The sequence below is a fragment of the Juglans microcarpa x Juglans regia genome, chromosome 5D (assembly GCF_004785595.1).
Source record: "Juglans microcarpa x Juglans regia isolate MS1-56 chromosome 5D, Jm3101_v1.0, whole genome shotgun sequence".
NCBI lineage: Eukaryota > Viridiplantae > Streptophyta > Magnoliopsida > Fagales > Juglandaceae > Juglans > Juglans microcarpa x Juglans regia.
In genome coordinates this window covers 15,028,589-15,100,457 of record NC_054602.1, presented here as the reverse complement: position 1 = coordinate 15,100,457, position 71,869 = coordinate 15,028,589, and the positions used below count along the sequence as shown (strand labels likewise).

At 35.7% G+C, this 71,869-nt stretch overlaps 5 protein-coding genes across 9 annotated transcripts in view; 2 read left to right on the top strand and 3 right to left on the bottom strand.

Annotated features, from left to right (window-relative positions):
- Positions 1-12,748: 12,748 nt before the first annotated feature.
- Positions 12,749-19,009, bottom strand: LOC121264569 (WPP domain-associated protein). Of its 3 annotated transcripts, none has more exons than XR_005940526.1 (6): positions 18,760-19,009; positions 16,034-18,285; positions 14,626-14,752; positions 14,036-14,145; positions 13,302-13,380; positions 12,749-13,172 (listed from the first exon to the last, which is right to left on the bottom strand). XR_005940526.1 is itself a non-coding variant. In XM_041167809.1 (6 exons), the coding sequence occupies exons 2-5, from the start codon at positions 18,238-18,240 to the stop codon at positions 13,318-13,320; spliced, it is 2,499 nt and encodes an 832-aa protein (XP_041023743.1). In that variant the 5' UTR covers positions 18,241-18,285; positions 18,760-19,007; the 3' UTR covers positions 12,749-13,172; positions 13,302-13,317. The 3 variants fall into 3 exon arrangements, 2 of the variants coding, with proteins under 2 accessions (XP_041023743.1, XP_041023744.1); XM_041167809.1 differs by having other exon boundaries at positions 14,044-14,145; positions 18,760-19,007; XM_041167810.1 differs by having other exon boundaries at positions 14,044-14,145; positions 18,859-18,993.
- Positions 19,010-24,652: 5,643 nt separating this feature from the next.
- LOC121265715 lies at positions 24,653-32,366 on the top strand. Its single transcript, XM_041169401.1, has 2 exons — positions 24,653-24,707; positions 31,516-32,366. Exons 1-2 carry the CDS (start codon positions 24,653-24,655, stop codon positions 32,364-32,366), a joined length of 906 nt encoding a protein of 301 aa, XP_041025335.1.
- An 8,824-nt stretch (positions 32,367-41,190) lies between these two features.
- On the bottom strand, positions 41,191-50,696 carry LOC121266146 (2-succinylbenzoate--CoA ligase, chloroplastic/peroxisomal-like). The gene is made up of 10 exons (XM_041169882.1): positions 50,155-50,696; positions 49,918-49,990; positions 46,182-46,359; positions 45,703-45,807; positions 43,965-44,062; positions 43,492-43,685; positions 42,845-42,972; positions 42,232-42,638; positions 41,901-42,115; positions 41,191-41,676 (listed from the first exon to the last, which is right to left on the bottom strand). Exons 1-10 carry the CDS (start codon positions 50,352-50,354, stop codon positions 41,544-41,546), a joined length of 1,731 nt encoding a protein of 576 aa, XP_041025816.1. The 5' UTR covers positions 50,355-50,696; the 3' UTR covers positions 41,191-41,543.
- Positions 50,697-68,893: 18,197 nt separating this feature from the next.
- Positions 68,894-69,687, top strand: LOC121266235. The gene has a single exon (XM_041170008.1). It carries the CDS (start codon positions 69,064-69,066, stop codon positions 69,541-69,543), a length of 480 nt encoding a protein of 159 aa, XP_041025942.1. The 5' UTR covers positions 68,894-69,063; the 3' UTR covers positions 69,544-69,687.
- A 2,132-nt stretch (positions 69,688-71,819) lies between these two features.
- LOC121266234 (ADP-ribosylation factor GTPase-activating protein AGD12-like) overlaps positions 71,820-71,869 on the bottom strand; it is an 8,418-nt gene continuing 8,368 nt past the window's right edge. For all 3 annotated transcript variants that reach the window (XM_041170005.1, XM_041170007.1, XM_041170006.1), the window contains one exon: positions 71,820-71,869. This exon is cut by the window's right edge and continues 369 nt beyond it. The gene's annotated coding sequence lies outside the window, so the exon portion shown is untranslated.

Genomic DNA, 71,869 nt, shown 5'->3' with positions numbered 1-71,869 from the left:
AGAAAGGGACGAATAACATTTTCCTTCAAGAATTTGAGAAATTGGAAGGTGGGTCACATGCCAATGTCCGGAAGATGATAAACAGTGCAATTATTATAGTGACATCCCGAAGCTACCCCTGGTTTTCCAATTATTAGAAAAAAACTCTGTACCTTCTTTTGTGCCCCTTCGGTATCAAGGGTACCCCAATTATTTTTATATTCATCATTTCCATTAACCCATACTATTTTTATCTTATTTTGATGTAATAAAGTTTGTTATTATTATTTTTTTCGATAAATCGCAATTCTATTCTCAATCCACTTCTTATCAAGGCAGATTTTGTATTGCAAATAAATATTAGTAGGAGATCGAAGGGTAGGAGATCGATGCATAAAGGGATTCATCCTAGTCATGCATTAGAGGTTTGAATTGGCTTCGATGAAAGTTGAGATGATTTTAGTTGAAAGTTGAAAAAAATATTGTTAGATTATTGTTTTGAGATTTGAAAAAGTTGAATTGTTTATTATATTTTATGTAAAAATTTAATAAAGTTGTAATGATAAGATGAGACGAGATTCTGTATTCAAACGAGTATAAAACTTAGGTTAAATTGTTGTTTAAAAAAGGGTTAGATTAATGAGATAAAATAGGGTAGTGATAGGGTTACTACCCATTACTACTTATAGTATATTTATTTTTTTATCATTTTATTTTAAGTATTTTTTTAACATCCTTAATCATTAAAAAAAATTTAAAAATATATAATTTTACTAATAGTCACTTGCTTAACTATTAAATAAAATAAAAAAGTTTTTAAAAAATTAAATATAAAAAGAGTAATAAATGGGTAGTAGGAAAGTAATAACTTTATCATTTTCCGATAAAATATCTATGCAAAACTTCTCATTTATTTTTGGCAACATCATTTTTCTTTTGGGAAAATTGGTTATTTTATTTATAGATTAATTAAGATATAAAATTGTGAGAGGGAAAACGCTATATATGAACTTCCCAAATAAATCAAAAAATGATGCCAACATGTTGAGTTGATCTCATGCATGATTCCTTGATATAAGATCGTGGGGGAGAGATGCAAATATTTATAATACCATTTAATAGATAAAATTATTTTGTTGATGTATTTATCTAAGACATGATGTTTGTTGGCATCCTTTTTATTTAATATATGGATTGATATTTTGTCATTACGGTTCTTTCAAATCTCAATAATCTATCTCGCCCTGTCGTCAAAGGAGTTGATCAATGCTAACATGAATGTCACCCACCGTCTAAGCATCCTCCAGCTCCATCATCAACACCCATGCATTAATTCCCTCCATCAACCCCACCTCCAACCGTTTTCTTTCGTTGGCGGTACTGATATAGCTTGAACTTGGAGGAGACTGAGGTTTTGAAAAAAAGGAATCTCTAAATTATTTAAAATCCAATATCTTGTCAGTTGAGGTGAGAGAATGATAGAGAAAGGTTAATTTGTTTGAGTTTTGTGGGATATACACGAACTATTCTCTATTAGGGTTTGTGGGTACGATTTTGGTTTGTTTAAATATGATATGAGGAGAAAGATAAAGTATAGTGTCATGTTTCGTACACTTTTAAGTCAGGTTCCAGCAACTCAAGTCTTCAGAATTGGACCTGTGAAAATAGAGAAGAAGGCAATTGGGAGAGGGCGGCTTTGGGGCCGGGAGTCTCTGATACCAAAGTCAGCAAAGTTTTTTGGAAATTTGTAAGTAAGTGAGAGAGTCTAGGGATCAGAGAGAGTTTCTCGTACCTGGGAGTTTCTATTTATACCAGAAGTCTGGGGAAGGGGGACAGATCGTGTCTGCCCTCGTGGAGTCCATGTCTTTTGCACTATTCCTTTTATCAGAGTTATTTAATGCGGCGTGCCTTTGCAATGACGTCATTAATGTGGCGTGTAGCTCGAGTAGTGGTGCCATTAATGCGGCGTGGTTTCCTAATTTGCTTTATCTTCTGTGGTCCGTCAATGTCTTGTGGCAGAGGATCAAGAGTTATGCGTCTTTCTCGTTCTACCCTGTACAAGTTATCAGGAGCAGAGCGTGGCTGAACGATGTCAGACCTGTCTGTCCCATCAGCCATTATTGTTTACTTTTATTGTGGATGTCTTGTTTCATGGGTAAACTTGGGCCCTGGGGCCGGGTATCGGGTTGAAGCTCAATGGGCTTGTGAAGTGGGGAGAATTCATTTACAGTTACCCTGCCAATCTACGGGTTCAAGGGGAGATGGGGGTTGCGGATTTCTTGTCGCTCATCTATTATACTCCTACTCCCCAGTTGTATTCGAGTGGCGTTTTTTGTCCTTACGCTATATCTGGCAGTGGTTCATCTCCAACTTGTAGGGCTGTATTTTGACGGTTTTGTTCCTCATTAAATAGTGCCCCTTTAGTCCCTCCGCATTAGATGGCGCCCCGTTAGACGGTTATTTATTTCTCATGTTGCATCATTGGATACGCTCTGTTGGAATCGTGGCGATCGTGGAATTCTAGTGCTTAGTGGGGCGCGTGAGTTCCTACTACCTCGAGATATCAACCGTCAAGCTTGCCTATATAAGGCCCCTTTTCTTCTTTAGCAGTGGGCTACTTTGTCCATTCACTCTTATGTTGGATATCTTGTGTTCCTTTTCCGCTTTCAAACACTTTTCTTGGTATCATTCACTCTGGTTTCTCTTCTTTCCTGATTGCCAATGGCTCCCAAGAAATCCTCGTGTCCTTTTAGATTGGCTAGACCTTATGACATTGTCCATGTCACCGACAATCAGGGCGCACCATTTCGGAGGAGTTTGTTGGTTTCTTGTGGCGTTCAGAAGTGACTTCCATTGAACTGGAGTTGTTGAAAGAGACCTATAGGGTTCCTTGGACGATGGAACTCGTGGAGCCTCCTCCTACCGAAGGGGCGGTAGATTCTGAGGGTTAAGCCTCAAAAGTTGCGGTGTATCCCGTCATGTTCTCTTGCGGTCCTAGGCTGCCTTTTTGTCGTCCAGTGCTAGAAGTGCTGGGTTTCTTTGAGTTGGCGCCTACTCAGCTCCCTCATAGTGCTTGGAGGATTCTTGTGTCATGTTGTGTCTTTTGGCGCCGCGCGTTAGAGGAGGTCAGGTTGACTACTCAAACCTTACGGCGTGGGAGTTTTTCCTCACCCACAATACTTTGAGGTGAGGCCGTCGACTGGAGTTGCAGTATACTGTCGTGAGCGGGTGGGATCGTCAGTTCTTTTTTCTGTATGGTGAGGGATGAGAATTTCCTATCGACCAGGCCAATCAGTGCTTATTCCCTGTTCACACTATATAGGGGGTCGTGGGCGGTGATAAGGGTTGTCGTCCTACTGCGACCCTAGATGAGGTGCTCAGGATCGAGGTCATCCGTGCTTGGGTGCAGACCCATCTAGATGACATTTTTTCGGAGGCTACCTTCGTCGGTATTTGGTCCCCAAGGCCAATTTACTCTCTGAAGTAGGCTTCGCGCCAAGGGAGGTCATGTCCCGGGTCCGCAGCTGCTCTCCCAGCCCGCCAGTGGAGGGGAAAGGAAAAAAACCCTGAGGATCTCCCTCGTCAAATCTGACTCCGACTGGCTTTTGGTTCCTCTCGGAGGTCATTCTACAAAGGTACTCATTATTTAGCCCGAGCTGCCATCGCCCAAGAAGATGATGATGATAGCGAACTTTTCGCATGCCGTGCTGCTGGCTCGAGGAGTTGTCGCGGATGTTTAACCTAAGCCACCGGTCCCTGGGTTTGTTGCTGAAACCGTCCGTACAACCTCGTCAGGCCCTTTGGTGGCAAATGGGCCTTCAGTGGTCACCTCGCCCCTTGGCATGGCTCTCGAGTGAGCTCCTTCACCCTTGCCCGTGGAGTATTTTGTTGAGGAAGAGGGGTCCTCTGAGCGGGTTTCCATCTCGGAGCCCCCTCTACTACATTCTCTCAAGGTTGAGGTCGTTTCGGCTGGCGATGAAGTGGCAGGGGCCGAGGAGACTGTTGACGAGGTCTCGACAGACTTTAGGCTGATGGCTACGACGATTTGTGCTGACCGCATCAATAAGATGGATAGCCAGCTTAAGAGGCTCTTTGTTAGGGTAAGATCTTCGCTTGCAAACTCTCCGCACTTCTTGTTTGTTTCCTTATTTGATTTTGACCCGGTCTTTTGTGGCAGGGCTTGGAGCGTCTGGCAGTGTTCATTGTGGACGACCGAGAGGAGATGGTGAGCGAGAATGGAGCACTCCGTTTGCTTGTGTGGCTGGCTTTACGCTGTGCAGCAGAGGAGTGAAAAAAGAGAGAAGAGGTTGAAGAGGCCTTCGTTGACTTGTCGAGATCCCAGGATGAGGTTGGTGTTCTTCGTCTTGAGCCAACGCTTGCCTCTAAGGCTAGGGAGGGGCTACAGAAGTCTCTTGATGATAGTTAGCAGGAGCTTGAGCAGCTGCGGGCTGAAAATAGGGAGCTGCTCAAGCGGAAAACTTTGACAGTCGGTCATACAAGTAGATGACAAAGCGGTTCGAGGAGGCTTCCCAGTCTCTGACGGATAAGAGAAAGGCCCTAAAGGAGGAAAGGAAATGGAGGAAGGATTTGGAGATTGATCAGGCCGAGGCAAAGCGCACTTTGGAGGCCCGTGATGCTACCATCTGGGGTCTGCGAGAGGAGCTATCATATGTCTGTGGTATACGTGATGACTCCTGGTACCTCGGTTACAACGACGACTTGGAACGAATGAAGACCCATATCCTCCATAATCCCCAATGTGATCTGCGGGTTTTGGGTGTACAGGAGCTTCCCAGCATGAAGCATCCATGGAGTGGGCTACTCTCCTCAGGAGGGATTTAATCCTGAGTGCCCTTAGGGGTAACTTTGCCTGGAACAATCCCGCCCAATGATGGTTGCTTCTCCTCAGCTGCACTTCTTGAGGCTTTTCTTTTGGTCTTGCTCTTTTCTGTTGTTCGAGACTCTAGCTTCAAACTTCCTCTTCCAAAGCTCAACCTCGCCTTGTTCGTACAAAAATGCATTCTTTTTCCTCATATCCTACATCTGAGCTCGTCTTCGAGGTGACTCTTGTCTTGCTTCCCAACCTCGCTTTCAGTCTCCATTTTCACACACCCCCGCACACAACACTCCTGAGTAGGCGGGTGGCTCCTAGCGGTTGCCATCACTGTAGGACTCAATTAATTTCCTCATTACATCCTTGTTGATTTTTTTTAGAGGTAACCTCGAGCATTATCGGCATGTCGTAGTGATGGAGATCTCTGTTTGCCACTTCTACAGGAATATGATCTGATCAGGTTTTGGTTTGTGGCACATTTTTGTAACTCTGTGACTTCATGTTATAACTTGTGATCATTAATGAAACTATCTTACATTTCGCTATGCCGAACCGCTTGTCTTTGCATATTTTTCTTTGATGTTTACTTGTTCTTATTTCTTTTCTTTTCCTTTTTTTTGGACAGTCTGGGGGTTCTGTCATAGGAAATTATGGGCTTGGCATTAGGTACGAGAGGAAGGTCGTCATCTAGAGCTTTACGGTCCACCTTGCCTGGGCCCAACCTATTCTTGACGACCTCATAGGCCAACAGTTCTCCTGCTTATACTCTTTTCGTTCTCCTTTGTTATGTAGTCTTTCTCTTGAGGCCTTTGTCGACTTTGTTTGACGAGGTCGATGTCTCTTCACTTTTTCCTTATGCCGATTTTTTTTTTCATCCGTCTCTTGAATGCGCTTTACTGCACCTAGTCCTTTAGTTCTTCCATTTTTCATTGTTGTGCTTTATTTTGGCATGTAACTGAAAGAAAAGAAGATAAGTGTTGTCAATGTTCGTTGGCCTTCGCCATTGCCACCAGCTTGGGAGGACAAAAATCCCCCTCCGAGTAGCACCGTGGCCGTGGAATTGAATATAAATTATCCTGGCTGCTTTTTGCTGCATTGGGGGCTAGTGCCTAATTCAGGTAGTCATAGGCCTGATCCTGCTCTCCACCACGGGGAGACAAGGCGGCCTTTGGCTTGACCCATCTCCTTGGTCTACGGGGAGGTAGGCTGTCTGGGCAATTTGAAACTGGTCTTAGACCAAACCATCTTAAGACGATCTATGAACTGAGTTGGAACAACCTTTGATGCCCGATTGGCTTGCTCCAGTTCGTTGGCGTTGTGCATTTAATCCATGATTGGAAGATAAAGATTTCATCATAATTTTATCCTTAATTTTGTGGGAGTTAAGCTTTGCAACCTGGGCTTTGGCCTGTGACACGATTTGCCTGCCGCTTTTACTAGGCCTTCAAGCTTCGGTGTAGTATTCGGATGGTCGATGGACTTGGCTTGCACTCCGTCGGCGAGGGGTCAGAATACCTCAAGCCAAACCGCCTCTTTGTCCCAGATAAGGTGATTTGGACAGCAATGTGGCTGGTCCGCTTCTTCGCTGTGATGAGGGTTGGGATAATTATTCAGGCAGCCTCGGGGCTATACCCGCCCTTCTTCGTGGGAGGGACAAGGTGGTCTTTGCCTCATTCTATCCCATTGTTCCCTGCGAGAGGTAGACTGTTCAGTCAATCTACTACTGGACTTGCTCCCGTTCGTTGACACTATAGGGAAGGGTAAGTTTGGGTCAGGTTGGTGTTGATCCCACACTTCATCATAACAGAGGTCGGTGAAAGTTATTCGGGTAGCTGTGAGGCTGGTCTCGCTCTCCTCTGCAGGGAGACAAGGTGGCCTTTGGCTTGACCCTTCTTTTTGGTTCGTGGGGAGGTAAGTTGTTTTAATAGTCTGCTACTGGACTTGCTCTTGCCTATTGACGCTTACGAGAAATGATAAGTCTTTCCCTTCGGGTAGCTGAGGATTGACCCGCACTCCGCTGCGGGAGGGATAAAACAACCTTTGGCATTACACCCATCCCTTTGGTACCCCGTGGGATAGGTAATTCGGACAACGATATGGCTTGTCCTCTCCTTCACCGCGATGGGGGTCGGGACAACTTGTTTGGCCGCCGGGGGCTGGTCCCGCTCTCCCAGACGAGCAAGTTGAGCCTCCTGCTCACCTATCATCATTCGTGGGAATGTAGGTTGTTTGGACAGTTTGGGACTGGACCAGCTCACGTTCGTTGAGATCGCGGGAAAATGTAAGTTTGGGTCAGGCTGGCACTAATCCCACACTTGTTGTGGTGAAGGTTAGGGTAAGTCTTTCTAGCAACCTTGGGGTTGGACCCGCTCTCCATTACGAGAGGGACAAAGTGGCCTTCTGCTCAACCCGCCCTTTTGGCCCCGTGAGAGGTACGTTGTTCAGATAATCTGTAACCGGAATCGCTCTCGCCTGTTGACACTCATGAGGAAGGTAAGTTTTTATCTTCAGGTGGCCGAGGGTTGACCCGCACTCCTCCGCAGGAGGAGAGAGTAGCCCCTGGCGTGACTCGTCCCTTTTGTGTCCCGCGGGGAGGTAAGCAGTTGATGAGGATTTTGTTGATGAAGATTACGTTGATGGAGATTTCGTTGATGGAGATTTCGTTGTGTCCCTAAAATTTGACATTAAAATACAATACGTCTTTTATTAACATGAATTTACAATAATCAAGCTAGCTTAGCAATAAAATTTTCGTAGATGTTCTGTGTTTCACGAGTGTGGCAGCTCGTTTCCTTAGGAGTCTTGGAGCCGATAGGGAGCCCAGGCGATTGGTGGCGGACCACATAGGAGCCTTCCCATCAGGGGGCCAGCTTTCCCTCGTCTCGCATTGTTGTTCCTGTCTCTTTGAGTACGAGATCTTCGATCTTGAATGCTCTCGGGTGCACTCGCTTGTTGAAGTATCGTCGACCCTCCTTTTGTTGGCGGGGTTCTTATCTCTGCCTCCAGTCTGACTTCTTCCAGCAAATGAAGCTGTTCCTCTAGCCGCCTGTTATTGGATTATTGCTCGAATTTCTAAACTCGGTAGGTGGGGATCCTGATCTCTACTGGCAACATCGCCTCATGGCTGTAAGTGAGGGTGAAGGGAGTTTCCTCTGTTAGTGTCTTCATTGTGACCTAGTGGGCCCACAGGACCGCAGGAAGTTCTTCTGCCCACGCCCATTTTCTGTCATTGAGTCGTTTCTTGAGAATTCCCATCAATGTCTTGTTGGTTGCCTCCACCTGTCCGTTAGACTGGGGGTAGCCTGGGGACGAGTACCGAAACTCAATTCCCAACTCCCGGCACCAATTACGGTAGTGATTGGAATCAAATTGTCTGATATGATGGTGCACGGGATGCCAAACATGCAAACCACTGTCTTTCATAGGAATCGCGTGATGTTGTTCGCCGTGATGGTTGCTAGGGCCTCGGCCTAGGCCTCGACCCACTTGATGAAGTAATCCACAGTTATTACCACAAACTTTACTCCTCCCTTTCCAAGGGGAGTGGGGCAGACCAGGTCAATTCTTTACTGGGCGAAAGGCCACAATGAGGTGATCGACGTCAATTCTTCTAGTGGGTAGTGGGGCACTTTGGCGTACTCTTGGCACTTCTGGCATTTTCACGCATACTTCTCGGCATCTCGCAGGGCATGGGGCTAGTAATACCCTACCCTTAATACCTTTCCAGCTAGCGCCTTTCTTCCCAAGTGACTGCCGCAGATCGCTTTATGAATTTCTGCCAATACGTACTGTGTTCCTTCGGGGGAGATGCACCTCAAGAGAGGTGTTGAGTGGCCCCTTCGGTACAGAATTCCCTCGATTAGAGTGTAGAGTGCCGCTCGGTTTCTAATCTTTTTGGCCTCTTGCCTGTCCTCGAGCATCTCATTGGCGTCCAAATACTTGAGTATGTCTCCGGCCCAATCTGGAGCTCCGGGTTGTATCTCCATTACCTCGATCCCTACGGCAGGTACTTCAACGGTTTAGATCACCGTCTGCTCTGGTAGGGGGAGTCTTCTTGTTTGGATGCCGTGCGCACTAGCTTGTCCGCTTTCTGGTTTTTCGCCCTCGACACCTGCTGAATCTGGAAGTACTTGAAATGGGGGCGCTTGGCTTCTACTAGTGCCAATTATTTTTTTCAATTTTTCACTCTTTACGGCAAACTCCCCTCGTACTTGATTGACCACCATTTGGGAGTCGGCTCGTACTTCAATCTCGGAGGCACCCAGAGATCTGGCTACTGCCGGCCTTGAATGCCAACTTGATGGCATAATTGTATTCCTCTCCTTCGGATGTAATGATATGCACACCCACTCCCTTTAAACCCGACAAGATGAGCCATCCACGAAGACTTATCAGGGCTTCACGGGAGGTGCATGATCGCTCTCTCGAGGAAACCAATAAATTCATCTAGGAAACCAATATATTCATCAACGAAGTCTACCACCACTTGTTGGTTATTTTATTTATAGATTAATTAAGATATAAATTGTGAAGAGGGAAAACGCTATATATGAACTTCCCAAATAAATAAAAAAATAATGCCAACATGTTGACTTGATCTCATGCATGATTCCTTGATATAAGATCGTGGGGGAGAAATGCAAATATTTATAATACCATTTAATAGATAAAATTATTTTGTTGATGTATTTATCTAAGACATGATGTTTGTTGGCATCCTTTTTATTTAATATATGGATTGATTTTTTGTCATTATGGTCCTTTTAAATCTCAATAATCTATCTCGCCCTGTCGTCAAATGAGTTGATTAATGCTAACATGAATGTCACCCACCGTCTAAGCATCTTCCAGCTCCATCATCAACACCCATGCATTAATTCCCTCCATCAACCCCACCACCTACCGTTTTCCATCGTTGATGGCACTGATATAGCTTGAACTTGGAGGAGGCTGAGGTTTTGAAAAACAGGAATCTCTAAATTATTTAAAATCCAATATCTTGTCAGTTGAGGTGAGAGAATGATAGAGAAAGGTTGATTTGTTTGAGTTTTGTGGGATCAGTTCTTCTAGGGGCACCCGGGGTGGGCAACCCCGCGGCATCGGCTGGCCACGTAAGATGTTATTAAAAAATCGAAAATGAGGAAAGCTAAAATCAGAGAAGAAAAAAAAACGGATGGAGATGGAGAAGAGCGAGAGGCTAAGGTAAGGGATTCTGGGAGGGACCCATTGTTTTGGAGGTTTTGACTTGGTTTGAACATGGTGGTGGCTTAGTTTTGTTTCTTAATGATGATTTGATGAAGATTAATAATGATGAGTAATGGGTTTTTGGATGTGATTCAGTGGGTTTAGATTTTCTTCATCTTGAATGGGGTTCAATTTTAATTTTTTGCTTCAGTATTCAAATATGAGATTTTGGTCGGCTTTTGTTTAGGAATTAGTATATTACGATGAGTCTGCTTGAGGTAGTATAGGTTAATTTTGATTGGTTCGAAGATTGCCTTCTCCTTCCCTGAGCCCAAGTTGTAGGTAATTTTCTTGTTTTACTAGAGAAGTTCAATAATTTTCTTGTTGCCTTCAACCCGTAAGTATATGAACGTCCCTCCCGAAGAATAGACGAAGATGTCGTCTCAACTTCCTTGTTTCATTTTGTTCTTCGGCATCTTGGTTTTGGATCAAATCCTTGTCTCATTTGAGCTCTTAGGCAGTACATTGTGGCCCATTTGCAGTCCCCAACGAAGAGCCACTTGTGCAGGACTCTTCCTCAGTTTTTCTGCAACCCAAAGGAGAATTGGGTTTTTAAGGACCTTCTTTTTTATAATCTCCATAGTGGGAGAACCCAATGGTGAATAACCTTGAAATGAGAAAAAAAATTGATAACTGAGTAACTAAAAAACAAAGCCTCCAGCTTATTTGTAGAGAAATTGCTTACTCCAATGGCTTGAGCCTTGCCAAAATCATATAGTGCCTCCATTGCTTTCCATGTGCTTGGTATGTCTAGCCTCGTAAGGTTTTTAGACTTGGAGTATTAATGGAGTAACCGAAAACAGAGGAAGGAACGGGGTTAATGGAGGAGAGTGGGGATGGAGGAAACGAAGAGCAGACTTCTGTCTTTGTGGGAATGGGCTTCGTGGGGATGGATAAGTATTTTACGATGTTGTTTCTATTTTGCCATGTCGGATGCAATGCTGTGAGGGTTCCCACTTCGGTTGCAAATAGTATTTTTCTTTTGAGATATACACAAACTATTCTCTATTAGGCCGGTTTGTAGGTACGTCTTTGGTTTGTTTAAGGGCCCGTTTGGATATATACAGAGATGAGATCATCTAATTTTAACTAACAATCTCACTATTATTTATAAACCATTTCAACTCATTTCATCTTACTATTTAAACGGACCTTAAATCTGATATGAGAGAGAAAGATCAAGTATAGTTTGGTTTCTTAAAAAACTTGAGAGGAAATGATTGTAGATTATACTCATACATAGATATGTTTCTAAATACTTCAAACTTGTCATATATAGTTTCCCATCAAATCATCATCAAGAAACAATGCGATAAAAAAGTTCGAAAAGTGTAAAAAAAAAAGAACTAAATGATGAAAAAAATACTGCACTTTGGCTTGTTTGTGAAAATTAATGTGGCGTTTCATTTGTAGGGAGGGATGATGTGACATAGACTGACTTGTTCAATGTAGTAGCTAGAAAACAAAGTTGGTTAGAACAATTCAATCCAAAGTTATGATTCAGATTATATATTCAACCATGAAAAGAATAATTGCATAAAGTTGGGTTTGATTTGATGAACCAACAACTTCCATTATTATTATTTCTAGCTAAGGATAACCATCATCTGAAATTCCCCCTGTGATGGCGATTAATTTCGAAGAGGTCCATGTTGCATGGCTCCATGGGGACGAGAATAGGGATTGATTGATTTCATCTTGGCCCTTGTCATGTGCAGGAATGGATGGGGATGTGATCGATTGGTAGTATTCTCTCCATTCCATCTTATTTTTAGCATTTCTTTTGGACAAATTTGCTTGGAAAGATCAGTTCATGCCAAAAGAAATTTATGAGGAAACGTTGTAGATGATGGAATAGAAGGCCAAGGCCGAATTAGGTTTTGGGATAATAGATGTAACATACTAACATAGAGATGGCTCCATGAGGAAAGACTCATGAGAAAGAATATTTTAGAAAGAGAGTACCAAAATGTAGAAAATAAATCTATTTACAATCACATCAAAAACACATCATTAATATGAAAAGTCTACTATGACAACTTCAATAAAAAATACTAATATGATCGATACTGGAAAAAAAGGTCGCATCTATAATGTGATTAGGTGGCAATATCCATCATTAATGTTCTCCTAATGGTCGTGGTGCGATACACTGAAACGCATCAATATCAAAATATTTCGTTTCAAGATTTAAAACAAGATTTAAAACATTGTAAAAGAGAGCACTTAAATGCTCACTAACAATTGCAAATGCCTTTCTGAAAATGTAATATAACAATAAAATGCACCCATTTACCAATCTGGGTTTTATCTGTGCTTTTTTAGCATTACAACTACGGGATTTTGAGTCCAAAGGGTGAGGGCTAAAGGTAAGTTTGAGAACTGATAAGACTCGGCAGATTCCAAGAACTTCTTGTCTCACAAGAAGGGGCTTCTTTAAGTATCTGAGTTCAATCAATTAGTAACTGTAGTTAGGACCAAAGTTTAAGTGAGTAGCATTAATCCAAAAAGGGGGGGAAAAGGGAATTATCCTCATTTGTAGAGTTTCTCAAAGCAGAGTTTATCCTATAGATAAAAGAAGACTCATACACATTACTTTATATAAACAAAACCAGGAGGAAGAGGGGGGTAACCTCAAAATATAACCCATCTAATTACAGAGCATGAACCTGTATAAAATATGGGCCAAAGTGGAACAAAAGAACAGTTACTATAAACAAAACGACCTAAATCTAGTAACCTGATATCAGGCAACATTCTATAAATGCTGCTCCAAGGCCTAAAAGAATATTTTGACAAGTCTATAACGAAACTCAAGTTCTTCTCCAAGTTTCCCTGCCAATACTACTGCAATTACGTGCCATGTTACTTATCCTCCACCCCCACCCAAAAAGAAAAAAACTATGTGGCATCTCTTCTACGTATCTTTCCAATATCCTGTAAAAGTACTCATTGGACATCCCAAGAAGGTATAGATCTTTTCAGCTTAAATTTTAGCCGTATCGTTGAGCTGTTGTAATAGCGGTAATTGATGTTTGCCAATGACTCCCAAGAAAATCCTGCAGTATCTACAGATGCAGCAGCAAGGATCAAAATGAATAATGCGGCCTTGCATCTGTTCAGAAAAGCAGAACACAGGTCATTAAGATGCATCCTTACTAAGCAAAATCAAAAAAGAAAACCGAGGCAATAATTTTATAGGAAATGGGTTGAGGGATGCGACCACTAAATCAATTATCATTACCTAGTGAAAGAACAAATCAAACTGATTTAGTAGATTCTCCACTCAGTTGTCTTTTTACCAGCTTCAGGATCTCAATAATCTGCACAAATAAAGGAAATCTGGATAATTATACTAGCTTAAAATCCCAGACAATTCAATTCAAGGAGAGTCTGAGAGACGCATTCTGACTCAATGTTTGCCTCTTGAATCCCAGTACATACAAGAACTTCAGAAACTATTCTAATTGCTATAAAATATAATTATATATTAATATAAGAAACTTTTAAACTAATGGTTTGCAAGCAGCTACAGGATTTCTTGTATATACTTGCAATTGCCAGTTACAACACATTAACTCATAACTAGTCAAGATGGTCCAGACTTTTGTTGCCACAACTTAAATTGGGGAAGCAGGAAGCAATGGCAAAAAACTTAAATCAAGTTAATTGGCTAGATGATTAAAGCCACGTCCTGGAATAAAAAATTAAATCCTCCTGCCAGTCGTCAAGCCAGTACACTAACAGGGTTATGGTATTTCCTCTCAGTTCCAAGAGATCAAATCCAAGTAAATAGTGGTTCGGAAAACAAAACTGATTAATGAACTCAGGGATTATAAAATTAGAACATTAAAGTTTACCAAAAATAATCGCTAAGAAACACTAACAGGATTCGGAAACTAGATTGATTCCACATGATAAATCAGCTGGAAGTAGACTGCCAAAAACATAAAGGTAATGTAATCATAGGAAGAGAACCATCTTACTCCAGGATAATGCTGCAAAATTGGTGAATAATGATCAAGTCCAATGTATATTTTTTCTAGAAGGCTTGAAAGAGCATCAACTTCATCACCCAAAAGATCAACCTGAAATTTGAAAAAAAAAAATCCAATCAAATTGCTACATACATAAAAAAGCAAAAGTCAAATATTGAATTCATATAAAATACCAACTCTGTTGTTTATGACTATAGAATGCCAACATTGTTTTATAAGTGACTATAGAATACCAACATTCCACAACTAATAAGCTTCTTGCTTCTTAGAATAATATGTCAAGGGCCGAGTGAGTGTACATCGTCATAAGTCACATGTTGACTAAACATCATATAGTGTGTAGCATTAGGGAACCATCTCATAACATCCCCTATGTAGTAGAAAACAGAATGCATTTGCGTATATCAGAATATTTAGTTCATTGACCAATACATCTGTTAAAAATTTTCAAAACCATTTGCACATAAGTTCTATTAACAAGCATGGGGTAGATTATGACACTATAACATCAAGTTGCAATAGAGCAATACGCATTACATAGAAGTAGTGTAAACTCTGTGATGTACATACCTCAACTTCGGCCTTTTCAAGGTCAGAACATCTCCTCTCAAGCCGCTGCTTGTACAACAACCCTGTTCTTTGGAGTAAATTAGCCTTCGGGATAAGCAAATGCGACTCAGAAATCAAATTTTCCAATCTGAACACAAAGATACATTGTATAAAGAGACTTGTAAGTCAATAACATTTTTTTTTTTTTTTTTTTTTATAAGTAAAAAAGTCAATAACCTAAATCTAAATCTCACTTGAAATCTAGCAGACGATAAAAATAGATGAAAAAAGAAAAACAAAGAAAAGAAAAGAAACAGACTGAAATGAATCAACCCAATAAACATGTAATGACATAGTGAAGGCACCAACCATGGCTGCACTAGAACTCCAAAAGGACTAGTCTTCAAACTTCCCTAGAACCACTCATAAAACCTAGTTTCACAAGTAGCCAATGAGAATTTAATACCCATGACTATTATGGGCTAGGTGTTCTCTCTTGTATACACCTAGTGTACTTAGTTATGCATATTGATATTAATAAATTTACTTATTAAAAAAAAAAAATACCCATGACTACCTTTATACCCTACTCACTGTAAGTCAATTACTCATATTTCCAATGTGGGATTAGAGTCTTATAAACTCTTCTTGAATCCCTTACATCCTTGTTAGCAGCATTGCATGCGGTGCTCCAACATCACATGGTTGGCCCTACTAGAGGGCTTTGATTCCATATATATATTTATATATATTATAAGTAAAATAAAAAATTTTACAGAATCAAAGTAAACCGGCGTTCTCCAAGTACACAAGGATTATACAAAAGTAAACACCTAGTTACAAGTTAGAAGCTAGAACCGATTCCATATGTAATGATCCAAGGAAATCACTAACTACATCTGCGTCATACCCAAAAAGAATATCGATTTGAAGCTTCCCTAGAAATAATTATAAAACCATGACTAACTTTATAACCTACCCACCATGCTGACTATTAATATTCCCAATGTGTGATCAGGGTGTTACAAAACACACGTAATGTCATCCAAAATAGGAAGGAATATTCTAAATGAATCATGATCTTCCATGCAATGGGGAATCGTTTCTTTGCCCAATTTATAGGTGAGTGAAAGTTGGTTACCTAAGTGAAGAAGATAATTGTATATACATAACATTGCGCTCATTAGACTGACCTCTTTCTAAAATCCTCAAATACTTTTAATAGAATCATTTAACAGATCACGTATACATTCACATGTGGTTTTTTATCAGTACGTACACATGGTTTTCAAAGATGGACACATATCATACAAATTTAATCAGCTATCCACAATCTCAATAATCAAGCCAGAGAAAAGAAAATCAACATATACACACAAGTAACTGCTAGCTCTGCTACTATCAATCTAAAGTTAAGAATGAAGAGTACCTCAGACTGATATTTGATATATTTTCTGTAACTCTACATTCAAAACCAAGAACTGCTTTCAACAATCCCTGGACAAGAACAATTATCGATTCCATTTGCATCTGATTCTCCCTTTCTTTGACTTCAACCAATGATAAAGCCTTCTCCTTCTCTTGGTTGATGGCATTGAGCATCTTTCTCTCTTCATCAGCTCCCCTCAATTCTTCCATTGCTAGTTCAAGCTTCTGATTTAACTCACGCATCTTCGCCTTATATTGTGTGATCTTCTCTAATGCCTCGGCCAGATTACCCTTCATGACATTGGACTCTTTACTTGTCACCGAAAACAACATCTGCTGTCGATGTGTCAGATCCCTTAATTTATCAAGCTCTTGAGAAGCTAACTCAAATTGCTCCTTCTCTTTTGCCAATGCAGCCTTTGTTTCCTGCAATAACTCCGACTTCTCTTCTAGTGATGCTGCTAGAGAGTGTATCTTTTTATTCTCGCTAACATATTTTGTGTTCAGGCAACTGACTTTCTCTTCAGCATCCTTCAATGCTTCTCTGTATATAATTCCACACAATGCTTGTGTGATAATTGACTCCATATCCGAGTCTTCCATTTCATACTCACTTGAAAGTTCAGCACTATGAATCGCTTCATTGAAAATAATTTTATAAATATCCTGCAGGGTGTTACACTGTAAATCTGACTCTTCAGTGACCCATTTAATTTGGCACATTAACTCCCTAAGAGCACATTTATAGACATCTTCGCTAATTGAATGTTTAATATGTGCATCTAACAAATTTGCCTCGATAAGATGGCGGTATGACATTTTATCTTCAGCATCAGAAACTTGTGATGTGAGGCACATGACTTCCTTTTTCTTATTGGAAAGTGAATCTCTAAGGCGGCGATTTTCTGAAAGAAGGGATTCAAGTCTGTCCTTCAAACTGCCAATATTGTCAGCATTTTCACTGAATGCATTTAGTGCCTCATTTTCCACAAGAATGCCATCCAACCTAGAAATGAAATGGGGAATTTTTGTCTTTAACATGTCAAACTCTTTATCCTTCTTTAATGGCAAAGATGATCCCCCATTTCTGATCTTCAAAAATTCCCGCTTGAGAAGAAAGTACTTTTCAGTCATCTCTTGCACTTTAGACTCATGATTTCTCCTCATTTTGGTCATTTCAAAAACCAAATCATCCTTTGACATGAGCTTTAATTGGGCAGGATCAGAACTTTCTGGGGTATTATTTTTTGTATCAGAACCATGATTGCTTAAAACTTTGCAGTGGGAGTGGTCAGACCTTTTGTTATTATTATATTCCTCACCAGTCTCCAAGGACATAAGGGAAGTTAGCTGCCCAATTTCATGAACAGACAGTGATTTAGAAATTTCATCCAATTCCTGCCTCAAACTTGAAATCTCTTGGATCTTTTCAAGCCAATTTACACTTTCATTACCACAAAATCGAGCATTTTGATCCCAAAATCTTTCTTCAAGCTCCTCTTGAAGACTCCAAATGCAATTCTTAATTACCATACCTTCTATTTCTGCCTGAAACTCTCGCTCTTGCTGCCATTCACAGCGTGATACCTTAGACAACTGAAACATATCTTCCACCTGTATGTAGACATTGTCTATTGTAGCTCTTAGACCTTCAAGAATTACATCGACATCAGTCCCTCTTTCAGATACCTTATCTTGAAGAATACCACCCAATCCCAGCTGTTCGGAGCCCGAACCAATCCTTCTTATGGAACTAAATCCTCTCATTCGGTCAATCTCTTTCTTGAGCATCTTGAACTGAAATTTAGCCACATTTCTAAGGCTTCCCATAGACTCTCTCAGTCTATCATTCTCTACAAAATTGTCTGAAAATTTATAATACGTCCTGGGGTGGCATGAGCTTTTTGACTTGTGGCATGTCAAAGGAGATCCCAAGAATTCCTTTTCATCCACGTCCACATGGTAAAAATGTAGCATACCCTTCAATCTAGCAACCTCCAATTCTTTCTGAACAATTTTCTCATCTGCCTCTTGTTTAACTGCAGAAACCATGCCCTTTATGACAGAGTCGCTCACCATCCTCGAAATAGTCAACCGATCATTAATATCTTGTAAATAAGATTCCAAACCCTCAAGGAGTTTATCCTCCAATTTATCACTTTCTTGAAAATTCTCCAATCTAGCATCCGTAACGCTTAAATTCTCCATAATATATAAAGAATTACGGCTCAATCACTTATAAGACCAGCAAAACTGCCAAAATTGTAAAACAATAAGAAGAAAAATATTATGAAATTATCCAGAAATAGAAATATATCACATTTTCTTATTCTACACTTCAACCTGGTGCCTAAGTTTCTTGTAAAAATAAGCGAAATCGCATAAGTGGGTCTCTTTAGCAAACCAGAAATTCGAGGGAAATAAAATCAATACAGAGTCTTGAATCTTATAAGTTCGATCGTCTCCATTTCTACAAACACAGAAGTGAAAATTTCCGAATTTAGTAACCGCAGTAATTAATTTTTTTTGGGTATAATTTGAGTTTAAAAAAGTCTCTAGTCTTTACCAACTGTTCTTTTCCCACATATTCCCACCCAGAAGCTCGGACGCCAAAATGAACTAAAAATTTAGCTCATACCCTTTACCAGCATACTTTGACCTTGAAAAAACAGGTAAAGAGAGAGATAGAGGGAGAAACAAAGAGAATTTGACAACAATAAGACTTACTAGTGAAGAAGATGAATCCCAGAACACACTGTAGGATTAGCTTTTCTATGAGAAAGCGTTTTCCCAGAAAATTAACGGTCAGAAAGAGTTGGAAAATCCCGAGACGACCGTTCAACTGTATGCGATTTGCTCCACAAAAGCTCTGAATGCCTTTCCGGTGTCTAACTGTTAATTCTTCAGTCTTGGTCTTTAGGGCTTTGCAGGAGGAGAAAAGTTTGGCGTGAGCACCGCTTGTGGTTTGGTGAGCGGGAGCCTAAAGGACATAAATCAACCCTCTGAAACAGTTTATTTACAGAAGTTGCCATTGTCTTTTTGTTTCTGGACTTCATGTCCTATCCCAGAATAAATGTAAATAAAAAAATACAAATAAAACAAAAGGACAGATCTTTTGATGGAGATGATGTAACCGTAGTCTGTTCAATTTTTTTTAATTTTTAATTTTTTTTTACTTAACAATTAAGTAAATGTTTTAAAATAATTTTGTTATTTTTATTTTGTTCAATATGGAAAATGCTGTAGTATATAATATTCCAGAGGATTTCTAAAATAATGATAGGCTTACTATCATATTATTATTTATTTACTATTTTTTTATATTTAATTTCTTTTTATTTTATTTAATGATTAAAAAAGTGAGTATTAGGTGCTTTTTAGATTTGAAGATGAGTTGACATGAGTTGAGATAAGTTATGAATAGTAGTGAGATGAGTTGAGATGAGATGAGATACGTTGAGATGATTTGTGAATAGTAATGAGATGAGTTGAAATAAGTTATGAATAATAGTGAGATGAGTTGTTAGTTGATATGATTTTAACTTTTTTTGAAATGAGATAGTTGTTATTTATAAATATATTATAATAAGTAATAATAAATTATTAATTAACTATCTACCTAATTTTTTATTTTTTTTAATATAGTGAATAATAATATATTTCGGATTATAAATTTTTTGTAACGGAATTTTTTTGTAAAATATCAAATAAAAATTGATTAATAAAAAATGTTTTAAAAATGATTTTTAATTGTTTTCAAAATCGTTAAATAATACTAATATATATAAAATAATTATATATATATATAATGGTAAATGATAATAAATTAGAAAAAATAACATCATTAAATTATAGAATCAGTTCTTTTTTTTTTTTTTTTTATAATTTTAGCAGTATAAAATTTACATATCGACCAATCATTGCATTAAACTAAATTTACGTATATAGCTCATAAAATTAGCAACCATATTTTCTAAACAAATTTGGTACAAACTTCCCCATGTATGGAACTAAGTAATATATTGCCGCACCAAATTCAAGTTTGTAATACATTTAAATCTCTAACTACACCCTTATAATATCAATATTTATTACATACATATCAATGATCACCCTAGCTTTCCACATACGAATGGCAATGTCATCCCTAATTCCAGCCATAGCTCGGGCTGATTCAACGGTCATGTCAGGATGACGTACTGAAGCTGCGGCGTCACTATATGCACGACCGCTTGGACTTAGCTCCCTATTTCTCCAATCCTCGAACAACCAGTCATTCGGCATCGTCATTCTAATAAAATTGTGTAACGTACAATATGCAATGATCAGATCCCCTTGCCTCCCGACTTTGTATGCAGGCATGAGTCTTAAAATTTTAAATCGTGATTTCAAGACCCCAAATGTTCGTTTTATTACGTTACGAATGCATGAATGACGATGATTAAAATAATCTTTATATCCCCTAAATCCCCTCTGACCCTGACGGTCACTTCTATGATATCTCTCTCTGGGATAGGGGGCATAAATTCTCGAGTACATGGGTACGCCGAATCGACTAGATAATAATGACCTGTTACATTAATGGGAAAAAAAATCAGACCCTTACCAACCAATCTCACAGATGTAACAAAATACTTATAAAGAGAAAGAATTTGCAAACAAAAATTATTATAATAATATAAATATTTTTGCCATCGAGAGGCATTGGAAATTAGTTGCGGCCCTGACTTAATGCATCGATGAATACGCGTGCATCATGCGAACTTCCCTCCCAACCAGTGTACAAGAATGTGAATTTTATGTCCAAGTCACATATACACAACACGTTTTGGGCAACTCGCCCATGTCGGTTGCAATATGCCTCGCGCACCTTTGCAGGTACAACATCGTCAATCATCGTCCCATCAATTGCACCAATGCATGCCTGCCAACGAAGAACCCCTCTAGATATGATTGCATATGGTTCAAATAATTTATTAAACAATGACCCAATATAATCAAAATTATAATTAATTATCTACCATAAACAACTTGCCTCAAACCAAGGATAACACTCCGGATTGACTGCGATTGTTGGGTGCACCCTGGATGTGTGAGTTAGGTAAATAAGATGTGTCCCAAGCCTACACAGGGACTGCATAACTTTCTTTACGTGGGAGTTAACAGTTTCCGTTGAATGTTGAAATCGCTGCCCCACTCCCCGTTGTTCTTGTTCAACCGCCACTACCGATGTGAACATGCCTAATTGTTCCTCGACGGTCACCCTTTTTCTAGTCTCCTTCAAAAATCTATTTGAATGTAACAAGCTGCATAATGTGCAAAATGCATCAACCTCCATTCGAAATAATTCGGGAGAATTCTTTAGATTTCCATTCAAAACTTTCAAAATATATTGATGTCCCCGCAGACCGATATTGTGTTGTGGCTGTCTAAGATGTTGTTGCGCTTGTCTACCGGCCCTCTCAAGAAATGCAAGTGTCTCAAGATCATCAATTGCAAGTTCATCTCCACTACTATCAATCGAACCCACATCAGTAACAATGTCATCTGCATCAAGGTTCATGTTCATCGAGTAGCTTCTTGCTGACCAATTCGCATGGTGCACAGTGGGTTAATTCGCACTTTTATTTTAACAATAGTTTTAAGTAATCTCCCAAGTTTACAAAATAATCATGCATTATTATAATCAGATAATTATTATACATTAAGTGAACAATCATACATAATCCAAATACTGCCTTAACCCTTAAAATCAGACCCTCATCTACTTCATCTAAATGAATGGTCCAGACAACAATGGTCGAAAAATTAGCAATTCATAAACTCGTCAAACCAATAAATCATCTCATGAAACGTATGATAATATAAATAGAGTCACAATGGCCTAAAGAATAAAATACAACTCATTATAAATGCTAATTTAACAATTATGGGCCCAATCGTCCCTCCCCGTAGTATCCATTGACAAGAAGAACTGCCGCATATCTGAGTTTAGTAATTCCTTAACTGCATGAACAAACTATTGAGGTTCTAGCCTTAGGGAAAGTTCGTTGAGCAATGTCGCACAATGACTAATCGGATCATAACCACCATTGGTGCGATCACTAGGCTGTGATCCTTTGTTGCGCTTTGCTGAATCCACAGCTTCCTAATCCTTATACTTCCTACGACATGCAATCTGCGTGTGTTTCACCTCCTCAACGGCCTTAGAAAGTTGTACCTCAAACTCGCTCTTTTTCTTCTTTGTTCTACGTGATGATTGTGTCGGTGCATCGGTTGAAGGTGACCCGATCCCCATCAAGTCAATAAAGTCATCATTGTCAATGGGCAATCCTTGTCGATTGCCAAATGAGGGAGGCCGCCGAGCACGCATCTCCTGATCAAGCCGACGCTCGTCGTCGCTATCTGCGGGCAACTGTGTTGACGCATGTTGCATAGTCTCGTATGCAACAGAAGCGCCAAATATAGTGCACAGCTCCTCGTACTTTAGGCAGCCAAAAGTACGAAACCTCCCCTATTTGGATTTAACCTAACAATTACATATTAATAATCAGATGAGTAGTGAGCAAACTTGCTTTTTGGTTAAAGAAAGATGGTAGGAAAGTTAAGTTTTACCCTGATAGCATTTTCCCAGCAGTCGTTGCTCGCGACCACTGTCTTCGTGTCGGGATCCCAACTCATCCCGATTTGGCTCAATAAATCGGTGAACAAATGTTGTAAACCCTTAAACCTCGTAAGTTTGCCTCGAACCTGGTTCGCGTCAAACACTTTTACACCAACAGCAGTTAGTCGCTGAGCATAAATTGAATGATCTCTAAACGTGATCTTTCCACCCTTTAATCTATCCTGAAGGGGGTCCTGGTAGAGCATGTTAATGAATATATCCTCTATGCCATTGCCCCAAATCTCACGATCCCGGATCGTGTTTTCCGGATCATCCATTTCGAATAGCTAAGAAATTGGCAATATAACATAGAAAAATATATTGGTCGTCAACTATGCAATATTAAAGGCAATATGCCTTAATATGAGTAATGACCTGGAATTAAAATATGACCCATACCTGTTGATATGGGCGATGTCTAGTAGATGAGCGTAAGGAGTATCGCTAGAAGATGAGGGAAGACGAAAGTTTATTAACAAAAGTAAACTTTGTTATATATAAATACACTACAAAAACAAAAAACAGAAATCATAAATCAAAACACCCCACTACCACATTCAACTATGCATACTAAAAATAAAAACAAAACACACGACAATAATAATTTGTTAAAGTGGGTTCAAATGAGGCCCCAAGCAAACTACCACATTCAAGTATGCAAACCTAAAAAAAACCACATGCACGGCAGTAGAAGAACAAAAGATGAGGGAAAATCAAAACACCCTACTACCATATTCAAGTATGCATACCAAAAACAAAACAAAACACATCACAATACTAATTTTTTTAACTGAGTTTAAATGAGGCCCTAAGCAAACTACCACATTCAAGTATATAAACCCAAAAATAAAACCACATGCACGACAGTAACAGAACAATGATAATAACAATACACCCTACTAACACATTCAAGTATGCATACTAAAAACAAAAACAAAACAGAACAAGAATTGAATTTTTCAAACAATAAAATGAGGCCCCAAGCAAATTACTACATTCAAGTATGCAAACCCAAAAATAAAACCACATGCACGGCAGTAGCAGAAAAAGAATCATAAATCAAAACATCCCACTACCATATTTAAGTATGCATACCCAAAAAAAAGATCACATGCACGGGAAACTATACACAAAAACAGGATTATGCATTGTTAAATAATCTCATTATGCATCATCATTATGCAATTCAAACCATAACATCAAAAGAAATGAAATGGGTAAACAACATAAATATTTTCTAAACAGCTGACCATTACAAATGGAAATGAAAATAACATGAAACTTAGCATTGTCGTGCTCGTGAGCACAGCTTGCATAATATGGATACACATTTATCTCGGTCAGTAACCACTACCCAAAAAATTTTCCCAGCAATTTTGCCTCCTAACTAGAGTCACGCCAACTGAAATTTGTGTATTGCATAAATAATAGCTAAAAATTATTTGACATGAGTTAGATTCACATACTTGGAAGGACCGTGTTCTTGGAGCCGTGGTGGTGATAGAAATACCCCGTGGGTGTTTATGGTAGGATCGAGTTTTTGAGGTGCGGTGTTTGCAGATTTTTGGAAGCGTGGGTTTCATTTGTGTAGGCAATTTGTGAATTTCTGATGCAAGGGCAACGTGCTTAAAATAGTTATACAGTGTTAAACACGAATCTGACGACCAAAACCCTAGACCTGTGTTCGCAGCCGAGGGGGTCAGGGGGTAGGGGAATCTCTGTAAAAGGAAGGGGGACGTGATGTGGTACGCTTACCAGGCAATAAATGAAACCCAGCTCGATTGGTGGGGATGGTATCTCTCACGCGACCAACGAACCTGGGTTACCTTCGCCGTGGGTCTTAAGATGCTTCCAATACCTCGGGCTGCCTTCCAATTCGTGTTCCTACAGATTGCAGATGAGATGGCCCCCTCGCCTATGCCGTGAAGTGGGGTGAAGTGGTGAGGTTTGGCATTGATGACGGCAGCAGATGGGTCTGCTCAGAGTGAGGAGGTCTGCTATGAGACGAGGGGTGCGTGAAAGAGGTGGGTGAGGGCCTTCGAGCTTTGCGTCGAGATCTGCGTGCGTGAAGGGCTTGGGTGACCGGGTGGGTGAGGGCCTTCATTACACCCATGTAATGGAAAAAGTAAAAAAGAAAGAAGTAACGATCTGCTTCATTTTGTCTTATATGAGAACATCTTCAAAATATATTCTTCTCCGTACGAAATGAGTTCAACTTCCTGAAATCGTCTTCTTTGATAAGCAGTATAAAATGTCCATACGAAATGAGTTGAGATCTCCTCAATCACATTCGAATCCAAACCGCACAGTTATATATTTTTTTAATTTTTTCTTAATAAATAAGGATGTTAAAAAATAAAAAAACTTGAAATACACTTGGGTAGTAGATGGGTAATAATAGAGTAGTAAGCCAATCACTACCCTTTGCTTTTTATATTTTTTGTTTTTAATTTATTTTTACTTAATAACTAAGTAAGTGTTTTTAAATAATTTTGTTATTTTTATTCAATAGTTTTTTTTTACCTTGCACACTTAAAAATCGAATATATATATATATATATATATATATTTTTATAAAACCTAACAAAGATAAAGATTGTTTCTAATTTTTATTAAAAAGAAAAAGAAAAAATCTTTCTCTGTTTGTTTTGGTTTGATGAATAATTAATGTATAAATTTCAAATTATTGCATATATATTTTAATGCAACTCCTACTCAGTTTTCACTTGACTGGTTGTGTTGAATGAAAAGGGCACTGACAATTTATAGACTAAAGTAAAATGGCCTGATTAGGCATAAGAGGGATCTCACTAAATAAATCAAGTTCAAATGCAAACAAATGAAATATGGATAGACTGGCCATTTCATCATGATAGGGTATTTTTTTGGGGTGGTGGTTGTCTCTCATTATAGAATATGTAAAGGAGATAACTTTAAAACAATTAGAATCATTATTGTTATTATTATTGTTTAAGGTAGTAGGTCAAACACAGTACAATTTCATAAATATTATAGCTACAAAGAGATTACATAAAAATAAGCTAACAAATTGATTTGACTTGATGCAACATGTTAGATTGTAAAATTATTTTTATTATAAAGTAGATCTAACGGATCATAAAAAATTATGTCAGTGTGTAAATTTATTTTTTTACACTCTCACACGTTGTTTGATGACTTAGTGTGCAGGGAAGCTTAGGACCACGTATGGTAGTAAACCTTTTATGACTTTTTTCAAAAGCACCTACTTTTGTTTTTTGTTTTTCTTTTACTGTGTTTTCCAGGATCCTAAGTTTTCTAATGAAGAGGAAGGAAGAGTAAAGGATGGCTTGCATGCACGCAAAAATTCTCTCTCTCTAATCGTTCCCTTTTTTATTTGTTCAAAAGATTATGAATAGGTATATAGTGAGGACCCAATATTGGAGCCCATAAAATAAAAGAACCAATAATATATATTGGATGAATATCATTGGTCATGACCAGCAAGACAACTCTTTTTCTTTTTCTTTTTTTTTTTCCTTTTTTCCTTTCCTTTTTTTTTTCAATTCAAAAGCATATGGCGGCTCAACATTGACATGACAAGGTCTAGAGAAGATAGAAAATTTATGATATTGGAATATTGTTCAAAGCTATTGAAAGTATTCTCGTCCTTTTGTTGCTTAAGTAAGAAGGAAATAAGTTAATGCAATCAGTTTATGATCATTTGGGTAAGTTAAGTTTAATCTACTAGGATTGCTAGAGAGTTAAGAGGAATAAAATGATTCTATAAAAGAAATCGCACAAGTTGATGTGGCACTATGATGTCAGTTATTTTCTTTCTTTCTTTCATTCCCCTAATCACCGCCCTCCCCCCTCCCTTTTCCAACTTGAGAATTCCAATCTATTGTGTCAAAAAACAGTTGTAATCACTCACTAGTTTCTTCTTCGGTTCTTATTTGTTTTTACAACTCATCTTAATTTATTTAATTTTATCTCATTTAATCATTATAATTTTTTTAAATTTTCGTATAAAATAAAATAAAATAAACAATTCAACTTTTTCAAATCTCAAAATAAAAATAATATTAAAAAATATATTCTAACGATATTTTATTCAACTTTTAACTTTAATATCAACTTATCTCATCCCATCAGTGAAAACAAACGAGGCCACACCCCTTACGCCTTAACGTCCACCCCTCGCACCTTAACATCCACCATTTGCAATTTTTTCCGTTTGGAACTTGGATATGTCTAATTTTAAACTGAGTCTAATATCCAAACACTCAACTCTCAAATCACTAAACTCATTTCAACTCAAAATCTTTTTACACGTAGGATCCACAATCTTTTTTAACTCAACACCTCTTTACACGCGAGATCTATAACTTTTTTCAAATTCCCATAAATATTTCTAAATTCATCTAAATATCTAAACACATCTAAATTCATCTTAGATAGGTCTCACAAAACTCACTCCATCATCTTAACTCATTATTATTCATAAAAAACTCAATTCAATTCAACGTCCAAATGAGCCTACTTCCACCCCTCGCACCTTAACGTCGAGCCCCACTGCAGGCATCCTATAGCAAGTATTGAGCTCAATCAGGGGCTATCCACTCCAGTCCCTCTTCAACCTCGGATTGAAATGCAATATTCTAGGTGGGTCCTTGCCCTCAACAATCTTCAAGCCTTGCAACTCACATAAACTAGCGGCGATGTTGGCAATGCTGACACGGGCTCAAGTTGGGAAAGGGAGGGGGAGGAGACGGGGGGTGATGTGGGAAATGAAGAAAGAAAAATAATTAATTGATGTGGTACAGTCCCCAGTTTGTCTAATCCTTCTGTCTCTATTGGTTAATTTTCTTACTCTATTAAAGGAGTATTGTTAGGGTGAATTGCCAATCACAAAATTTTTTGAAATTAAACGTTGATAGAAAAAATATATTGTAGAAAACTGCTAATTTTTATTTTAATAATTCCTCTTACATGTGGATTGGACTCCCATTAATTATAATATCTAATTGCAATTAATTGAAGTGTGAAGTCAAAGTTCAATTTAGAATCAAAACATCATAGCCATGTTAAAATATAATTAGGCTTCGCTTTGCACCCTCCATTCATCTTATAAATGCTCAAGTTTAACCCGAAATGGAATGGAATGAAACTTGCTTAAGTGCTGGATGGTGAAATTAAATTATAAATGACACGTACAATAGTTTTGCTTGAATTGTGAAATTGTAGTAATAGGAAAATGGGCACCTTTTTTACACAACAATTCCTGCAAATTAAACACCTTTAAACTAAGAAACACATCCAAAATTTCTCAACCATTTAATGGTTTTCACGTCTCAATTGGGCACAACAGGCGAGAAAGAGTCAGGCATAGACTTGGTGGCAATGTTATTGCTAGGAAATTCGATTGAAAATAAATAAAGAGGGAGTTGCCCAGCAGGCTGAGTCAATATCCATACCAAAGCAAATAGTGGTTCATTAATTCCATCCATTGCAGTATGAGGTACTCCATAGTTTAAAGATCCTATAATTCCATCCTTCGAGAAAGTGTCAACTTTCTGGACCTGTAAACATTCTCCTTAGAATGTAACAATACGTAACGAACAGATTCTATATTTTTAAGAATAAATTATAATTTTTTTTAAACTCAATAAATGAGTTAAAGCCCATTAGAGAATTTATCGGATAGATTATTATTTGTTAGTTAAGGCTCCATCATCATTATTATTATTATTATTATTATCATTTTCTCTCCAAGCTCATGAGTCATTTTCATAATAAAACTCCTCCCTATCATATTTTTCTTCTATGAATTTCAAACATATCACTCATGCATATTCACGCCTCCTTGTATCTAGGGTTTTCTTTTAGGTTTTCAATCTTATATATATATATATATATATATATATATATATATATATATATTCACGTTTCACTCACCTAAAAAACTGTAAGCCGCAAATCCTCCATCGTGAACCTTCCTCTCACGTATTAAATCTATGCATGCACGGCTTCATTGCATCCATTTCCTCCGCATGCACGTCTAGTCATCTCGCTCGTTGCACGTCTCTTTTCCTAGGTTTACTTTGAATGTTCTCTATCACCATTCTCTATCATCTATATATATATCAATGTTTTGAACACCGTACCGGAAGCCGTACCGGTCAAGGCACTGGAACGAAATATTTCGGTATTGATACCGTTTCGGGATAGTAGATATATGAATAAATTATATATATAAATATATATAAATTATATTTCAAAATAATAGACTATATATGAATAAATTATATAAAAATACATATATATATAAATTATAAATAGCCTAATCTGAATTGGAAGTCAAAAAATAAGCTTGTAGTTTGAAAAAATCAAAAAAAAAAAATGAAGGCCGAAATATCGGCCGGTACGAAACATGTAGGGTACCTGTACCGGCTGGTACGGAAAATTTCGACCGTACCGTCTGGTACGGTACGAAATTCGAAACAGTGATATCTATATATATGTATATACTTTGAATCTCCTCCACACTGCTGCCAGCCCACACCCCGTAAGTCATGAACACACAACCTCCACCACCTCCCCTCAGTTCGTCCAGCAGACCACCCAAGACCTCCTCCGTGACGCCCACTAAAAGCCATGGCCGCAGCCCCATGTTCAGTCCCGCAGCGCAGCTACCCCAGTTTAGCACCTGTTCGCACTAACGTTCACCCTTCAATACCTCTAGCTCACATCTCCTCCCCCAGCCACAACACCATGAACTACCAGTTTTCTCACACGCAACAACCATCACAAGGCACATAAAGCTTTTTCCACAGCCCATGTAAACGGCGGCAACCATTGAATGGTGTAGAAAGGGTGCTCTGTTTTCACCATAGAAAAGAGGGGATTTTTATACCCCACCGTGAGCCAAAAACCACTGCACCTCGCCAGCCCCTCCACCTCGTCTTCACCAGCATAGAAAGAGCCGCCGAGCACCTCAAGCCACCCCAGACCGTCGCACGCCTCCTCTTCGTCTCACGGTAAGTTTCTGTTTTTTCCCCACGCCGTGTCCTCCCTCTCTTGTTCATCTAGTCTCTCTCACTTGGTCTCTCTCTCTCTCAAGCTTTCGATTTCTCTCTATCTCTCCAGCCTCGAGCCACCGAGGAACCACCCAGCTCCGTCGTTCAGCATCACCAAGCTCGAAAGCCTCACACCTAGCTCTAGCTAAGCCCCTGCCCGAATGCATGCAACCTGCGTTAAACCCAACCCGAATGCATGCAGCCCGTAAAATCATTTTTAGGTGGGTTAGTTAAATTACAAAAATGCCTTTTGTATTGTTTTCCAAAAATACCCATGCCTATTAGAATTAAAAGATGAGAATATTTTAGTGTTAGGAAGAATCTAGATTTAGGAATTATAGACTATTTTAGTATTTTAGGTTTTAAATAAAATCATGTTTAATTAGAAATTTATGCAAATTACGTGTTTATTTTATAGGCGACCGATTATGTGCCGAAAATAGTGGAATAGCACTGCAAGGTAATTAGCATGATCATACCCTTACACGTATATACAGTAAATGGCATATTTTTTTTATAAAAATATGATGCATGTATGCCCTCCATTGGAAGCCCCTTTTTATGTACCTAAAAGCATGATTTCATGTGAAGATTTATGCATTAAAGTGATTTTATGAAAGTCATGATTTTATGTAAAGGTTAATGAATATTGATGATCTTATGTGATAATTTATGCATTAAAATAATTATGGAAAGTCATACATGATTTTAGAGTTATTTCATAAAATTATTTATAAAATGCATGATTTTATGTGAGTTATGTATAAAATTATCTATGAAAAGTCATGAATTTATGTGAGGGAACATGTATCACGATATTTATGAAAGAATGCGATTTCATTTGAAATCTATGACACGATATGACAAGTATGTATGTGATTTCTTTTGAAATCTATGAAATGACAAGTATGCAAGTATGATTTTGATAAAATATGTAACGGCCTATGTTATGATATGAAGATGGTACCTATGTTATGGGCATATTGCATTGCCAGATCGTGCATGCTGGTAGTGCACCCAGTATGTCTTCCTTATGTTTGGATTCCATAACCTGCGGCCACGGGCGGAATTAGAATCTACTTAGATTCGCTAACCCTAACTCACGGGGGTCAACAGTGGGTAACAACCTATGATAAATGAAAAGATAAGTTCATGTTCATGTTCATGTTAATTACATATGTATTTGTGAGTACGCATGTTTTTCAGAAATCTTATGTTTATTATGTTTATTGTATGATGTGTTACTTATTGAGTATTCGACTCATTTTAGTTGTTTTTATGTTTTTAAACTATCCCAGGTGATGACATTTATGAAGATGAGACTGCAGAACAAGACTTAACCCCGGGAGGCGAGGCAGAGGCCTAGACAGATTATGCTATGATTATTTCTATGGTTTATAGTTTAAATAAATTATTTTGATAAGTACATAAGACTTTTGTATTTTTTTTTAAATAAGTGCTTCCGCAGACTTTATTTTGGATTTTCAGTATTTATTGAAATTTGTTATTTATGGAAATCTTTCACATCTGTCACTTTGTTAAAAAGAAAAGCTTTTAAATTTAAGTTTAATAGTAGCACACTGTCTCCCCGAAAATTTTAAAATGTCTTTTTAGGAAGTGGGGTGTTACACAATAGCTCACTTCAACGGTAAGAACTTCCAAGAAAACAAACAAACGAGGAAGGAAAAGAAACTTCTATTACTTTCTGGATTGTAGAGCCTCCATGGCTCAGTATATATAATATAATGTTCTAAACAAAAGGGAGCACATCTCCTGAGAGAAAGGATGCAGACCAGTGGAAGAATGTGTGGGCTTTGGAAGTGCCGGGGGGCTACAAGCATTTTGTTTGGAGTGCTTTAAATAATGCCCTTCCTACGAGGTCTAATTTGTTAAAAAAGAAGGTTTGTGAAGATCCTTGGTGTCCTAGTTGTAAAAGGGAGGAAGAGGATGTGCAACATGCTCTTTGGTGCTGTCCAGGGGCTGCTGATGTTTGGGCTGTTGGTTGGAGTCCCATAAGGAAGTGGCTGAACCAGTTCATTGATTTTTCCAGTTTGTGGGAGGATTTGAGTAATAGGCTATCACCTGGATGCTTGGTAAGAGTTGTTGCTATTATAAGGGGCATTTGGAGAAGGAGGAATACCTTTGTTTTTGAAGATAAGTTTGCTAGTTCTAGTCAGGTGGTGAAAATTGCTGTCGTGGGCTTGGAAGAGTTCCAGGAGGCTAATGTAAAGGTGACTAGAAGGCTTTCTAAGGGAGTAGAGAGGAGGGAAGGAAGAGGATGGCAAAAACCTTTGAGGGCTCTATGTAAGCTTAACTTTGATGCTACTGTTGATGTGAAAAATAGGAGGATTGGCATAGGTATTATTATTAGAGACTGTCATGGTGATGTTCTGGTTGCTGTTTGTTTGAGGAAGGATAATCTGGTCTCTCCTTTCATTGCTGAATGCTTTGCATTGAAAATATCTATTGAGCTTTGCTTAGAGATGGGATTTGGGTCTATCATGATGGAAGGGGATGCAAAGGTGATGATTGAGGCAATGCTCTCGAAGGAGTTGGATGAATCTGTACATGGTCAGCTGATTGAGGATACAAAGAGGCTACTAGCACAATGACTACATTGGTCTTTGGGTTTTATAAATAGGGAAGGAAATATAGTTGCACATAATCTTGTTAAAATTTTTTTACATACAGAAGGTGAACTCTGCTGGATAGAGGAAGTACCACAGAAAGTTTTACAATATATTTTAGATGATAAAAGCTGTAATGATTCAAGTCTATAAATGAGATGAGCTTTCTTGATTAAAAAAAAAAAAAAGTTCTAAACGAGTTATCTCTCACATGGGTCCGCACTAAAAAAATTATTAAAATAACATACTGTAAGGAAAAAGTGTTCTAAGGGCCTAAGCCCATTAACCTGTTACAATTAAAGTCCAATTAAAACAACGAAACCCAACATGTAATGAAAATAATGAAATAAACATTGAGTAGCCCATTGGCTCTATGGTTGATGTCAACTTGAACGCACTAGTGTACTTCTCTTCATTTCAGTTCCACTGTGACAAACCTTCCTCTTCAGAACACCTTACCCATGTGCTTGATTATGAGCCTTAGTCATGCGGCGAATCATAATCTCCTTTGGTTCTAACTTCAAGACTCCCATGGAATCCACTGATGGAAGCATCAACACTATTGTAAACTTAGCCCCCAACTTTCGTTTGAGTTGCGATACATGGAATGTTAGGTGTATTTGGGCCATGGATGGTAGATCGTGCCTTTACGTGATAGAGCCAACCTTTTTGTATGATCTGGAAGGGCCTAAAGTACCGTGATGCTAGCTTAAGCTTTTGACAGTGGGAGATCGAGATCTGCTGATAAGTTGAAGGCACATGTATACCCACTCTTCGACGTGGTCTTCTTATTCTTTTCTCCTTAAATTTGCATATTTCTCTTTCTCATGCGGGCTTTATGCAAGTTATGGTGCAGGATTTGGATTTGGAGCATTTGGTCTCTTGTTTAGAGGCTAGCTTCAACAGCTTCCAAGGGAGCCATGCCTGGGACATAATTGAGGAGCCTTAGCGGGGGTATCCATATTGGGCTCCAAAAAGGGTGAGTTTTGTTGAGTTGTGTTGGGTGAAGTACCACCACTTGGCTAGGGAGACCCAAACAAACCAATATTTTGGTCGATCACGAGTGAAGCACCTTAAGTAGTTTTCCATAGCTTTATTGACTATTTCTGATTGTCCATCAGTTGGGAGGTTGTTGGTTATGCTTATGTCCATTTGAACCACCTTGGAGAGTGAAAAGCTCTTGCCAAAGTCGACTAGTGAAAGTGTTGTCTCTGTATAATACAATTGAGATGGAGAGGTTGTGGAGTTTGAACACATTCTTGAGAAAGAGCTCAACCACCGTTTGGGTTGTGTAAGGGTGTTTGAGAGGAGTGAAATTGCCATACTTAGTAAGTCTATACATCACAACCCACAAGCTGTTGAAACCTTTAGAGTTGAAGAGGCACTCAATGAAGTTCATAGTTATGTGAGTCCACGATGATGGGGCACAAGGAGTGGTTGTAATAACCGACTTGGTAGGGGTGTTATCAATCTTAACTCTCTGACACGAATCACAACCCTTGATGAATTGTTTAACATCCATTTTCAAGGTTAGGCAATAGAACTCTCTTCTTACCTTGTGAATGGTATCCTATCTAGAGTGTCACCCCATGGGCTGATGTTCATCCACTCTAGCAGCTTGGTCTTAAAAGTTTCATGTGTGGGGATATAAAATATATTCTTGTATAAGAGTAATTCCCCATCATAGAGTACACATGAGGCTACTTATTATCTCGAAATTGGGTTATGAATTTTTGTAAATTTTCATCATTAGCATAAGCAGCCCTCAAATCATTCAATCAACTCTTGGTAGGGAAGGAGATCAATGATAGGGAATTCTCGTCTTCATTCACCATGCTAGACAGGACATCAGGTACCCTATTTTCAGACCTTCCTTTATATTTCACTATAAAATCATAACCCAGAAGTTTGGTAATCCACTTTTGCTAGACAGGGGTGCCCATCTTCTAGTCCAACAGGTACTTTAAACTTTGCTGGTCAGTCTTGATCACAAAGGGTTGTCCAAGTCCTCCACTTGAGCACAGCTGAAACCATACCAGAAAATTCCTTATCGTAGATAGACATCTCCTTAATCCTTCCTTTCAGGGTTTGACAGTAAAAAGGCAAAGGTCTTCCTTGTTGCATCAATACGGTTCCCACATCTATTTTTTAGGCATCACACTCAATAGTAAAATGAGTAGAGAAATCAAGTAAGGACAACACTAGGGGTTGCATAATAGCTTTCTTCAAGTGATGGAAGACAACCTTAGATTCTTCTGTTCACAAGAATTGATTCTTCTTAAGCATCTCTGTGAGTGAGGTAACAATTCTCCCATATCCCTCAATGAACCTCCTATAATATCCTATGAATCCCAATAAACCTCTTAGAGCTTTCAATGAATTAGAAAGGGGTCACTCTCTCATAGCTAACAACTTAAATGTGTTGGACCTTACTCTTGGGCTGAAATTAAATGGCCAAGGAAGGCACTTTCACTGCATCAAAATTTGCACTTGATTTTTTTTGTATATAGTTGGTGTTGGATTAAGGTCTCCACTTATGGTGCTCTTAGATACTTATGGTGCTCTTGTTCACTTAAACTATACACTAGAATATTGTTAAAATATATCAAGATAAATATTCTAAAATAGGATTGAAATAATTCATGTATTAAAGTCTTATTTGGTTACACAGATAAGATGAGACGAGAAATAATTGAATAGTAGTGAGATAACTTGTGAATAGTGAAATGATTTGAATTAATTTTTTATGGGGTTTTGAGAAAGGAGAGGGAAAAAGTTGAATAAAAAAATTATAAAATTAAAATAGGGTTAGAATATAATTTTTAATATAATTTTTGTTTTGAAATTTGAAACAGTTGAATTATTTTTTGTGTTTTGTTTAGAAGTTTGAGAAAATATTAATGATTAGATAAAAAAGTTGAAAATCTGAAATTAAAAAATATTTGTGTTTAAATTTTGTTAGGATTATGTTAAGATGAAATGAGATAGGATGAGATAGTTTCAAAAGTTCGTAAAACCAAAACAGGCCTAATTTCTGAAAGGGGAAAGGGGCATTTGTTAATTCAAATAACATATAACATATAGATCCTAAAATTTGGCTATAATGGCTATTTATTTATCAATATTTTAAAATATTACCAGGAACATTCTATTATTGTTGCTATTGTGATACTTTTAAATTTTATTCCTTTAATAAGTTGTGTAAATTTTAATTTAGGCTATTATTATTGTTGTTGTTGTTGTTGTTATTATTATTATTATTATTAGGATAAATGTAGTTAAATGTTAAAATTTCCGTCTTTAATGGAACACGTTGAAATCGCCGTCAACGCCTCAAATCCTAACCCATTGACCGAGTTTCCCTTGAATGAACTATCAATTTTTAGAGAAATTTTATTTGCAGTCCCTATTTGGAGATTGTATGTGCAAACCCTTCATTAAATAGAAAAGAAATACTATTTTGATAAGGATATTATTATAATTTTAAAAAAATTTAAAGACAAAATTAACTAGACTTATAACGCAGTTCCTATTTGGGGACTATACGTAGCATCGCTCTAATTTTTATATGAAACTCTCTCGTTTCTTAAAATCTTAGCCACTTTATTGATTCAATTTTGCACATCTACTTGATACTTCATTTTCAAAATTCCAGTGCCAAACCCCACAACTAGCATCTTATAAAAAATAGTCAGTCTACCGATTACACACAACTTCATCAAGCCGGTTCCTAGAACTTCCTCGTAGAGTTTAAACATCAGATTCTCACAAGCTCACCAAGCCCATCAACCTCCTTCTCTTATCGATGATCATGACCGAGTCTTTATTAACTTCGGGTTGAACACATCGAACGGTTCCTCCCATCTATATATCTCCTCTTCCCCTGCAATCTCCTTAAAACACAAAAATCCACTCTTACAGCAAACCACCGTAACATTCTTTCCTCAAACTGATACATCACAAATTTTTCAGCCAAGTGTAATGAATTTCAAGGAAGAGTAAGCTGATTGAAGAAGGAATGTGTTGCAGAAGTGAATACGGAAGGGAAGTGGAAGAAATAACAGAATTAACGGCTTGGTTCAAAACGGCGCAGTAAGCAACTGAAGTAATAAACGGTGTCATCTTTTCCAATTGTATTAAAACGTGCGTTTAACTTGTAAATGTAGTATAAATACTGAAGGAATGAGGAATATACCATTACACTAAGCCATCTTGTCGGGAACTGCCAGAAGACAACTAGAAACAACCAGACGATCATTCCCTTCATCGTCACACCATTTCCGTAAGCCCACATTCTCTCTCTCTCTCTCTCTCTCTCTCTCTCTCTCTCTATATATATATATATATCTATCTATCTATGCTTCTTCGTTGAGTTTCTCAGTTTAACGATATCGTTTCTTTTCCACGACCACGCCATAAAGGAAAACCTCTAGCCACTCCATCGTGGTTCTTGACCCAACCTCAAATCTGCCGCGCTTTTCCTTCCATTATGCTCTCGTTGAGTCTTGAACCTCTATCGTACGATTCTCTATTCCTCAAATGAACGCCTTATTATTTTCATAACTGTTTGGCTTTTGATCTTTCCTAAGTATATCTCTAGATTTATGGTCATTACCAAAATGCCAACCCATTGTCATGTAGCCTTTTCCTTATAGCATAAAAACATTTGCAACTTTGAAAGCTCAATTACATTAATGCCCTTTATTTCTCAAGTGTTCTTTTCAAATTGATAAATTTGTCCTTACCTTTCCGTGAGCTTATTACTCGTACAGTAGAGTAAACTTTAAGTATTAAAATTACATTCATGCCCTTAATTTGTAAACATGTGAGCGCGCACTTTAAGCTTGTTTTACATTCGGCTTGTGTTATGAAATGATTTCCCTCTGTTTGCTTTGATAGATTTTAATATGATTTCCTATTTGAAAGTGCAGATATGTTATTAGAATTTAAATTATATTAGTATTTATTAAATTTGGATAAAACTAAATAATTATTAAAGTTATTTTCCTTAGTATGTATTTAATTAACTAAAGCATTATGACACATTTTTCTAGAAAATTTAGTGACGCATAGTACTTCATATAGCTAACCCAGCTACGAAGTGAGATTTCGGAAGCAGAATTACGAGGTAAGTAGTTTGATCATAAAATCATGATTAACACGTGTTAGCTGATTAGATATATTATTATTAAAGCCAACTTTTTAGAAGCTCATGTTTACGTACCACGTATGTCATGATATCTTCAAGCACATAATTCATCATAATTTATGATCATATCTAATTCAGCATAATAGAATTATGTATGTATTATGTATGTCATGCATCTAACATTATATAAGATACGTAAGTTTTCATAAGATTAAATGTAAGATATAGATTAGATTAATAAGATGATCATCCAGATGCATGTTACCAATGCGATTCATGGGTGGATGTACAAGCCATAGACTCAAGTGTGGTCCACCATAGTATGCCAAAATGTTATCAATGGTTCCCCTTACACATATCGTTAAATGTGTTGCCTAGTCAGATTAGTTAAATAAGTCAAGACAAGTCATGCATGTCATAAGCATATGTATTAACAGTCATGATTTAAATTCTCTCTAGCATGAAATATTTTATAAAAAATCTTACATTTATTATATTTATGTTGTGATAGGTTTCTTACTGAGTTTTTTACTCATTTTAATTTTATTTCATATTTTTAACCACCTAGGTAGGGGTGTATAAAATTCGGTCCAGACTTAAAATTTTAGTCCGGACCGAATATTGGAGGGGCCAGTCTCAGTCCCAAAAATTGTGGACCGAAGAAGTTTGGTTCGATCCCAGGGCTATAAATTCTGGACCGGATCGAACCGCTATATATATTTTTAAAATATTTTTAAAAATTTAATATATTATTTTTATATAGTAATTATATAAGTTAATGATGTAAGTTTAATCTAATTTATTATCATTGACCATGTAAAATATAAAATAATATATGTTATCAATTAATAATAAATCATAAATTATGTAATAATTTATGTCATTATATGTAAATAGTTAATATACATCATACAATCATACATACTCTACTATTTACACTAAATTAAAATAATTAGGTAAGTTTTTCTTAAATACCTAAGTTGCAAGCAAGTATAAATAATCTATGTACAATGAAATTATTTGATATTCATTAACCATATATAAAATGTATGACATTATTAATAATTATGCACACTAAAAAATAAAGTCTAAGTTAGTAAGTAGTAACTATCAACATCATAAATATAATTATAGTAAAATATTTTTTTAATGAATTACTTACATGATCCACATTAATAATTCACTTAATTTTAATTTAGTAATATAAATATTTTTTTATTAATATAAAAAAATAATTGAGACGGATCGACTAGACTGGACCGTTAGCTATTGGTCCAATCTGAGGAAAATGATGGACCGAGAATTTTTGTCCATCACCCCCCAAGATTGGACTAGACCGATTTATACCCCTACACCCAGGTGAGGATGATGATGATTACGAGTAGTCGGGCAAGACTTAGATGGATCAAACTGATAAGATTTTGTTCCAAGCTTTTTAGTTAGTTTTTATGACAGACATTTTCCCAATTCTGTTAGTTGAAGACTTCAACTATATATTTTTTCAAGGCATGTTTTATTTAATAACTCTTTTTATGAAATATATATTTATTTTATTAAATTATAAAATCTCTTGCCATTTATGAAAATATGTGACATCCATAGTCCTAAGGAAAGAGGTGTTACATAGTGTATTTCATGGTTTCTAAAGGTAGTCTTAGGAACATCTTCAGGTTTGACTCTAACCTGTTAGTACCCGAATCTCACTTCTAGCTTGGAAAATATCACTGCCCCATGTAACTCATCCATTAACTCTTCACCACTAGAATAAGAAATTCTTCTTTGATAGTAACTTGGTTAAACCCTATTTAATCCACAAATAGTCTCCATGTGTCATATGCCTTCCTCATCAAGAGGACAGGGAAGGAATAAGGATTTTGATTGGGCTGAATGACTCCCGAGTTCAAAAGTTCATTCACTATTTGTTCTATTTCATTATTTTAGAAATAAGGGTATCGACATGACTTTATTGAGATGAGCTTAGTTCCAGGCATTAGGTTAATAGCATGGTCTTTGGTTCGAGGTGGAGGTAAACCATTTGGTACTTGAAAAACATCTTTATAGAGCTCCAACAGGGATTGATATCTGTTGAGTGCTCAGTTTTTTTATCCACTCAGTATTACCTTTACCACCTAGAACTTGTAACACTACTTCCTTTTTTCTCAAATTTATTGCAATGGTTAAGGGAACCTTCCTCAATTAACTGGGTTGGAGCCAACCCCTTTAGTTCTATTACTCTCCCTTGATAAGTGAATTCCATGGCCAATTCCTCAAAATTCCAAAGGATGGGTTCCATTTCCATAAGCAATTAAATGTCCATGTCCATGTCACATATAGCTAATACTAGAGCATGGACATTCAAGGAAAATATGGTTTTCTATATATTTACCCTAACCCATTTACTCTTCCTTTCACTAGGAAGTAAATCCCCATCGTATCTAAGCCTAGAGTACTTGTCAAGTGCTCACCCATGGCCAAACAGACCCTATATTCCCTAAATGAACACACAAACTGAGGGTGAGTGATGCGTTTTGGCCTTGGAGAATGCTCTCCGAACAGTGGTAGGGCTAAGTTTTCTCCCATATAGGTCTTCCATGGAGGATGCCATGTGAGATGTGGCCATTCGTTTAGGGTTTCTTCCTTGGAGAAAATTTTCTCTATAACAACAAATTCCTTGGTGTGATCCATCCTAATTGTTGAAGGAGACAGAAGGAGGAGAGGCAATCTGATAGTTGAAAGAAACTCTCTGGCTCTTTTAATTCATTTTCATTTATAGTTGTAATCGTGACAGATGGTGTAAAACAAGTTTAACCTTGATGATTCCTGAATAATATTTTCAATTGCTGTAGAAATCTCAACCATGGCTGCATCTATAGCTATCTTTTTTCATGGTAGCAATCTTATCTCCAAACCTTTCTAGATGTTGCTGGTACACTTCACATATTTGTTTTAATTGAAAAATTAACTCTATTATTGATAACACAGAGATCGGTGTCTCCCTAATGCCAGCTGTAACACACCTGAAAATACTTGATAAAAATGCATTGAGAATGACTCACTTCGAGGGGATTACCTCCAAAGATTAGAGAATAGAGAATAGAGGAAGAAGAAGATGGTAGATGATAGAAAAGAAAATAAAGAATTTGATTTAAGTTTTTATCCGAAGGTTCGTAGAGCTCTAGGCTCATTACAATAGTCGAATGTCTTCAACAAGACTGCTCCACCTATGGCCCAGACTAAAAGCACACATTGAAATGAGAACTACTCTAAAGGGTCTAAGCTCATGAACCCACTAACACTAAAATCCAATTAAAATCACAATAGCCTAACAAGTAATGAAAATAACTAACTAAACATAAGATGGCCCATGGCCGAGCAAACATATAAGCTCTAACTCCGTTGCTGAGGCCTTATAGTTAGAGCTCTAACTATAAGCTTTAACTCGATCTGCATGTGCTCAGTCGAGACTAACTAACAGCGTACGACTTGCATGCCCCTGCGAGTAGTGTTCATGATAATTAGCAATATGTTACTCGACTTCCCACAAGCCAGCGAACTTGAATTGATACCCCAAAATCAAATCGGTGAAGTCTCACAAATTTTGGAAACGTGAAGGAGGTCATGATGATATTTGTCACGCCTCCAAGAACGATAAATATTGCATAAAACTTCCAAATATGATATTATTATTATTATTATTATTATTATCATTTTATTAATCGGCCTTACAACTCTAAACAAAGTCAGTAGACTTTTATTCGGACCCAGATAACATAAAACAAGAAACATTAAAAAAAAAAAAAAAAATGATAACTGGGACAAGATCATGAAAAAAAAAAAAATGTGGCTATGTTACATGAGATTTGCCACTAATTATTACATATAAGAACCGATAAATCCCAGGTATCAGGTGTTCTGGCTTCTACTTAATAAGACATGGGCGGATTGCTGATCATGACCCCAAGCATCTGGGTCATGTGCTGCTGCTCTAAACGTACATTAATCAAAGGAGACAATCATAGACTGCTCTGTAAGGCCGGTTGCAGATAAGATACAACCTCTGTCCGAACTTGGTCTCTTTTTATTTTCCCAGTTGTTGTCACTGGAAACGATTTCTCCCATACAATGAATGCCTTTGGGATCTTGAACCTAATTTGGAAGAACAAAAGCAAACACTGAGAAATCCATCACTGCATGCTAATAATATTTCATATTGATCTAGTCACAGTTAAGATTTTGTGAGAGTTGGTCATGATTTAGCACGTCAAAAACAAATTTAGATATATAGAAGAAAGAGCTTGTGGAATTGGGCCGGAGTTCTATTCTATTTGAGAAAGACCATTGATCTTGAAAATATATATATATACACATACCCTGTTATATTCTTTTCTCTGCAATATTGTCGAAGAATTTCACTGGATAAGACCAGCTCTTCATTTTTAGCTGAGTGTTTAGAGCTTGCATTAGACCAAACCCAGTTCTTTCTCAACTGAATACATGCAATAGCCATTTCTGTGAGGCGAGCATCCGGAATTCCAACAATGGCAATGCTCATAATTCCTGGATGTTGTAAGAGGATTGCCTCCACCTAGTCATGATCACTACCAATTATTAAAATGCCTAGAGAATATTAAAGATAGAAATTGTTGAAGAAATGTAAAACTTAGTGAATTATTATATAAAGGTTAGTTTAAATCATGATACCTCTTCGGGGTAAATGTTCTCCCCTCCACTTTTAATTTTACCATTTAGTCGTCCAACAAGCCATAAATTACCATACTCATCGATGGACCCAACATCCCCCGTGTCAAGCCAATTTTCATCACCGGAGTCCTGATGAGATGCTTTGGTTGGAGTTTGGGTACCCCAGTACCTGAGCATTACATGCGGGCCTCTGGTCAAAATGCTTCCAACCTGAGAAGAGCCATCTGTAGATATCTTTAATTCTACATGTGGTGCAGCCTTCCCTACGCAGACACCTAGGCCGGTTTGGTGAGCCGTAGTAGTACTATGTTTCTTATCAGAAACAGTGTTGACGTGTTGGCCGGAGGTTTCCATTCTTGGGTCATGAAGTGTCATGAAGGTCATTGAAGAGCATGTCTCTGTCATCCCTTCAAAAGTACAACAACAAAAAGAAAAAGGAAAATTATTATATATATTGCAGAAAAAGAATTTTTAGGGTAAGAAGTAGAACAATAATTGTTTTGGCCAATCACATTAGTAAAATGTATAATGAGTATATAAAAGTGACTGTATATAACATAATTCTATTAAATAACGATCGAGGGACTGAAGCTGGGGTATAAGAGACACCCACCATAAGCTGTGAGAAGCTTAGCTCTTGGGAAGAACAAGATGGCATCCTTCAATAGCTCAACTGAAAGTCCCCCACCTCCATTTAATATCTTGTTCACAGTCTCCTTCCCTTTCCAAGTTTCCTTTCGCCTAACAAAGCCATGATCGATCAAACATGATTGATCAGAAAACTGTCACACGTCATGATTTCAATTTACCAGCATTGACCCGTATCATGCATGCATGCACATCGAATAGAAAAAATCGATGACATTGTGATGGGTTAAAGTATTAAACATTCCTCATGAGTCAAGTACTTCATTAAAACTGAACAAGCTAGGGGATTACATATATAGATGCATGGTTTAAACGAGACATGGCTATGAAGACAATATACTAACTATATAGTAAAACCTGGTTTATATATATAATTAATTGTTGTTTGCAAATAGTTACAACGTGGTTTTATGAAAGTATTCGAAGAACAATTCATGTTTATTATCTTATAACTCATAAACCAATGTAGCAACTAATTGAAGTTTTTTACCAACACATTAATGGATATATCATTATTCATATAAGATATATAGATCTAATTACATCCAGTACACGAGAAACGTCCTCAGATTTTTCTCCCAAAATATATTCATGAAGAGAATGTTGGTTTACCTGATTAAAGAAATTAGATCAGCCATGATTGCAGGGACAGTGATTAGAGCAGTCACTCTGTATTGCTCTATGGCTGCTAGGGCTGATTTGGACTCAAACTTGGGCATTATGACATGGCAACCTCCGGCCATTAGCATCGCCATGGCTGATGAGATACCACCAATATGGCACAATGGCGCAGTATGCAAATAAATCTGCAAAACAACATAATTAATTAATTTGAAAGTCATTCATCTTGCCTGTTAAATTATAAGAAATGTGATCTATAAAAGTAAACTCATAAATTAGTATCTTGATGTGATACGTACCATATATTAGGTTTTAAAACTAGTTTTATTGTAAATAGATCTAATGTATGATATAATTAAGCCATGCGGCCAGTTTATATGTTTACTTTTCTACATGAAATCTCTTATATTATTTGCTACAACCACTGCAGGGTAATTATATATCTTGACTAAAAGCGTACGTACATCATTCTCACTGAAACCAACAGTGGCGAGTTTTGCTAGGGATTGTACGATCAAAGCAGCATGGGTTAGGGTAACTCCCTTTGGTCTTCCAGAGGTTCCTGTAGATGACAAAACAAGCAACGTCTAAATACCATATATAATCTTACGTTAATTTTACTCATATTTTTAGATCGTACACGATGCATCATTCACATGTTTAGACAACTTTATGAGGTATTAATAATATTATTGAAGTGATTTTTGAATAAAATGGTGACAATTATAAGTACTCATGTAGGATCAATGGATAAACAAAAGTACTGTTTTGCGTTTCATTAAAGTTAGCGCCTACCATTAGCTCAAATGTATTTTAATATGAGAAATGATTTTTACAAGTATCAAATAGATAATTTCTGCACAAGCTTTTGTTAAAAAAAAATGAAAATACCTAAAAAAAAGTGTACAAATTTTTTTTTTTTTAAAATGGGTCATTTTTATTAATGGGACCCATTTTAAAAAAAATAAAATTGCACGAGATTTGTCTATTTAAAACTTGTATTTAGCTTTATTAAAAAAATTATATTAAAACAAATTTTTAATTTTATAATATTTTTATTCAATATTTTTTCTCTCATTTTCTAAAACTCAATAAAATATCTTAACTCAAATTATTTTACTACTATTCACATAACTATCATCTCATTTCATTACCCAAACATACTCTTACTCTCTAGTTTGCAGAGACAGATCAGACTGATCTACATCTCTCCTCTTCTTTCTTCCCCTAACAAAGAAACTTGCCATCCAGTACTTTCCTCCACCCTCCCTCACGAAGAAGCTCTTTAATTTGTAGATCAGGCAAGAAATACACGTTCTCCTACTCTGGTGTAGGTAGGTAGCTAGCTAGGTTTTCTTGTAGAATATTAATACTAGATATAGTTTTAGAATGTATAAATCTCGCGTATTTATTTTGAAAATAATGAATTTATTATTAAGAAAATAATTTTTTCGTATAGATCTCTAAGTTTATCCATTTTTTTAAATGAAATCCACATAAATTATACACCTTAATACTACAAATATCATCCCTCCTTGCACGATGTTTTCCCATTTTCTTTCTCATCTGACATTCTGCATCTGAATCCCCCTCAACCTACCACTCCTTGCTTTCTCTTTCCCCGTATCTACCACCCTCTGTTGATTTTATTACTACTTCTAGTACTACTAATATTACCTAGCTAATTCAACCATCCTATCCAAAATCCAACATCTGTAGATCATCAACAATAATATAACATCTCCAAATTACGGAGCAAGTGCAATGTGTCCCTTCACCCTTTAAAAAGACAGAATTATCCTTAAAAGTTTTGAAAAAAAAAAAGAGACAAAATAATATCCTATTAAATTCAGAAAATCTAAAAATATTTTTCAAAATAAAAAATATTTTAAAAAAATAAATTTAATATTTTTTTTAAAAAAATATATATTGAATAACTAAAAAAATTTATATAAAAATATATCTAGTTTTGAAATATATAATTGTTGTTTCATTTTTCGATTCCTGCATGCAGCGTGCGTACATACTCTTTCATGATATGGTATTATTTAATATTATGTAAGAGATTTTCTAAGGAAAGTCTGTTCGCCTCGAGAATTGACATATACCGATCACATTGACATGCTCTACAAAAGAACATTAATTAATTAAGGAGGAAGAAAAATAATAATAAATTGAAATAAGTACGACCGTCGACCATACCTGAAGTGAAGCAAATCATAAAAGCACCCTCACGTGCCCACCGGTAGTTCAACGGCAGATCAGACTTTCCAGAATATTGCTTCCTCAGCATTTCAGTAGTTAAAACTACAAATTAAAGAAAAAACGAATTAATTAATTAAGCAAGCTAGCAAGGCAACTAGAATTAATTAATTAATATCGTAAAACAGTATTAATTAAGGTATTATATATCACTAATAAGTAGTACTACTTAATTAAGGTATATATTATATATAAATGAGTGTTACAATCACAAAGAGATTACATAAAAGTAATCTTATAAACTGACGTGATTTCATGTGATTCATCAGATTTATTTTATAATAAAAGTAATTTTACAATTTGATAAACCGCATCAATCTAAATCAGTTTTATGTGAAATTATTTTTGTGTAATAACTTTGTAGCTAGATTAGTATTTCTCTTATATATAACAAAGGAGGTAGAGCATGATTTATTTACCATTCCACGTGTTGATGAAATCGGAGGAGGGAGCTGAAGAACTCAAAGAAACATGCCACCTCAGGGAAGGAATGTGATTGCTTCGAAGATTTGAGTACCAGCCACCTTGACAGCTCTCATCCGTAATCAACATAACTGGCCGCACAAGCTGCATTGCAGATCTTGCTTCTTCAAAGCTCTGCAGTACCAATTAATTAATTAAATATGTTGAAAAACATTAAAAAAATAGAAAATGATTTACACATAATATTTTTTACAATACTTTACACAAGTATATTTTAAATAAGTAGTATTTTTGTAAAACATTTTATAAAAATAACATCATTTTACAAAAATACAGCCTTCATTTTACAATATTATTGTGTAATATATTGTGCAATATATTATGTGTATATTATTATTCTAAAAAAATATATTAAAAGTTTTTAAAGTTGGTTAGCACGTACGTAGTCAGGGGCAAAACTACCTTAAGGCTTAATTTTTAAAATTTGATGAAAATTAAGTTCTAAAATATGTTTTTATAAAGTAAACTATATAAAAATTGGTATTTAGCCCTCCAAAATTATTTTTTCTTAACTTAGCCCTCAAATTAAATTTTTTGATTCCGCTGTACGCAGTCCTTCTGGATCAGAAAAGGTACGTACAGTCTGGATAGATTATAGAAGGAAGTTAGGCTGCTCCCTCCGTGCCGTAAGAGGAATTGAAGGTCATCGATCATGCATGCACCATGCATGTTGCATGGCATATTGATCGGATTTTTTTAGTGTTTCATGAGATTGATGGTTGTGGGGGCAAATGGATGCATGGCAAGGAACAAGTCTTTCTGCTACTACGTACGTACATACGTAGGACGTAGTCTTCCAAAGCTGAAAGAGATGGTAAAGCCCTGTAGTTTGCTTCTTACTGCCGTTTTATTGTCAGAAAACGGGAGCCGAGGGTCGGGGAAATGGTTTAATTAATTAGAATTGTTACATACACAAACAAATTACACAAAGTATGTAAACCGACAAACTGACGTGATTTTATAGAATCCATTAGATCTATTTTATAATAGAAGTAACTTGATAATCTGACGTACCATATTAAGTCATATCAGTTTGTGGGTTTACTTTTGTGTAATTTCTATATGGCTAAAATATTTTCCTTAATTAAATAGTTGGATTTGAATAATATTAAGTAGATTTTTTACAATATTTAATACTATTAATTTACGTGATTAACAATAAATAATATGATATAATATTTATATATATATGCTTCTTCAATTAATTCTAGTTAATTTCTAGAATTTGAACAAAAGTACTTCTAAAAAAATCTTAGTCCAAGACAACCAGAGATTTATAAATAATTATTTGACAGTTTAATTATCCTTCCCATTTTAACAATACAGCGCTACAATATCCATATATACTGGTTTTATATCTGCGCGCATATATATGCCTCGGTACGTAACAAAAAGACTCAAATTAAGATTAAAAAAAAAATCCTAATAATTAATGATTTGTTGATCATCAGTTTATTATTTATAATAACCCTATATATGATCTTATAATCAGTTTCATTGCGTTTTCTTTCGAAGAGTTATATATAATTAATGCCTAATAATTAGTAAAAAAAGGGAACTTGAAAATTATTTTATATATATTGTTTTTTTTAAAATAATATATATATATATATATATATATATATATATTTATACCCTGTGGTTTGATATGTTTGTGTTTTGAGACGCAAGTTTTTTCTAATTTCTTTTGTTTCCGGCCTCCAAAAACAAAAAGAGCATCTGAGATCCCGACCTCGTGAACTTGGAAATCTTGATCTTAGAATTATTTTGATAGTTTTTCATGATCAGCGAATGAAATTACATTTGAACATGCAATTCCCTGATCAAGAACAGAAAAAGCCATGCATACATGCGTGCATATATAGAGGATATAGGCAAAGGCGGAACCAGAACTTTCATAAGGGGGGCCAACTTTTTTATTGTGTTACACATTTATATAAAATAAAATAAAAACTAAAAAATCATAAAAATATAACTATATATAAAATTAGGTCTCAATAATTTGTTACAAAGATAGAAATAAAATTCTAAAAAACACAACTTAATATATGTTTCAAATTTCTGACGACAATGTTTTATGGAATAAGATTAATCCATTATTATTTTTATAATGAAATATTTAGAATTTATTATCTTCGTAAAACTATCAAGTGATATTTTAAAAAGTCATCTTTTATTATAGTATATGTAAGGCTAGTTTATCAAGTTTCATCATGCAAAATCTAAATATTTCCATGTCACTAATGCTATAATTGAGACCTTAAATATTTTTTTTATAATCAATGAAGTCTAGATCAGGATAAAACCTCTCAACTATTTTACATGTAAATCATCAATTTTAAATGATTTTTCTTGTATTTTAACTTTAGATTCTATATTAAAAAGTCTAATATTATATAACAAAAAAAAAAAAAAACCTTGGAGAGCCATATTAAATTTTTTATTATTTTTCCTAAACTTAATTTTAATTTAATTTTGGTGAGGCCACGTCCTTAAAAATAAATAATATATAAAAATTATACAAAATTTTGGAACTATAGAAAAAAAATTGAAGAAAGACATTTTCAGGTATATTGAAATTTTCAAAAATTTTAAAGAACATATGGAGATTGTAAATTTTTTTAGGAGCCATTTGCTATATTTATAGAATTATAAATAAAATATAAGGTATATTTTGAATTTTTTAAAAACTTTGGGGGTGGCCCCCTTAGACATAAGTCCGCCACTGGATATAGGATCGAGATCCCCTGATGCCCGCCGATCCACTCTGCGAGGGATATTGGCCACGCATGCATGCATGATCGGATCAGCCAGTTTCCTCCACCATGTGCAGAATCTCATGCATGCATGCAGATCATGGGGGACTTCCGGTCCATCCCACAAATTATACTTTCCATAACTGGAAATATGGGATATGAAAAAACAAATATATCTCAAAACCCACTATATATATTATATATATAGTATATGTACAAAGGGATAAGCACGCTTTTATGAGATCTTAAATGCCCTTTTCTTTCCTAACTCCATCTACCTGAGAACGTGTATCATATCCCTCGTATTCAGGATCCGAGCAACCATTGATATCCTTAATTTGTTCTCGATATACATTATATATATATATAGTTTAAAATATAATATAAATAATTAAATTTATCTCGTATTATATATCCTAAGATATAAAGCTGGCTTAAAATTGATGGACTAAGCGAGATATATATATATATATATATATATATATATATATATTTATATATATATCCTCATGATGATCGCAGACCAGGAGGTCTCCAAGTTGCAAAGTAAATCAATGTTACACGAGGCCGCCCGTGGGTTGATCATGATATTCTAATTGATTTCAAGCGAATAATAAGCTCTGTACGTAACAGGTACAGGTTCCCCATCTGGGCTTTTCTTACTTGCTTGAAATCACGTGCATGATTACCCTAAACTTAAACAATTAAGTAAGGTCAATCTCCAAGTTGATCATAGATATATATATCTCGATCATGCATGCATGCTTATTAATACTCCTCGCTTAATCACGCTCGTTAATCACTTCTCTATGAGGCCACTTCGGGATTTTTAAACCTTGATATTATTACCTTTTTTTTTTTTTTTTTTCTCAGAATAGTAAAGAAAACTCAGAAGAAGAAGTATGGTATTGCTCACCCAACGGTAATTCAGTGGAGCAGCTATTCCTCCAACAAACGCAATGGCTAGTAACCACTCCAAGTACATATCACTGCAACAAAGTTATTCATGATCATTGCCATTCATAGGTTGCACTCATGATCTTATAATATTACTTAGCATTCCCACAACAATATTGGATCCTTGTTCATAACAGATGAGAGTAATGCTAAATATAAGTTTAGATTAAGTTAAATATAAGGTTGGAGAGAGAACCTGTTGAAAGCAGAGATGGCGACAACGTCACCGGCTCCGAGGCCAAGTTCCAACAGCCCACGGGCCAGACTCAACACGTCCTCCACAAACTGCTTGCCAGTCTTTTGCCTGTTGCCGCTGATGGTGATCACAGCATTGCGCCGTGCGGTTGCTAGGTGTCTCAGGCAATGGCAAATGTGGCCCTCTGAGAAGTTGGCCATTATATTTTTTTGTTTTGTGGAAGCAGCAGGGAGATTTGGAAAGTCTATCTTTTTCTTCTTCTTCTTTCTTCTTCTCCTTCTCCTTGTCTGCGAAGCTATCCAAATATCAAGATCGAGAGAGCTAGCGCTAGCTCTAGCTGCACTACTTCTGCTCTTGGTAGTACTACTACTGCTTCGAGTACTTATATATCAATAGCTCGAAGGGCAGATACACCAAAAACTTGTGTAGTGAGGAACGAGTGTACTCTCAGTGGTTCGGGCCGGGATTGCATCATTTTATATCCCGACTGCGTACATTATATAGACGAAGTAGTGTATGATAATACACATGATGTGCAGTGGAAAGTGCGCCAATGTAAGTAATTACCTACCTCTCCGTTTGTCTTCTCATTGAATGAACTAAATAATGATTGATATTCCTGCAAGCAATAATATTTTAGAGCTAGTACCAAAAAAAAAAAAAAAAAAAAGGACAAAAAAGAAAAAAAAAATAAAGCAAGGGAGAGAGATTAGACATGGTCTAGCTGCCAACGCTTCAACCATTGAAGCAACGTACCATATTAGCGATGAAGAAATATATATGAGAGGTAGTTGTGAGAGGGTGAGGGTGGTAGGTTACCACGACGGTGCATGCAGTAGCAGTACTGGTAGCTGTGAGCGTGCCAGTGGTAGGTGTGACTCTTTGTTCAGTGAGTTAGGAGTGACTGAACCGTGAGATCTGAGATCAGTCGCTCTCTCTCTCTCTCTCTCTCTCTAATATTATTCCTTTTAAACATCATGAGCTAGCTGTGATCTATTAATATTGCTAGCTATAGATATATCAATATCTACAACATATATATTATCTAGGACTAGGACTTGTGTCCCAAAACCTAATCTTGGACTAGTAGATATATTATTTTATGAAAACGTGATTCATTTTTTTATAATGTATTTTGTATAAAGAAAGCATCAGTTAGCTAGCTAGTTATATAATTAGTGTCCGATGATCATGATCTATATATAGATGATGATCAATGATTGATCTGGATCGAGGTAATTACTTCAAATATTGATTAACTAATTTTATGTACGTACACTATATATTGTTTACCCTAATTAATTAATCATATTAATTTCATGCAAGTAAGGTAATTTAAAGATATATATATATATAATAAGCTTGTTTCGTTTTCATCGAAGAAAGCTGACAGAATGCATGTGGCCTGGCTAGATCATGAAGTCCTTCTACATGAGTAGTACTAGTACTACGTACCTGGCGGCCGATATTCTGTTTTGAATAATGCTTAATTTGATTCTTGAAAACGACATATATATATATATATAATGCATGTTATATATATATATATATATATATATATATATATATATATATATATATGGTGCATGCGCGCAGCTTTGTGGTGTCTAATTAATGTCTGACTGAATTAAATAGTTCAATTCCTATATATATATATATATATATATATACACTCAATTTGTACTGGTGTTAAAAGAATATTATTGTACGTGTAGGGTCTCATGGGTTAATTATCATGTGGAGGTAGTGAAGAGTGGCCCGTGACTTGCTAGGATTATTAACTTAATTGGTCATGCATGATGTCTGTACGTACGTATGTGAAATATATAGAAACAAAAATCTATACATATATATATATAGACATATATATATATATATATATATATATATAGAAGAAACATATCCATAATTACCAACCACAGCCATATATATATAAATTCTCAAATGATCGCCAACGTCCATATATAAATCCGCAATACACAATAGCGAATGAAACAATGAATAAAACTGGTATCGGCAATTGTCATCTAACATTCTCAACTCGATGCATAGTGTTCATTGTAGGTAGTTAGATATATGCTGATCATACCCTTGCGCGCCGACTTCACCGTAGCTACCAAGATCATAACATTGTTGTCGCCGTACGTCAAGCCAACAAAGAGTATAACTTGTACTGGATTGCTTTGATAAATTCAACACCATACACACACACACACACACATATATATATACAGAGAAACACTACTATATATGCCGCCCCATTGTTACCGCTCAATTTGACCACTTGAGAATTTTTTTTTTTTTTTTACTTAGTGATTAAGGAAGTGATTGGGCGGCATAGTAGTCCCACTCATATATATATATATATATATATATAGTGTTAATTGAGAAATGCTTTAACCAAAAAGAGATTTTACAAAAATAAATCTACAAATTAACGTGATTTAATGTGGTATGTTAAATTGTTAAATTATTTTTATTATGAAATAGATTTAACGTATTATATGAAATCATATCAGTTTGTAGACCGGTTTACTAATTTTGTGGATCATCTCTTTTTTACTAGTGTAGCACTTCTCTATTGTTTTAGATCCTCGCGACTGAAGCAGGTCGATCCCAAGGCCTAAAGCTATGACATCCAACACTCTTGAGTACTTTTGGTTGTGAACTTGAGAAAGGAGGAAACAAAGAGATCGATTAAGAGTAGTGAGACTGGGATCAGAAATCTAACCGCTCACTAATCAATTGAGTATGAGGATTAAAATCAATCGGCAGCATTTATAGTAGTTAAACTGTATAACTTAAGTTCAAAGGCGCACTAATAATCAATTTAGTCGCCAAACTTTGTTGGCATTGAAGAATTAGGTGTAATAAACAAAATTAAAATTTTAATTGATTTTTTGGAAAGAAAATTAGAGTTGGAAGTTGATCAGTTTGAATGGAAGTTCGAAGTTTTTTAATCGGAGTTGATCAGTTTGAATGGAAGTTCGAAGTTTTTTTATATAGCCTTTTCTAGCGATGTATTATTTGAATATTTCTTTTGGTACCTAGCTAGCTACTTGATTATTAAGAGGTGAGTCAAGGGCAAGGGTTTCTTCTGTCATTTGTGTGTGATGAAAAATGATTGATTAATTTGTACAGTTTTAGAGAGTGCAAGTGATCTCATGCAACCATTTTGTAAAAATTAGTGAGGCACACTTGGCACCCATATAAAGAAAATTAATTTTCTTTTAGAGTGAATCCTATATTCTTACAAACAAACTGTATGAGATTTACACACCCTGTCATCTCATTCATAATTTTGGTGTTATGAGAGTTGGAATGTGTTCTCTCTATGATCTTGTGTCTCCAGATCATATATATATATATATATATATATATATATATATATATACCCACCAGGAAACGGCTCTGGGTGCATTAGTCCCAAGGTGCAACTGACATAATAATTTAAATAAAAAAGTGAAAAAGTCAGTAACTTATTTGTCTAGGAAAAAAAAAAAATATAAGGTTAAAGAAAGACAAAAAATTAAGATTAAAAAAAAATCTAAATTTCAGCAAAGTATGAATATTGATCTGCATCTATATTGTATGAGTACACTGTCAGAACAAAAAAGACATGAAAAAGAGACATCAATTCATGTACGCCACGGGGCTATTAAGGACTTTTTGATAAAACATGATCTTTTATTAAATTTTACAAGGGAGCTATACGTCAAATGATCAAGGGTCTTAAAGATCTTTTGGTAAAACAAGATCATTCATTAAATTCTACAAAAGAGCTACAATGATCAAGCATTTTAAGGGCATTTTGCTAAAATAGAACTTAACAGACTAATGAAAAAATAAGAAAACTTAACAGAAAAAAAAGAAATTATTATTTACAATTAAATAACCTATATATATATATATGAAGCGAAAGAATATTTAGAAAGTAAGTAAACTTGAACTTTTGTCCTTTTGCTCTTTCGTCGATTAAACTTCATTGATAATAAGTACTGGAGAGCTATATTCTGCATCGGTACAATTTAGAGCATTGGCAATGGCCTAGCCATTACCAAGTCTAAAATTTAGCTAGAATCTTAACTTTTGACTATAGTATCAATTTTTTACTAAATGAGTCTACATTGGAAAGTTAAAATAATAATATAATATAATATTTTTTATTTTCTTTTATTTTCTTTTTACAAATACAATTCATATATATCCTAGATCTTTACGCTTTATAGAAATAATGTGTCTGCTCTATCAATATTCGCAATCAGTAGAATAAATAAAAAATTTTACTAGTACATGTCATGCATGTTTTACCATTCAAAGAGAAAGGGAAGTGATGAAATAATAAAATATTACTTTCTATTGTGAATAGTAGCTAGTCATATTTGGAGAGGACTTAAGATTTACTGTAGCTCAAGTCTTAAGCTTTGGACCATTGGCTAGTCCAATGTGGAGGCTTTTTCTCACATCTAGCTAAAGTTTAGACTTGCATTGACATTTAGCTAGTCCAATACCAATGCTCTTAGAACTACTATTTTGGCAGTTTGACTAATTATATTAACATGCAGGCCATGATGGCACTTAATTGGTTGAACTGCATGGCAAGATGCCAATTAAGAACCCTACCTACCTCATGTCACGGGAGAATAATCAGTGGTCAGCAATTAATGACACTTAATTATGCAAATTGGGAATAATGCCAATTTTGGACGAATGATGTTAACTTAGTTAACGGAAAAATAATAAAAATCGATAAAACAAGATTTTCACACTTTATATATATATAAAGAAAGATATATATATATATATATATATATATATATATATCTATGGGCCTTTCAAGGCCACGTGTCATCATTTTGTTGGATGATCCTATATTGTGAACAATATATAACCAGTTGTACTAGTACTTCTTGGTTTGCAAGTTTTTGACATTGATGTTTCCTTCATTTTTAATATATAGAAAATTGGGAAAATCTTCTAGTCGGTACATCTATTCTTGGGCTGAAAATAGCTTCCAATAAGACCCGGCCACGTAGCCAACTCATTTCACTAATAATAGGACGCAACGCACCAAATAAATAAATACAAAAATAGAACCCCCTCGTCTCGCTTGACTCTCACCCTACTCTCCCTCTCGCACCGACGCATCCTCTCTCTGTTCTCTCACCCTTGTCTCTCTTTCTCTCTCTCGCCCTCATCAAATCCGCAGCCATTGTAATGCCGTGAACTGAAGAAAGTCAATGTCGATTTGGACTGTGTGGGTAGTTTTTTATTCTCCTAGTTCATCAGTCGACCCCTTTCTTTAATTCCCAGTTTATCTTAATGATCATCATCATCCTGAAGAAAACTATATCTATATATATATATAATTACCAATAGAAAGGCGATTAGTTTTATGTGCTACCGTAAAAAATAAAAAAAAAAAACCTATAGCCGCCTCGTTTTTCTCTCGCCGATGTTTGATAGCAAATTGCACAAAAACAACACAAAAACCTGCTCCTTAGATGTCATGTTATTTGCACTCTCTCTTCATTCTTAATGCGTGGCTTAGCTCCTATACCATTAGCATATACCGGAGACTGAAATCACAAAAAATTTCCTTCTGGTGTTGAATATTACAGCTACTTTGCTTAAGATGGCTTTGTATAGAACCCATTGGTCCAAAGCTTTGGCAAAATGCTCCTCATTTTATCAATTGAAATAGGTTTCATTAATACTCAGTTTCAGTATCTCCAAGCAACTTTGCAAGTTTTGACAATTTTTTTTATGAGTAACAAAACTTCATTAATCAATGCAAAAGATGAATCCAGGGATATGGTTGTACATTTTGAATCCATGGAGGTCGACGGTGGTGTCGTGTCAAACTATGTGGTTGCTGTTAGTGCCGACGGAATGCGTGGTGGCTGATTGGTTGGCGTTGGACTACCTATCGTTGGCGTTGAGATGGTTGTGGGTGGCTGCGTCGGGCTGCTTGCCGTTGGAGCCGGAATGGCTGTGGGTGGCTGCTGTCAGCGTCTAAATGCTGTGGGTGGTTGTGGCGTGGGCTACGGCATGTACAGGGATGGCGGTGATGGCTACGACGTGTATAGCAAAAAACAAGTAAAAGACGTAGGTATTGCCCGATGTTCTGATGTAGTGATCCTCATTGTGTTATAGTGTATATTGCTAACGTGTCAAAATATTATTGGTTGCTAATCTAAAGGTTAAAACGGACAATACCACTCTAAAGCGAAACTGTAGAAAATTATCATTGTGACATAAGCCAGATGAAAGGGCGCTAGTATACATTTGTCATCAACAACACACGTGTCCAGCAGCTTGAAGGGTATAGGACTGACATGAGTTCCATAGATTTTAAAATGGGCATTTCTATTCGAAGCCTGATCAAAGGCTGATCTCTCCTAATTAATTAGACTGATCATTTTCTCTCCTAATTTAGCCAAAGGACAATATTTATCTTAATTATATCATAGTTTAGTTTTTAATTCTTCTACACATGATAGACACATCAAAGGAAAGAAAACAAGCAAGCAGTTAGCAATTAGAACCAATTCATTTACAAATTATAATGAATGCAACTAGCTAGCTAGGTTAACATATTAATTCAAAACACTTCATAAAATACTACCTGTATAACTTCAATTTTGCAGTGCTGACTCCTAAACTCTCTGATTTTTTTGCATGCATGCATGCACCCTGCCACAGTTGAAGAAAACGAAAGTGTTTTGAATAAGAGCAATGCAGAAAACAACTATATATATATATATATATATATATATATTATACTTATATATATTTGAATTCTGAAAGTGAAGTATTACATCCATAAAGACATTGCTAAAAAATAATTAATTTATAAATTGACATGAATTCATATGATACGATAGATCTAATTATATCTATCATTCCATTTTGCTAGCTCGTCTATTACATACTGTACCGGAGATTAATTTAATAAAGAGTTCTCTCTCTCTTATCTCACAATGGGCGAAAACACTTTAAATTTATAGGCCCATTTGAATTCAAGGCCTGTGCAATTGGTTAAGTCCGAGAGAGGGAGATCCAGCAAGCTTAATAATGAAGTTGAATTCAAGGCCCCCAAAAAGGATGGTTGCTTATACACGGCGTCAGTTGTAGCCCAAAGTACTTGCGAGTATGAAAAGTAATTAAGACGTTATTGTGGCAGTCATTAATCATGCAAGTAATAACGTAATTAATGCATATATATATATATATATATATATATATGTACACACACACATGATACACGTACTAGTAGTGGGGCAAACGTGCATCGAGAGAAAAACAAGTTTCTTGAAAATATAAATGTGCTCTATATAATCAAAAGAAATTATAACAATAAGCTAAAGAAGAATAATAATGTAATTTTAGTAGGAAACTATTAAGCCAAATAGTAATAATTAAGTTTAAACAAACTATAGGTTGAAGTAAGTTTGGAAAATAAAGCATGTTTGTTGGGAATTCAAATTACAGTTTCTTGCTTAATTAAATGCCAAAATATGATGGAATTATTTTCTTCATCATTCAGATGGTGGTTACAAAGTTTTAGGAGTTATACATATAGAGATGATATGGTGTCTTCATCTAAGGCATTTATCGAAAGAACATTGAAATGTTTGTGGCACTGCTTCTAGAGTTGTTCTACCCCTACATCTAGTTGTATGATTCATTTTTTTGTGAACACAATGTTGCAATTTTTGGACATATGGTAGATGTTCCTATATCAAATGAATTTAGAGTTTAGTATGATTATTAAAAATTTAGGAGCATATAAATATAGAAAACATAAAGTATGGTAAACAAATATAAATGCAGCAGTTGGGTGTTATGAATCTCACCACCCAATACATAAAAATGAGTAATTGATAATCAGAAACATGAATAGAGTAAATTTCATGATATCAATGACTTATGATTATTCATGATTTCTCCTTATTACTTAGATAAGCTTCCTCAACAGTAAAAAAAAAAAAAACAAAAGATGCACACCAAAGAGAATTTTTTTCACTGTGTTTGGCTTAGTGATCATGAAGCAGTGTTGTTACATGCATCAAAGCTTATAAAGAATTATGAATATCGGCTGCATCAAACAAATGGATTGGATAAAACATGTATCAAACAAATAGAACCTAAAAATAGAAAATAATATGAAGTTTCTCATGGTTCTGAAAATAAAATTAACAATGTTCATTTAAAATCCTTTTAGATTGAAAAGATGCACCAAACAATATGTATGTTTAGCTAAGAAAGATTTGGGGCCAATGAATGGAAGTTGCTGATTTTGCAAATTAGTATAAACAAAAACAAAAATTGAAATATTTATGTTTTCTCTAAGTTTTGATATCCAGAAACATGAACATAAATTAAAGAAAATGTTCTGTTACATTAAAGGGGAGAGAGTCGGAATATGTGAAGCTATGAAGGCTTTTTGAGATGATCTAATACATAATCATTCAAATTTTAATTATTAAGATAATCCAAAAGTCAAAAAATGGAAAAGTAATGTATTCTACAACTGTTATAAACTTAATAAGCAAGATTTTTTTAAATACATAACGATTTCATTTTGGCCAAGTTTCAATAGGAATCATACTCAATGAATAACAAATATATGTTTTTTTGTGTCTATTGGAGAACATGTGTTATAATTTAGTTGGTCTAATTCCAAGGCAAGTTATTTTTAAAAGGCTATGAGTGGAGTTGAATTTTTTTTTTTTTTTTTTAATTCTATAGGCTTTAAAATAAATAAATAGACATGATATAAATTACCAATTAAATAGAAAAGTGAAGAATGAAAATTAGAAACACACCACCAATAAGCACAAAAAACTATTTTCTAACCCTTTTAGTAGCATTATAGTTAAGACTATAAATATTTAATCATCAACTAGTTTTGGAATTCAAATATATCACTAGTACTTATATGCTATGATTTTATATAATATAAAGATGATATATCATTATTTCCCTAAACATATGCACACCATGATATGCATTTTGAGATCACATAATAATGAATAATTTGAACTTCAATGATTGAGATAACTCAAAACAAAAAGTCCAGGAACACGGGAAAATAATGCATTTTAAAACCATTAATTTAATAAGCATAATTTTTTAAGCTAGATAATAACTTCATTTCAACGTACTTTGAACAAGAAGTATACTCAATGAATAACAAATATGTCTTTTGTGTTTATTGGAGGACATGTGCCATGATCTAATTGGTCTAATTCTAAGGCAACTTACTCTTAGAAGGCTATGAGTGGAGTTGATCCTATTCAATAAAGAAAAGGTCCCCTCCATCCATATTTTTTAAATTCTATAAGCTTTAAAATAAATAAATAGATATGATATAAATCACCAATTAAATAGAACCTCCATCAAAACAACATGAATGACCAAAAGAATTAGCATGAATGACCAATAGGACCAAACAAACAATAGTTGCTCACAGAAGGGCACAATCAAAAAGTAAAATACAAGAGTGAGGAACAAACCGTAACAACAGCCAACCACTCAAGGGCATAAATGGAACATGATAAAGTGTCAAACAAAAAGTACTATTCATTTTTGTTCATATGCTATAGTCGCTTTTAATATATAAGGGATATATAGTTTGGTACTTAAATTATTATAATCATTATAATTTATATACAATAAAATTAAGAATATCTCTAAGTGAGTTACAGAATATACAGATCATGACTATGTTTAATTAATTAATAATAAAGAGTGTATGCTATTATGTGATAAAATAAGTGCAAGGAAGGTGGGAGAGAGAGAGAATTTTTTGATTCCTTCATTATTTTATATGTATATAGGAAAATGATGGGCAAAATCTTATTTACAATCTTGTTTTAAATGGATGGTATTTTTGTAAAATAATGATACTCTTATAATTATTTTACAAGTTATTTTATAAAAATACTCAATTTAAAATAAGGTTTTAAAAATGCATAGTTGTCTCAATCCTTAGTCATGTATATATATATAGATCTGATATATATTCGTTAATATTCACAGTATCTTGCAATATGGAAAGACAAATTATGTAATCAATAAATATTTAGTAAACTCCATTATGTCACTAGATGATTAAATTGCACTTTTAGTGCGTAGAGTGGATGAATATAAAGCACTTACTAAGCAACTTAAAAAAATATATAGTTTTTACATCAAGAAAATATTTATATAAATTACGCACTCAATCACAAATTAGACGTAATGGTTCCAAATGAGTCATGTTTATTAAAATCTGACAATCATGCACATTACAAGAAAATTATTTATTTGGAGTTAGGTATTTCCTGTCAAAACGAGTATATTCTCGTCACAAATAATACTCATTTTCGTCGAAAATAACTCGCCATAAATATTTATTTTTTTTCTTGTAGTTTCAATTATTATTTCTTGACATTGAAAAGTATTTTATTTATTAGCCTAAAAATTAAAATAAAGAACAATTTAATTTAATATTCTACACACACGCATGCACTAACTCTCACGTATATGATCATATTGGTGGTAATTATATTTTGTACCCAAAATTCCCACTAAACCCATCCATCCATATTTCGTCAAGTTGTTGAGGCTCAGCATTTGGGCTCTCTAATGCGACAAGCTGTTGGTGGGGCACTGGCCCTCTCATAGGATTTTTGCAGATGTGGTCTTTCGAGCAATGTTGTGGACGACCGACACTCTAGTGTCCTTTGATCGACTTAGCTAAGGCCCATCATGGGTGACGAATTCAAAATTAATGTCGTTTTAAGCTCGAACAAGGATCCGAGGTAGTTTTTTTTTAATATTTATAATGACATTCGAGGGAGTTGAAGATTTATGAGATTGCTAGTGTGGGGAGTTAGGATGCATGCTTTAAGTTAGTATATATAAGGGAAAGAAAAAGAGCTATATATGGAGCTAATTATAGTTATTAACTTTTTTAGGTACTTCTTTGTATCCTCATGTATTGCCGTCTTGTAGCCATGCAAGCACGTCATTTTTGAAAACTACCATATATGTGTGCACTTTGCACTTTTTTTTTCTTTTTTCTTATAAACCGTGTACAATACAAGAGATGGCATTTTTTCGTTCTAAAAAAGTTTTGTCTCAAAAAGCTTTTGGAGATGATTTTTTTCTGTCCCAATAAAAAATTTAAAGGATGAAATGTGACGGACCCATTCGAAATAATTTGAACGAAATTTTTTTAGGGACAAAACAAAACATTGGTTGAACTGATAAAATTCGGTTCGAACTATTGGGTTACTATTCAGACGGGTTGGTGATTTAATTCGAATGACACAAATTTATTTGCTCCCGTTCGAATGAAGATAGTGTTCGAATGATTTCTTGTTGTTTATTTGAACGCGTCGGTTTGTGTTTGGACATAAAAAAATCCGATTGACGTACTTGAAAATGTTTGAATAAAAATTTGTGTTTGAACATTTAGTTCGATGAACTTTGTTCGAATGGTTTATTGTCCATTCGAATGATGATGGGTTTGTTCGAAATGAGACCGAAAGAGATTCAGATGTATCCAGAAAATACAAAAAAAAAAAAAAAAAAATTAACATAATTTGTTTATGCTTCGGGACTGGTCCAAATACCATCGCGATTTGTATGCGATTTAACATACGATTGGGTTGATTATTATAGTCAGTAGGACTATCTTGCTCCTGCAAAAGCAAAATATATGTTACAATTTCAATTACAAATGTTGATATGTTAGTATTTAACAGGGACTAGTATAACGTTACTAATTTCTTTGATAGTCGATGAAAAGATCTAGACCTCGCATGATGGTGTATCGTTAAATTTACTCTATTTACTTCGCTGATAATACTCAGTTGCTGTAAGAAAATAAACAACATTATTACTATATTTGCTTCATGCATATAACATATAGCATAATGAAAGATAGCATCGAAATTACTTGATATGCTGGATCTTCAAACATATCATAAAATTTCTCACATTCCTCTAGGCGCACGTTTTGGAATAGATTCTGACATGCCTCTATTGCACTACTAAACTTTCGGTAGTGTGCATGACATCAACCTTTATACCTTCGGAATTCATTATTCATCAATTCTCATCAACCAGTACTCGATCCTCTCGCCGGTAAAAATTAAGTTCAAACACATCCTTGAAAGAATTAGGAACGATAAGAACAAAAACAAACTACTTATAAATTAAGTAATAATTGAATAAAATTATTTTCTAAGTAACTTATTATCAGGCAATGAGTTTTGATTGAAGTCTCGTTTGTTTTCGCAGATGAGATGAGTTGTGATTAAATTTAAAAAGTTGAATAAAATATTGTTAGAATATATCTTTTATTATTATTTATGTTTTGGGATTTGAAAAAGTTGAATTATTTATTTTATTTTGTATTGGAAGTTGGAAAAATTGTAATGATTATATGAGATGAGATGAGATGTTTTCTGAAAATAAACGAGGCCTTTCACATCTTGGGGAACCTTGGCCCAGGAGGAGGTAGTCATGGATGCATATGTCTGCATAAGGGTACCAACATAGGAAGCAAGTCAAGCTACCGGATCTCTAGAGCCACCGAACCTTTTGCAGACGCCTCTAGTAACAGCTCGACCTCAGTGATGGCTTATAGCAGCTATACAATAATTAAATAATATAATATCAATTTTTTTTTAAAACATTATTACTTAATTCATCACATAAACTCAAGTTTCTATCTAACATACCATGCTTTGGATATGGTGATATTGGCCCACCATCAGTGACATGTGAACCAACTGGAGAGTTAGTAATCGATGGAGATGGCAAACGAGTTGCTTTGCATTTGGGAGACATAGCTGTTTAAAACATTAATAAATTATTAGTCACAAAAATATTCTTACTACAATAACGATATTTATATATAAACAACTATCATTCACTATTGTTTTCGCTCGACCACTCGCCCTCATCCTCACTAGACATTTCAGTTGACTCATGTTCTTCTAACAAGCCTACCTTAATTACTTTTGGTTTAATATCTTCTCTACATAGTGGAAACATGTCAAATTGGTAGAGATCAACAAATATATTGATGCTTGATTCATTTTCTAGTTATGCTTCTTCACCTGTTGGATCACAAATTCTTTTTGTTGTCCTTCCGCTTGATTTGGAATGTAATCATATACATTTCTTGGTGTAAATTTCTATATCACTCGCCCTGGAGTTTCATACTCAGAATCATCTAAGTAAAAAACTTGATTTGCTTGACAAGCGAGAACGAAAGGATAATTCTCATAACATGTGTGAGATGTATTAACACTCACAAAATATTCATCATTACGCACTCTCAAAATAGGATTTAAGACATCCCATCAATTATTCTTAAACAATCGAACTATATGTTCTCCTAAGTACTTTAATCCAATGATATATCGATGACTCCATAAAATCAATATTCTCCTCCTTGTGGCTTCCTTCGACAACGACCTCACAATTTTAAATTTTTCTATATCGTTCTTTGTCAGCTGTGTGAAATCTATATCCATGCACTACACATGTTGAGTATTGATTGGCTCACATGGATGGACCATATGCCAAAGCATATAGTTCACTTGAAATATCTTCTGAATTATCATCATATCTCGATATGACCTACATTAACAAACTTGTTTCAATTCAATTAATGTTAAATAGGAAAAAAAATTCTATTTTGGTGGTATGAAACTCGTAAAGAAAGATACTGTTTAGTAATACCATCTGTTCAAACCAAGTAGCAAGCGTTTCTTTGTGTTTCTTTTCTACATCAGTTATACCATCCCTTCGAAGTTGACGAATGTCTTCGTTGCACATGTTGAAATAATGCTTAATCCATATCAGTTATATTATCTTACAAGCTTTAAGTTATTTAAGGAATTCTAGCCCTCGCTTCAATTGTTTCACTTCATAAAAATGACGGGACAAGACATTATCCGATGGGAGATCCTCCTAAATAGATCGAGCAACAGGTCAACGACCTTCGTAAAAATGCGACATATAAATATAAAGTAACCTTACTGTGAATGATAACTTGTTATAATGAGTGTACCTCTCGTACAACTGTCGTTGTGCATCTTCCCACAATCTTACAAACTTATCATTGCCCCCATACGACTAACTAGATGTTCCTTCTGCATCCATCGCCCCAAACATTCTAGGATCAAGATCGTCTAACATCTCTATCATATCCTCACCATATTCATCAGTATCATTAGATACATCCACATTTATGTCATTGTATTTTCCCATTTCCTGGACCTGAGCGCCAAATTTGATTCCTTGACGAAATGGTTTTCCGTGTAAGACCCACAATGAGTATTTAGGATCGATTCCTTTGACGTATAGATGCTCCTCCACCATAACCAAATTGTGATGACTCAAATTTTTGCACTTATTGCGTGGACATCTTATAAAACCCCGACTGTCAGCACTTTCCCGCGCAAATTTTATAAATAACTTTACCCCCTGTGCATATTCGTTGTAGTCTCTACCGAGTCTATCTCCCAGAAGCATCAAAATCTTATCCATTGTCTTTGTTAAATGAACAGTGGATTCATGACATATGTTGGAAGAAAGAGTGGAAGGAAGAGGCAACCTAGAAGCGAAGCTAGTGAGCTGAGGAGGCCGAAATTGTTTGAGAGAGAGATCGCAATAGAAGACTTTCGTGATTTTGTTTGGGGGGAAAGAGCCTATCATCCATAATCAACGAAAGGGATGGGGTCCGATCTATGAGCAGAAGGGGGTGGCTTATCTAGATATGGTCGATGAAGTTTATTAGGGTATATCAAATATGGGAGCTGATAATGACTCATCTAGGTTTGAAATTTAGGGAGTCAGTATTACTATCTCAGCAGACAGTATCGTTGAGTTTCTGGGTATCCCCAATGTGGTAGGTGCATACCTCACACAACCACCAGTTGTAGGGACATACAATGGTGATGATATTGAGGATGACGCTCCCGTAGACGATGGTCCAGCACATGATGAGATTCTTCGCATGATGCATGACGATTCAGCTCCTCCATATGATGGTAGTAAGGTTATCAAACATGTTGATTGTTGAGCCTTTTTTCGCATGCTAGATTTGATTGTCTCACACAATATCGATTTAAGAAAGCACAAGACATATTCAGCATCGAACGAGCTTGACTAATGTTACTGATAGCATGAGGAGAGCTTACTGATCTGCCTCTATACTTCCTCATCCGCATCCAATCTGAGTCACGGTATTTGACTAGAGGTAGTTTACTATATGCATTGATGATCTCTAACCTCCTAGTTAATTCGAGAATGAATGTGCTATTGACTGAGCGGAGGCAACCACAGATCGAGCCCCTTAACAGGATAACTTTAAGCACGAGTGAGGGCTACTTGTAGAAGACTCACATTAATGTTCCGGGGCAAGCGGTGGCACTAAGCGTGATCCAGCTCCTACGCCTAAATCGAGGAGCACCACATACTTTTGATCAAGCACATGGAGAGGATCGTGGAAATGATCACAGCTCCCATTATGGTTCAACTACGAGAGATTGAGGGACGCATTATTGCGATGCAGAAGACCTTTGATAATCTTACACAATAGTTTTATTTTGTATCGATATTTTTGTTTTGTATCGAACATTGTCACTTTAATTTCGATAGTTTTTAATTTTTATATATAGCTAACTTGTTTGTTATAAAAAATTAGTTTATTTTATTTTCTTACCATTTGGTAATATAAAAAATAGCTTTACTATATACAACCAGGGATGCGTAACCACCGGGTAACTGGCTAATGTGGCAACTGTCATGTCATCATCTGATAGGATTAAAAAAGAAGAAGAAGAAGAAGAAAGAGGGAAGAAAACATAGAAGACGAATTAAATTGTAGAAAATGTAGAAAACGCAGAAGATGAATTAAACTGTAGAAAATGTAGAAAAGGAGATCTGAGTGGGAGAAGAGATATCTGAGAAGAGACAACCACGTTTTGAAACCATCTGACCAACATTTCGACTAGAACTAGAGCATTTGGTTGGAGCATTTCGTCTGGGTTTTATTTTTTTCTATTTCCTTAGTTTTGCATCCATGCGATAACAAAGTTCTAATTTTTTTCATTCTGGATTTTATTTTTTTATTTTTGCAAAAATTGCATCATATTGAATAAGAAAATGTAGAAGAGAAGATCTGAGTGGGAGAATAGAGATATGAGAAGAGACAAACCCATTTCGAAACCATTTGACCAACATTTCGATTGGAACTAGAGCATTCGGCTGGAGCGTTTCGTTTGGATTTTATTTTTTTCATTTCCTTAGTTTTGCATCCATGTAAGAACAGAATTCTAATTTTTTTCATTCTGGATTTTATTTTTTTCTTTTTGCCAAAATTGCATCGAATTGAACAAGAAAATGTAAAGGAGGAGATCTGAGTGGGAGAAGAGAGATCTGAGAAGAGACAAACCCATTTCGAAATCATCTAACCAACATTTCGACTGGAACTAGAGCATTCGGCTGGAGCGTTTCGTCTGGGTTTTATTTTTTCCATTTCCTTAGTTTTGCATCCATGCGAGAACAAAGTTCTAATTTTTTTCATTATGGGTTTTATTTTTTTCTTTTTACAAAAATTGCATTGTATTGAACAATTGAAAACCTTGAGTTGTGCTTTATCATTAACCTCTAGGTTCAATTCATCACATACGAAAAATTGATCTGAGAAGGGGAAGGAAAGAGTAGACGAAGGAGAAGGGAGAGATGAGAAGGGGACACATGAAGGGGAGATGCCAAGATGAAAATATGTGTTTTGATATTTAATGAAACATACTTATTAATCTGAGTGGCAGTTACCCGCCGGTTCCTCCAGCCGGTTGCATTCAACATTTTTCTATAAAAAAATGAGTTTTCCTAAGAGATTTTTTTTTTTTTTGTATTTTCAAATTGTTATTTACCATAAAAAACTATTACTTAAATTTTCAATTAATTATATTAATTTTCTAGGACAACATATATGATACATTTTAATTTACCATAATTAATAGATCTATATAGATATATTTTTCATCTTTTAAAAATGAAAATTAAAAGACTCAAGTAGTGATTATTTTTAAAATAATCTCTATAACTAAACTTATTTCGATTTTGTACATCACTGTTTGAACCAATCTTTTGAGCATTCGAACGGTTTATAAATCCGTTCAAACATAAAATTACCATTCGAACAAGATATCAAATACACCCGCTAGATTTATATATAACTTTCCATGAAATGAGTCGTTCAAATAACTACCTCTACATTCGAATAGAAATGTCATACCGTTCGGAATGATTACAAGACGTTCAAATGGTTTTCTCTTTTGGGACGTATATTTTGTCCCAAAAACTCTCGTTCGAATAAATATTTGCCTGCTCAAACGCATAAAAAACCTCTTCCATATTTTGGGACGAAATTTTAATTTTGTCTCAAATAATTACTTTCAAAGATGAAATTTAATTCATCCCTAAATTATTTCGTTCCTAAAAATCGGATTTCTTGTAGTGGTACATGCATATATAAGCATTAGTGATAAAATATATTTATTAAGATATACAAATGAACTAAGTTCTAATGAGTAAGTTTAGAAACAATATAAAGTTGAGCAAGTTTTATAGAGTTTGTATCATTTTACAATTGACCTTACTTTTATGTCTGCGAACTAATTACAACCTAATAATAACCTAAGCCAGTCAAGGTCCAATTGCAAGCTGAGTAACTTTGCTTGTTTAGACTGTTTCTAATGGTCCTATAGTTAGTTGTTCGTAGGGGCATGACTGAATGTATATTAGGGACAATGCATATCATAGATGGCATATTAATGTACATGATGGGCATGATGTTAGTCGGAGTGATGGCATGGTTAGCCGGATCTGTGGATGTGGACCCTCAGTTTCAGCTCCGGTCAGGTCACTCTCGCGAGTTGTTTAATTCCATCAGTATATGCCTCCGACCCTTTTAGAGTTGTAGGTTTTATTTTACTATTCACTGATCTAGGTGGACTAGATGTTGTGTGGCCACCCTCTCAAAAATAAACTTAACAGCTAAGCAACTTGACAAATATTAACATTTAAGCAACTGGCCGGTAATTACAATATCCAATCACTCGATCCACATTAATATATAGTTCAAAAGGATCGAGTAGTGTTTCTTGATAGAAAAGAAACACATTTCTCCTTAGAGTCGCATAGAAGCATGCATATATATAATATATATATCATTTCTAAATATCATTTGAATTTCTTGAAATGAATTAAGTTGATTTTTTAAAAGATATTAATGATGATTATATTATTGCGTATCTCATGATATGAAATGCCACCGTTTTGTGTAGAGTGGATTAATTACGTTAAGATGGTAATTATATTTAGAGAAAATATATTTGTAATCGTAAATTATGTAACAGCCTCGTAATCTCTTTGAAAAAAGTAAATAAAACACGAGATTCACATAAAAAAATTAAATTTTTAATAGTAAACCTATTATTTTTTAAAATAATTAGACGATATTTACGTACTTTACGATTATATGTAAAATTACTCTAATATAAGAACCTAACTTGCGAGGGAAGTGGAAATTTTAATCATTTGATGAAATTCCCGACAAAGAAAAATAAAATGTACGATGGGGTTTTATTTTATTAAAGCCGTAAAAGACAAAGCAACAAACGGCGAGCATTTGGACTCTTTTTTGGGTTCTTTACCTACCCAACGAGAGACTCTCCGACACACTGTTTTCGTATCCATTTATCCACTATCTGTAACTATATCAATACGACATCGTTCGGTTCTTCTTTTACTCTCGTATATAAATGGCATTCTCCCTGGTTCTTTTCTGAAGAACGCAAAAACGAGAGAGAGAGACAGAGAGTAAAAATGGTGTCGTTTAGAGGAATAGCTACGGCGATCGCCATCTATGCGACTTTGATCTCCATCGCCCTCACCGGAGAATCCCAGTCCCACGAACTGCGCCCGTCGTATCACGGACTGGACTACCAGAGCTCGGCGGCGGGAGAAAAGTCGGCGCAGGAAATGAGGTCGTTCTTTGGCGGATCTTCGCCCACGTCTACCTCTTCCAACGTGGCAATGCCGAACGCCATGGATTCCAACTCGACCGACAACGACACGTCCTGGTGGTCTGGCCGCGGTAGTCATGGAGGTGATCACGTGAGGCAGGTGTTGCTGGTGGCGAGCGTAGCCTGTGGGGTAACAGGTGTCGCCTTGTTTGTGGCCTCCGCTCTACTTTATATCTTTAAGTTCCGACGACAAAGATCACCGCCGGTCCCACAACCGTCGTCGCCTGCATTATCATGTAATGATGATGAAAACAAGCTGCAAATAGTGGTTCGTGCATGACTTTTATTTTATTTGTTTTTTTATCACAAAAAAGACTATTGCTTTCTCTTTCTTTTGCATTGCATGTTAGGTTTTGTATGACGTCCTTTGTACGTTCCACGTTGTTTGCCATACAATAATATATTTTTATTAGCCTCTTCTTTATTTTCCCTCTTTTACTTATTAATTTTTATTTTTTTCTCTCCTAATATTATTATTTACATAACAATCCACAAGATTTTAACTATTATATCATCACACATTGTATTTTTATAATATTTATTAATTCATATAATTATAAATAACAAAATTTAACCTGTATTTAATAAGTGAAGTAATCTCACTACTATTCACAATTTATTTTTTATTTTTTTATTATTATTCACAAATTATCTGAAATTATCTCAGAATCAAAACGTAGAATATGCTTAATTACCCAATAGGAACAAGGATCGGGTATTTATTTGAACATGTGGATAGACAGTAGGATTAGAGAATCTTTTGCCAAATAGTCAAAAGTTGACAGAAGATAATGATAATACTAAATTAATGGTCCGTCCATAATGGGTATACTTTTTGTAATTCAGCAAAACATCATATCATATCATGTTCCAATCTAACACCCTTAATTTTCGGTTAGGCTCGGTATCTCCTTCCCACCAAAAAATTTTCATGCAGCTAACAGTACACATTGTCGGTTGCTGTGGTTTGATCCAGCTCAACTGCTTGACTTGGATATATAATAGAACTGTATATGCATAATATATGAATTAATGTTTGAAAGTGTCCCGATCAGGGCTTGGCTTGGGTGGTAAGGACTTTATCGTAGTGGTATATATGCTCACTCCAAATCTGGTACAAACCATTTTCAGGAGCCATGCACGCTCTACCAGTAAAAAGTCGATGTTTTACATGGATCTGAAGTTTAATCCGATTAAAGACATATTTGCAATCTTTCGAGATGTAATTAGAAATCTACCCTTCCCAAAAATTACTCGATTTCATCACGTTTAGTTTATCTAAATGATCGGGATCAACTTTAGCGTGCCCCCAGGCAAATTTTTTTTTTTAATTTTTCTTATTTATATATTTTTTAATATTTTTAAAAAATATAAAAAAATATCAATATATTAATAATCACTTAATCAGTAAGTAAAAGAAAGAAAATATAAAAAAAAAATTAAATATATAAACAGTCAAAATGATATGACGACGTAACAGCATTATTCGTGTCAGAAACATATCTGTTGGTTTTCACTTGAGGGTCATTTTCACAACTTTAGAATGCAAGATGTAAAGAGCCAAAAGCTCTGAAACAGCTGGCAACAATGCAAGCAGGAGCCATGTAAGGCAAATCTTGTACCTTTCTGGACAAGCAGATAACACATGATTTGCGTATGCAGTTGTAGCTATCATTATCATAAAGACGTTTCAATTTCATCAGTGGAGATATGGAGACCTGATAACAAGTACCAAACCCTCCATTCTTCCCATACATCATCCATTTATTTAGATTTTTTGGGCCCAATATATCATAGAAAACCGAATAAATCTCCCAGCATCACTTGAATTTTATTACAAGATTTTTAGCATTTGTGAATGTGTTCTAAGACAGCTTTCAGAGGTTCTTTTCCAAATTGTTGTACATCTGTGTCGAACAAAGTTATATCAAACGAGTCAAAAAGAAAAGAAAAGAACCAAAGGAAAAAATAATAATAATAATAATAATAATACAGAGAATTTGGATGGGGGAATTTGAGTTACTCCCCCATCCAAACAAAAAAGCAAGAGTGGGGGGGCCCCCCGGTTGTGAATGTACCATCCGGCATGAACTTTAACATTCACTCTTAATGAAATCTAAAGCAGTGTGTGTAACACTGGTCAAAATCTAAAGCAGTGTGTGTAACAAGTTGGTATTGATTTCTGTAATTTGTTGGGTGGTGTTGGGCCTTTCTCAACCTCAAAAACTAACTCAAGAGGTGAGGTTTTCCCTCACACTTATAAACTGACCACCAGCCCATTCCACAACCAATGTGGGATAATCCCAACAATCTCCCCCTCACACATTGGGCCCTAGGTTGGAGGCAGCAAAAACCCGTTTCTCCCATAGACTATTGGGCTTGACTGTTGATGAACCTAGGCTCTGATATCAGTGTTGGGTGGTCTTGGGCCTCTCTCAATCTCAAAAGCTAGCTAGAGTTGTTGATACTTTCCCTCACACTTAAAAACTGACTACCAGCTCCTTCCATAACCAACTGATGTGGGACAACGCCAACATAATTCACTCAATTTTGATGGTGATGACAAAAAGAAACCAAAAATTAACATATACATTTGAAAGAAGACG

What these genes read in the sequence shown, in the direction of transcription:
- LOC121264569 (XM_041167809.1), bottom strand. Translation starts at nt 18,240, where the DNA reads ATGGAGAATTTAAGCGTTACGGATGCTAGATTGGAGAATTTTCAAGAA. An exon ending in ATATCAAATATCAGTCTGAG is followed by an intron (nt 14,753 to 16,033) that starts GTACTCTTCATT and finishes CTTTGTGTTCAG; the next exon opens with ATTGGAAAATTTGATTTCTG. An exon ending in TTTTGCAGCATTATCCTGGA is followed by an intron (nt 13,381 to 14,043) that starts GTAAGATGGTTC and finishes TTATTTGTGCAG; the next exon opens with ATTATTGAGATCCTGAAGCT.
- LOC121265715 (XM_041169401.1), top strand. Translation starts at nt 24,653, where the DNA reads ATGACGGCAGCAGATGGGTCTGCTCAGAGTGAGGAGGTCTGCTATGAG. An exon ending in GGTCTGCTATGAGACGAGGG is followed by an intron (nt 24,708 to 31,515) that starts GTGCGTGAAAGA and finishes TCTAAACAAAAG; the next exon opens with GGAGCACATCTCCTGAGAGA.
- LOC121266146 (XM_041169882.1), bottom strand. Translation starts at nt 50,354, where the DNA reads ATGGCCAACTTCTCAGAGGGCCACATTTGCCATTGCCTGAGACACCTA. An exon ending in CTCCACTGAATTACCGTTGG is followed by an intron (nt 46,360 to 49,917) that starts GTGAGCAATACC and finishes TTGGTACTGCAG; the next exon opens with AGCTTTGAAGAAGCAAGATC. An exon ending in AGAGAAAAGAATATAACAGG is followed by an intron (nt 41,677 to 41,900) that starts GTATGTGTATAT and finishes CTTCCAAATTAG; the next exon opens with GTTCAAGATCCCAAAGGCAT.
- LOC121266235 (XM_041170008.1), top strand. Translation starts at nt 69,064, where the DNA reads ATGGTGTCGTTTAGAGGAATAGCTACGGCGATCGCCATCTATGCGACT.